The 72,089-nt window shown below is 34.7% G+C and overlaps 2 protein-coding genes and 2 long non-coding RNA genes across 5 annotated transcripts in view; all 4 read left to right on the top strand.

The window, feature by feature from the left end:
* Nucleotides 1-2,471, top strand: part of LOC131596303 (uncharacterized) — an 11,407-nt gene extending 8,936 nt beyond the window's left edge. The window contains exons 4-5 of one of the 2 annotated variants that reach the window (XR_009282271.1): nt 1,659-1,728; nt 2,380-2,471. This is a non-coding gene — a long non-coding RNA (uncharacterized LOC131596303). Of the gene's footprint in view, nt 1-1,658 lie in introns of both variants that reach the window. The other variant, XR_009282270.1, reaches the window with a different exon arrangement.
* Nucleotides 2,472-24,230: 21,759 nt separating this feature from the next.
* LOC131600492 (uncharacterized) lies at nt 24,231-25,348 on the top strand. The gene has a single exon (XM_058872649.1). The coding sequence runs from the start codon at nt 24,313-24,315 to the stop codon at nt 25,282-25,284; it is 972 nt and encodes a 323-aa protein (XP_058728632.1). The 5' UTR covers nt 24,231-24,312; the 3' UTR covers nt 25,285-25,348.
* Nucleotides 25,349-58,989: 33,641 nt separating this feature from the next.
* Nucleotides 58,990-61,054, top strand: LOC131600491 (protein LATERAL ORGAN BOUNDARIES-like). The gene is made up of 2 exons (XM_058872648.1): nt 58,990-59,202; nt 60,315-61,054. The coding sequence occupies exon 2, from the start codon at nt 60,334-60,336 to the stop codon at nt 60,865-60,867; it is 534 nt and encodes a 177-aa protein (XP_058728631.1). The 5' UTR covers nt 58,990-59,202; nt 60,315-60,333; the 3' UTR covers nt 60,868-61,054.
* A 9,621-nt stretch (nt 61,055-70,675) lies between these two features.
* LOC131600490 (uncharacterized) lies at nt 70,676-71,820 on the top strand. The gene is made up of 2 exons (XR_009283156.1): nt 70,676-71,121; nt 71,455-71,820. It is a non-coding gene; the product is annotated as an uncharacterized LOC131600490 (long non-coding RNA).
* The last annotated feature ends 269 nt before the right edge of the window (nt 71,821-72,089 follow it).

Below are 72,089 nucleotides of genomic sequence, written 5' to 3'. Positions count from 1 at the left end.
CGAATTTGGACCAAAAATATGGCATTTGGATAGTTAGATTTGATTGGAAATTAAAACCATATCAAATCTCCCATATTTCCTTTAATTATTTTGATTTAAATTATGTTTAAAATGAATAAAAATTCACTAAAATTATAATAAATAAAAATCAAATGGTCGTGGGATTGAGTTTGGGTATTCTTGGTGGCCTCATAAGCAAGTTTGGATCATAAAAAGTCAAGCCCATTTGGAAGAAAATCCATTTGAACCATATCCGTTTCACATTTTTCATCCAAAATTTGTCCAATTTTGACAAGGCATATCTCTCTCAATTTTTAAGATATGAAAGGGTTCTATGACTTTTTGGAAACCTCAAGATGTCTTTTACAAGCCACTTTGGAACATATTTTTGATTTGGAGATTTTATCTTGATGATATGCCCTTTGACAGAAAACTGCTTTTGGTTGACCTTTGAAAAGGACCTATAATATTTTGTACCATATCTCTCAAATGGTGCGCTTCTGGCCTTGGCTTGTGAGAGACAAAGTTGTAGAGAATCAAAGTTGAGTTGAATTTTCCTATAAAAAACCCCTAATTTGAACCTTTTGAATTTGTTCATTTCTGAGTTTTTATTAATGGACCATGATCAACCTTTGATCAAATGATGGATATAACCTCAAATACTTGATGTTGACCAAAAGTCTTGAAGTCCGATTGTATTTTGACTATAGTTAACTTTTAGGTCACCATAGTCGACTGTGGGTCATCTGAGCATTTATATGAGCAATCCTTGGAAGTTGAAGCTTGCCTTTTGACATGGAGATACCTCAAAACATAATGAGCCATATGAAATCCATTGGAACCCTTGATACATCTTTTCTCCTGAGAAAACCCAAAACCCTAACTTGAGGACCCTTTGATTAGAAGAAGCTTTGTCTGATAAAAACCCTGAGTGCTTTTAGGCAATTGAGGAGTCTCTGATTAAATATAAGAGGGAAAATGTTGGGGTATTACAATTCACATTTCAAATGTTATACACGGTCAAACCTGTGTAACGGGACAAACCGTCCATTTACTCGATTTATTGATGCTCCACAAATTGAATGTGTTAATTTAAATGCCTTTGTCTCATCTTTCCAAGCTGAACAACAATGAATGACCAGAACAACTTTGTAAGAAACAAAGATTCACTTATAGAATCCAAAATAGGATGGAAAAAAACTAATAAAATGAACTTACATGAATCTTTTTACTAGGCAGTAATAGACAGATAGCATCATACAGATAAGATGAATAAGTTAAATGATGACAAAGTAAACTGCCAGAATCTTATTAGTTTTAATAATGCAATTGCTAAAATATTGCCATGACATGTCAACAATGAAGTTGGTTATTTGCTTCCACAAAAGTCAAGAAAAGACGATTCAGGATCATAAGCTTCATAACAAAAAAACACTCGTAGTATATTATCTTTCTCATACAATACTGAATGATCTATTCTAATATCACTTACATAACTATTATAAAAATTTAATGTCCTCATTCGTTGTCATTTAGACAAGCCATATTTATAGATTCTGCTTTCAGTCAAACAATTTCATTCATGAGTGAACTTCCACGTATGACTGATGTGTCAAATATAGATGACATATTTCTGTTTCTTGTTTTTCTTCTTTCAGGTGAATCGCTGCTAATTTGAGCCTTTAACTCCGGGAGAAATCAAGCCTGGTCCATATATTTTCTTTCTTGGTAAGAATTTTGAATTCTCGTGTGACAATTTCCATTTCATCTTGACTGGTTTTATTGATTGGTTAATAATACACATCATTAGAAAGCAACACCAAAATTACAAAGGGGTCACTGGCTTGTATTTGCATTGTTGACATATACTGCCATTCACTCCATGTTTGATGTTATGTCATCATTAGTCAGGATTTTGTCATATTCTCAAACTGACTCCAGGTTAGCCCATTTTCACTACTAAAACTAAGGATTGGCCTATGGGTGAGGCACATAAAAACAATCATTTGCTATTAACTCTGAAAAAGATAAAAAAAAAAACCACACCTGTTGGAAAAAGATCTAAAGCTAAAACACATTGGTATTTATAAAACAAAATTGACACAAATGCTGTCGAAAAGACACACTCGTCCATAACTTGTTTTATTAGCCTCACTCACTCTTGGGTCAGCTCTAAAAGATTCATTTCTTAATGAGCTATTGAAGTAGAATTACCAGGCTGCGTAAAAGATCCAAACTCAAAGGTATTATTGCAATCGAAAAGCATCTTCATAATTTATTGGATTATGGTTTTGGTCAGTCATTTGTATATATCCATGCTCCAAAACACCGTTTGACAATGATATACATGCAACATTTGTAAACCATATTTTTGTCCAGGTCTCACTTTCTCCCACTCAAAGGCGACAAGCTTGAAGTAGCTACTAGACGAGCTTCGTTCCCCGTTTTTCCGCTTTTTAATGTGCACACGAATGAATATACAAAAAATTGTTTAATTTTAATTTTGATATAAATATTTTAAACAATGAAAGATGTGATATTTATTCGTATATATAGTATTGATTTTTTTGAAACATGTAGTTTAATTCTAGTCTTAAACTAATATAATCCTAAATAATTAAAGTTCAGACTTTAATAAAATAATCAATATAAAATATGTAATATTTGAAAATAAAAATACTTATTTTGTATCTAAAGCGGTAAATATTAATTTTGAAATTACTTATTCACTTTTGTGTGCCCACGCACACAAAATATAAACTTAATTCGTTGCAGCGTGAATTTTCTTGCTGCATCGAATATATATAATTTCATTGTAATTTATAATCTTAACATAGATATCCAGATCGATTAAGGCGGGTAGCTGTTGGTGTTGTGGAGGTGGTGGATGAGATGAATTTTCATTGACTTTGAGAAACTCACTCTTAATTTCAGCGAGTTGTTCTTCAAATCCTACTTTATTAGTAGATTCCTTTTTTCTAAAGCTTTGTTTTTTAGTTCGGTTATGTAAGATATAGCATCACCCAAATAAGAAGCTTTATCCATCATTGAAATATTAGGAACAACTTCACAAGGAGCACAAAATTTTTGATTAATTTCCTCACTTATTTGTCTCTCAGCTTTAGCATTATTCAATTGATCTTCTCTTCCATTTTTGGTTTTCTAACTCTCTTTTTTGGAGTCTTTTTAGGCTCCACTACTCGACTTCTATCCAACGCCTTCAGCACCAAATCCTCCATACACAACTAAAAGTACACAGTTTACCTGCAGAGATTCCTGCAGAAAACATTTCGCAGGTATACCTGCGGATTTTCCTGCAACTTTATTAAATAAAATAATGTCTCCTACGGATCACGAATTTGAAGAAAATTCCGCAGAAATACCTGCGTATTTTTCTGCGGAATATACATTTCGTTTAAGAAACATAACTACGTTACAAAATCCGCAGGTAAATTTGCAGGAAACATTTTATGTGGATTTTTCTGCGGAATTCTATTTCGAATTAACTACATTACATAATCCGCAGGTAATTGCGCAGGAAACGCTTCTGTGGATTTTGCTATGGATTTTATTTTGTGTTATATTTTAATAATTTTTAGAATTAAAAAATAATGTAAAATATTTTTCTTTTAAAATAAAATATTTTTTTTCAAAAAAAAATTAATAGATTTAAAGGGTTTCTAAAAATAATAGTAATTTTTTTAATTTAATAAATAATGATTTTTTAAAATAGTATGAAAATTTTGAAAAATAAAATTTAAAAAGGTATAGAAAAATTGAAAATAAAAATTTAATAAAATTTCTAGAGTAGGAATAAAATTTCAGGAAAAATAATTTTGGGGTATGACAATTCACATTTCAAATGTTATACACGGTCAAACCTGTGTAACGGGACAAACCGTCCATTTACTCGGTTTTTTGATGCTCCACGAATTGAATGTGTTAATTTAAATGCCCTTGTCTCATCTTTCCAAGCTGAACAACAATAAATGACCAGAACAACTTTGTAAGAAACAAAGATTCACTAATAGAATCCAAAATAGGATGGAAAAAAACTAATAAAATGAACTTACATGAATCTTTTTACTAGGCAGTAAAAGACTGATAGCATCATACAGAGAAGATGAATAAGTTAAATCATGACAAAGTAAACTGCCAGAATCTTATTAGTATTAATAATGTCATTGCTAAAATATTGCCATGACATGTCAAAAATGAAGTTGGTTCTTTGCTTCCATAAAAGTCAAGAAAAGATGATTCAGGATCATAAGCTTCATAACAAAAAAAACACTCGTAGTATATTATCTTTTTCATACAATACTGAATGATCTATTCTAATATCACTTACATAATTATTATAAAAATTTAATGTCCTCATTCGTTGTCATTTAGACAAGCCATATTTATAGATTATGCTTTCAGTCAAACAATTTCATTCATGAAGTGAACTTCCACATATGACTGATGTGCCAAATATAGCTGACATATTTCCGTTTCTTGTTTTTCTTCTTTCATGTGAATCGCTGCTAATTTGAGCCTTTAACTCCGGGAGAAATCAAGCCTGGTCCATATATTTTCTTTCTTGGTAAGAATTTTGAATTCTTGTGTGACAATTTCCATTTCATCTTGACTGGTTTTATTGATTGGTTAATAATACACATCATTAGAAAGCAACACCAAAATTACAAAGGGGTCACTGGCTTGTATTTGCATTGTTGACATATACTTCCATTCACTCCATGTTTCCTGTTATCTCATCATTAGTCAGGATTTTGTCATATTCTCAAATTAACTCCAGGTTAGCCCATTTTCACTACTAAAACTAAGGATTGGCCTATGGGTGAGGCACATAAAAACAATCATTTGCTATTAACTCTGGAAAATATAAAAAAAAGCCACACCTGTTGGAAAAAGATCTAAAGCTAAAACACATTGGTATTTATAAAACAAAATTGACACAAATGCTGTCAAAAAGACACATTCGCCCATAACTTGTTTTATTAGCCTCTCTCGCTCTTGGGCCAGCTCTGAACTCAAATATTAGTGTACATTGTTAATGTTAGTTGCTGAGTTGGGGATTGTTAATATTAGTGTACAATGCTAATTTAATGTCCCCACCAGTGATTGAACTGCTTGGTAGCGTGAATCCACCATCGTGCGCTATAGTGTTTTGATTGATAAGTTAGGAATTCGGTATGCAATAGGTTGATTGAGAAAACTCGGTTGTAGTGTTCTCATATATTAGTTATACTATTGTCCCAAAAGATGATGGCCCTTACGATACACTATGGGGTTATTTTGAACACCGGAAGTGGGACCGCTTGTTTGAGCCTTATCAGGAAATCAATATGGACATAGTGAGGGAGTTCTATGCAAACGCTATCAAGCTCACCCCAGAATCTGTAGCCTACAATTATGAGACATTTGTTAGGGGTTACACCATCCGGTTCGACCGACAGGCTATCAGTGAGTTCTTGGGTAACCCACTGCAATTACCACAAGGTGAAAAGTGCTACTATAGAAAGCATTTGTTGGAAACATCGTACAGGATGGATGATGTTACGAGGAAGATTTGTGCCAGCAGAAGAGGACCGATACTTGGAAAGAATGGAGCTCCAGTGCATTATCACAGGAAAGATCTGAACATCGATGCTAGAGTTGTGCTGTCAATCCAGAGTTATAACATCCGACCTCAGGCACATGTTACCACCATTCCATTTGATGCAGCATTACTGATGAGAGTCATCATGTCCCGACACTCCGTGGATGTAGCTCTCATTGTTTCACAAGAGTTGAGGAGAGCAGCTCTGAGTGACACTGAGCATGGAATCAATGATAAATGTGTATTACCGTTCCCAGGTCTGATTATGGGGTTATGCCATGCTGAGGGAGTGGATTGTTCTGATAAGGGACACCTAGTGATTCACACTACCATTGATGATACTTATATTGACGGATTCTGTAAAAACCCTTTTGAGAAAGATCAGCAAGCTACAACCACTAGCTCTCAAGCCGGACCCTCTTGCAGGTCCTTCCCCCGCTTTCGACCCGCTGGTAGCCCATCACTATTACGTATCCATGTGGGAGGCCAATCAAAGATCTCATATTTTCTTGCATGATGCGATGCAGCAGCAGTACATGAACTCCATTTGTGCCCCTGAGGAGCGTACCTTTCCCACTCGGGAGAGCTATTTCACTTACTGTGGATGGCCGGAGTCCGATCCTTATCCTGTGGGGGTGGAGCCACTAGTGGCGTTGAGCAGCCGGAGCAGAATGAGTAGGTACAGGAGGAGAATGACGATGATGAGGATCCCATGTGGTGATTGTGGAGGACGGATGATGCTAGTGATGCTTTTGTTGACTAATGATATGTTATTTCCTGTTGTTTAATATTTTTATGTTTATTGTCATGGATCTTAGGTGGCATTTATGTCACCATGACTCAGCTCAGTACTTCTTTTCTGTTTGAATGAATGTGTCTTTTTATTATTTTACCCCCAGTTTAGAATGAGTAGTTCCACAGCATAATGAAAAGCTCAAGCAAGACAATAAGAATACCAACAATGGAGCAACATGCATGAAAGTGGTAGTGAGTGGAATATTTTTTTGAAAAATTAATTTCCCCCTTTCTTTTTCAATAAAAGTGACAAGGCAAGTAGGAACTTTCGAACTCAAAATCTTAGTGTGTGCATGATGTAACACCCTTCTAATACCCCGCATAATTATTTAAACAGAAATCAGAGTAAACATGAATAGGGCATTACAACTTCCATATAATCAAAATAATACTCATGTCATGCCATAAAAAGGAACGTTAAACCCAAATATCATTCAGATCGTCATGTTAACACAGCAGAAATATATTTAACATCAAAATAATGCAACATCCAAAGTCATAGACTTAAAACACCACCATAATAAAATACTGAAATAAAAAGAGTTCAACAAATAACTCTAAACAACGTCCCCAGTGTTACACGACCAGAGCATGACACAGACCCAACTGACTCTAACGAACTACTTGACGAGTTAATCCTCACCAAGTACAAGAGCTACTCCTTAACCTGAAAAATAACAATAGTAAGGGTGAGTCTCATTCACATTTAACTAATGTTATAAGATATAGATAATAAAATATCATTTCACATGCCATTTACCCAATCACAGTTACGATCAGATTCAAACCATACAATCAGTAAGCAAACAACCAATCAACACATATTATAACATTGGACAACCTTCCATTCATGTTATTATAGCACAAACAGCCTAATGCAATGCAACTACATGCATGTGGTACCAAAATCTGGGATAACCCAACTCACCGACCCACCATCGGTAAGGATACGGTAACACCCACTCACTAATTCCACACAATGGGAGTTAACTACCACTGATCCACCATCGTCAAGGACCAGCCACATAATGATTATGAATGCATGCATCAACCATAACATGCTCATCACCCACATAAATCGACCAAATGTCATAATCATCAATTACCATAATAAATAGCCACACACAATCATGATATTCCTCAACCATAGTAAAACACATATTTTATACCAACAATACATGTATAACAACATCGATTACAACCACAACATCATACAGAGGTAAAACATTCATTAGTGTACCTATAAGCATAAACCACCACAACCAAATAAAATAGGGTGTTTTAAAAATAATTCGAGTCACAACTCAAAACACCATTTTATTATATAAATTATTTGATTAGCTTCACTATACTCGAAACGGCTCCAAAATCCCGCTTATGGTTTAAAAGTTACACCTCTTTAAAACTTTTCACAACGACCTGTCGCCAACAGCCAACAGCACGCGGCGCCACACACAGTTCACGGCGCGGAACGAATAGGAACTATGCCTTCGCGGCGCAAACGAAGGTTCGCGGCGCGGAATGAATAGGAACTACGCCTTCGCGGCGCAAACGAAGGTTCGCGGCGCGTACTGAACACAACCCAACTTCCTGGCTTTCTGCCAAGCAATCCGCGGCGCCAACTGGCGATTTCCAGAACTCCGAATCGCAGAAAACAGCATTCGATTTTGCCCTTCCTTCACCAAGTCATTACCAAACCAATCCCATTCCAACCAGATTTCGCATACAGTGAAACAAACACATATTATAACACATCATAATACATTTAAATCATCTAATTAACATCATACATGATCAACACAATTATTACCAATCAATTCTCCCAAAACCTAACATTTCAACAACCTAAGCATAACTCAATTGGTACGATTAACAAGATCAATTCTATCGTACTACCTATAATCCCATAATAGAAGATAAACAGAAGAGTCCCCCCTTACCTGAAGGTTGATTCTTCGCTCTTCCTCTTCGCACTTCTCCGTTCCTCTTCTCTTTTCACGTTCAGGCTCTTTTTTCCAAAATGATTTAACCTTCTCTATTCCATAACTCCTTCTATTTTATTAAAAATAAAATAAGATTATTTTAATTAGTAATAGGGCCTACCAATGTACCCCCTCTTTACTAACCACAACTCAAGCCCAATTGCTTAATTCCTCATAATCTCCCATAATTATAAATAATTCCCCATAATTCAATTAAATTAATTAAATTAAATTATGAAAATAAATGGAGTGTTACAACTCTCCCCCACTAAAATTGTTTTCGTCCTCGAAAACATACCTTAGGCAAATAACTCTGGATAGGAATCCTTCATCTGACTTTCCAGTTCCCAAGTCACATTCCCATCTGCTGGTCCTCCCCAAGCTACTTTGACCAGTGCTATCTCTTTGCCACGCAATTGTTTCAGCCTTCGATCTTCAATCCTCATAGGCAAAGCTTCCACTGTCATGTTATCCTTCACCTGTACATCATCTACCTGGATTATATGAGATGGATCCGCAATGTATTTCCTCAACTGCGACACTTGGAATACATCATGCAAATTCGCAAGCGTTGGTGGCAACGCAATACGATAAGCTACCTCTCCAATCCTTTCTGTAATCTGATACGGACCAATGAAACGCGGAGTCAACTTCCTTGATTTCAGAGCTCTACCAACACCTGTCGTAGGAGTCACCCTCAAGAACACATGATCTCCTTCTTGAAATTCAAGTGTTCTTCGTCTTTTATCATGGTATCTTTTCTGGCGACTCTGAGAAGCCTTCATCTTCTCTTGAATCAATTTAATCTTCTCCGTGGTCTCTTGTACAATTTCTGGTCCAATCACCGTACTCTCACCCGATTCATACCAACACAAAGGTGTTCTACATCTTCTACCATACAAAGCTTCAAATGGAGCCATACCAATGCTCGAATGAAAACTATTGTTGTAGGTAAATTCAATCAACGACAAATAACTATCCCATGCACTACCTTTTTCCAATACACAAGCACCTCGGAATTGCTCAATTAAATCCAATTCTCTCACCATAAGCATAGACATATGCAGGGACTTCCTACTCAATGCATCGGCAACAACATTTGCTTTACCCGAATGATAATTCAGTTCAAAATCATAATCCTTGAGAAATTCTAACCATCTTCTTTGTCTCATATTTAGCTCTTTTTGATCAAAGAGATACTTCAGACTCTTGTGATCACTAAATACTTCAAACCTTGAACCATATAGATAATGCCTCCACAGCTTCAACACAAATATAACTGCTGCCAGCTCTAAGTCGTGAGTCGGATAATTCTTCTCGTGCACTTTGAGTTGTTTCGACGCATAAGCGACTACCTATTGATTCAGCATTAGCACACCTCCTAATCCCATCAATGAAGCATCACAATACACAACAAAAGATTCCGTCGGGTTCGGAAAAATCAAGATCGGTGCACTAGTCAGACTCCTCTTCAGCTCTTGGAATCCTTCTTCACATTTCGAATCCCAGATGAACGCTTGACCTTTCCTAGTCAACTTAGTTAACGACAACGCTAACTTTGAAAAAACTTCAATGAACTTTCTATAGTAACCCGCAAGACCAAGGAAACTACAGATTTCGGAAACTGACTTTGGAGCTTCCCACTGAGACACTGCTTCTACTTTCGTTGGGTCAACGACAATACCATCCTTAGAAATTACATGCCCAAGAAAGCTTACTTCATTTAACCAGAACTCACATATTTACAGTTTCGCATAAAGTTTCTTTTCCTTCAATAGTTCCAATATCACTCTAAGATGATCTGCATGCTCTTCTTCATTCTTAGAATATATTAAAATATCATCGATAAATACTACTAAGAACTGGTCGAGATAGGGATGAAAAATCCTATTCATATATTCCATAAAAACACCAGGTGCTTTCGTAACTCCAAACGGCATCATAGTGTATTCGTAATGACCATACCTCGTTCCAAATGCAATCTTCTGAATATCGTCAGTCTTCACCCGAATCTGATGATATCCCGACCTCAAGTCAATCTTACTGAACACGCACGCCCCAACCAATTGATCCATTAGATCATCGATCCTCGGCAACGGATACCGATTTTTGGTAGTAACTTTATTCAACTGTCTATAATCCACACATAACCTCATCGAGACTTCTTTCTTCTTTACTAGTAATACCGGTGCACCCCACGGTGAAACACTAGGACGAATAAATACCTTCTCAAGTAACTCTTCCAATTGACTCTTCAATTCAGTCAATTCAGATGCCGACATACGATACGGTGCCATCGACACAAGATTAGTCCCAGGAATTAACTCAATAGCAAATTCCACTTCTCTCTCAGGTGGCAACTCTCTAACATCTTCTGGAAAGACTTCGGGAAAGTCGCATACTACTGGTAATTCACTTCTCACTACCTTCCCTTTCACTTCCATGGATGCAATCAACATAAATACGACAGCCCCGTCCTTAACTGCTTCTTTTATCTGCCTAGCGGTCATCGCCAAACCTTCTACACTTTCATCTTCAGGAAAAATAACCGTCTTCGAGAAACAATTGATATGAACCCGATTGAATTGTAACCAATTCATTACCAAAATAACATCGAGTTGCTCCAACGGAAGGCACACTAAATCCATTCCGAGTTCTCTACCAAAAATATCAATTGGACAGTTCAAACAAGCAAACGAAGTAGTCACTGAACCCGACGCAGGAGTGTCAATGATCATACTTCCATTAATATCAGATATTTCCAAGTTCAGCCGTTTAGCACAATCCAACGAAATAAACGAGTGAGTAGCCCCAGTATCTATAATTGCAATTAAAGGAGTGCCATGAATAAAACACGTACCTTTAATTAACCGATCTTCTGGAGTAGTCTCGGAACCAGATAAGGCGAACACCTTACCACCAGCTTGATTCTTCCTCGGCTTAGGACACTTAGGACTAATATGGCCCTCTTCTCCGCAGTTGAAACAAATTACAGTGTTCCCTTTGCACTCAATAGCAATGTGACCTGCCTTTCCACACCTATAGCACTTCTTTTCTTCACTTTTACACTCGTGAATGCGATATCCAGGTTCTCCACACTTAAAGCACTTGATAGGGGCACTAGAGTCTCCCCCACTAGGCTTCTTCCAACCTCCAGCTTTATGGTCACCTCTACCATATGGCTTACCACGATCCATATGCTTCTTCCCTTTCTTGTCGACTAACTCGCGAGAGTGCGACGACTTCAGCTTAATATTGTCCTCTTCAAAGATTCGGCTGCAATTAACCAAATTAACAAACCAGCGAATCCGCTGATATCTGACACCCTGTTAAATATCGTCACGAAGACCATTCTCAAACTTAAAACACTTCGAGAACTCGCTAGCCTCATCATTGTTGTAGTGGATATAATACTTCGCCAACTCAACAAACTTGGACGCATACTCTGGCACAGTCATGTTACCTTGCGTCAGCTCTAGAAATTCAACCTCCTTCCTTCCTCTAACATCCTCAGGAAAGTACCTCCGCAAGAACTCTCTCTTGAACACAGCCCAAGTAATTGCAACACCTGCAGCTTGCAGTTCGTCCCTACTAGCCATCCAACAATCATCAGCTTCTTCAGACAGCATGTGAGTACCATATCTCACCTTCATATTTTCGTCACAATCAATCACCCGGAAGATCCTTTCAATTTCCTTTAGCCACTTCTGGGCGCCTTCGGGATCGTGAGTGCCTTTGAACAACGGAGGGTTGTTCCTCTGAAAATTGTTCAGCTGCCTGTCAGCCCCAATTCCAACCCCATTGGCATTCCCTCCCAACACACCAGCAATCATACCCAGAGCCTCAGCAATCGCGTCGTCGTTTCTTCCTCCTCTTCCGGCCATTGTTCTGCTAAGTATAAAACAATATTTATTAGAACAAGAAGTATCGACATTGTCAATCTTACACTAATCGCATACGAGGGATTAACCGACACTAAGACTCTGACTCAAACAACCGACTATGCTTTGATACCACTATTGTAACACCCTTCTAATACCCCGCATAATTATTTAAACAGAAATCAGAGTAAACATGAATAGGGCATTACAAATTCCATATAATCAAAATAATACTCATGTCATGCCATAAAAAGGAACGTTAAACCCAAATATCATTCAGATCGTCATGTTAACACAGCGGAAATATATTTAACATCTGAATAATGCAACATCCAAAGTCATAGAATTAAAACACCACCATAATAAAATATTGAAATAAAAAGAGTTCAACAAATAACTCTAAACAACGTCCCCAGTGTTACACGACCAGAGCATGACACAGACCCAACTGACTCTAACGAACTACTTGACGAGCTAATCCTCACCAAGTACAAGAGCTACTCCTTAATCTGAAAAATAACAATAGTAAAGGTGAGTCTCATTCACATTTAACTAATGTTATAAGATATAGATAATAAAATATCATTTCACATGCCATTCACCCAATCACAGTTACGATCAGATTCAAACCATACAATCAGTAAGCAAACAACCAATCAACACATATTATAACATTGGACAATCTTCCATTCATGTTATAATAGCACAAACAGCCTAATGCAATGCAACTACATGCATGTGGTACCAAAATCTGGGATAACCAAACTCACCGACCAACCATCGTCAAGGATACGGTAACACCCACTCACTAATTCCACACAATGGGAGTTAGCTACCACTGATCCACCATCGTCAAGGACCAGCCACATAATGATTATGAATGCATGCATCAACCATAACATGCTCATCACCCACATAAATCGACCAAATGTCATAATCATCAATTACCATAATAAATAGCCACACACAATCATGATATTCCTCAACCATGGTAAAACACATATTTTATACCAACAATACATGTATAACAACACCGATTACAACCACAACATCATACAGGTAAAACATTCATTAGTGTACCTATAAGCATAAACCACCATAACCAAATAAAATTGGGTGTTTTAAAAATAATTCGAGTCACAACTCAAAACACCATTTTATTATATAAATTATTTGATTAGCTTCACTATACTCGAAACGGCTCCAAAATCCGGCTTACGGTTTAAAAATTACACCTCCTTAAAAATTTTCACAACGGCCTGTTGCCAACAGCCAATAGCACGCGGCGCCACACACAGTTCACGGCGCGGAACGAATAGGAACTACGCCTTTGCGGCGCAAACGAAGGTTCGCGGCGCGGAACGAACAGGAACTATGCCTTCGCGGTGCAAACGAAGGTTCGCGGCGCGTACTGAACAAAACCCAACTTCCTGGCTTTCTGCCAAGCAGTTCGTGGTGCCAACTCCTGGACGCGGCGCCAACTGGAGATACTCCGAATCGCAGAAAACAGCCTGCGATTTTGCCCTTCCTTCACCAAGTCATTACCAAACCAATCCCATTTCAACCAGATTTCGCATACAGTGAAACAAACACATATTATAACACATCATAATACATTTAAATCATCTAATTAACACCATACATGATCAACACAATTATTACCAATCAATTCTCCCAAAACCTAACATTTCTACAACTTAAGCATAACTCAATTGGTACGATTAACAAGATCAATTCTATCGTACTACCTATAATCCCATAATAGAAGATAAACGGAAGAGTCCCCCCTTACCTGAAGGTTGATTCTTCGCTCTTCCTCTTCGCACTTCTCCGCTCCTCTTCTCTTTTCACGTTCAGACTCTTTTTTCCAAAATGCTGTAACCTTCTCTATTCATAACTCCTTCTATTTTATTAAAAATAAAATAAGATTATTTTAATTAGTAATAGGGCCTACCAATGCACCCCCTCTTTGCTAACCACAACTCAAGCCCAATTGCTTAATTCCTCGTAATATTCCATAATTCCAAATAATTCCCCATAATTCAATTAAATTAATTTAATTAAATTATGAAAATAAATGGAGTGTTACACATGAAACGTAGGTTGTTAGTAAATACTAATAGAAGTTGTTTATGGTATATAATTTTTGTTGGATCGGCTTAGCCTTAACCATTGTGATGAAAGCTTCCCAATTTTTACTATATGCAGGAGACCATCAATTACTTTGACATGTTTGTATTTTGCTAAACCAGTTGTCGCATCGTTTTGTGGAAATATATGGAAATGACTTAGGCACTTGTTTAAATCTGAGAGTTTCTTTGAGCCTATTCCATCTTAAAACTTATTCTTTTTGTGTGAGAGTGTGATCCTTTTCTAACCATTCTTTGAGACTGAGATCAAGAGAAAGATCATAAAATGCACCGAGAAAAGCACCTCGTGAGTCCTTGATCTCAATAAAAAGTTTTGTTTTGGACCATCAACCATAAACTTTTGGTTAAGGGGTTTCTTTTTTTACCTTGATAAAAAGTAGGGGAGCATTCATAGAATCTAAATACAGGTTGATCTCCAAGTTGGGGAGATTCGTAATCAAAAGAATAGTAAGTACAGGTGGTGGTTTGCAAAGAACAAAAGAAATTCGTAGCTTGAGAATAAAGAAAACAAAAAAAAAAAGAACAAAAGAAAGACAACGTTGAACCAAAGTTGTTGAAAATAAAAGAAAAGAAAAGAAACATCGAGCTACGAATGAAAAGATGAACGGGTGAGAAAGCTAATGGTATAGAGAAAAAGGAATGAATTATGATTCGGATGTTTCCCTAGAATAGGAACAACCCTTGAATATCTTCTTTTCTTTGAATCTAAGCCACATTACAACCCTATAAAGACCTTATGATTCTCAGATTCCACAGGACTTGATGCTAACAATACGGTGAACGTATGATATGGATATTTGTTGATTTAATTGTTTGGATGAGTGTTTAACCTCTCTTTTATTCATCATACCTTTTGATGAGAGTGGTTAGTGCTGATTCAACTACGGTTGTGTAGTGTTTTGAACTTCTGGAGGTAATTTCCTTTCAGACTCAGTTTCATGTGTATATTCTGAGTTTGTAGGAAGAAGAAAATTATCTGATTTGATCACTGAATTGAGCCATTTGAAAAACTTTTTGAAATACTTGTTGCATGATTGTTGGTTTGTATTGTTGTAATCACTGAGGTAAGTAATTTTTTTAGGGACAAACAAAACTCTAAGTTGGGGAGAGTTTGTTAGGAGTGAATTAGTAGTAATTAATTTCATGTGTTAAAACAACTACCTTTTGATCTGAAGTTGAACATATCTTATGATTTTTAAGGATTTTATGGTTAGAATTGAACTCTAGAGGTTCGATGCTAATTGTAGAGAAAATTGTATCACTTTGGGTGTTATTTGTGCAGGTATTAAGGTTGAAAAGTAAGGACGAAGAAACACGAAGGCGTAAGGACTCTGGAAAAGAGAAATCACAAAGAAGTGGGATGAAGCAAAGGCCGAGCCGCAGCAATAAGGGGCGAGACGCGCCAAACCTTATGACTTTGTTTCGCGCCTCGCCAATCAGTGCCGCGCCGTGGTTGCTTCGTTAAAAAGAAAGATTGTTATAAATAGAAGCCCTAATCCTCATAAGTGATATATCTTTGGTGAGAGAAATTCAGAAAGCATTCCTATTCAAGAGCAGAAAACAACATTCGACGGAGAATTCAACATCAATTGAAGACATTCTCTTGATGAAGATGAATCCCTCAATGAAGTTTTGTGTGTTCTTCATGGCTAGGGAGAGCTAAATCTCATTGTGTTGAGTTTAAGGTAGTATTTAACCTATGAAGATGCAATTACTTTGATTAATTCCTGTGAATAATTGTTTAAGTTTTATTATCAATAAAGAACCTTGCTTTTATTTTATATCATCGTTGAACTATCAATCGAGAGATATGGTTCATACTTTTGCCCTAGGTTCTTATATTAACTTGTTGATTAATCCTCGGAGATGAGATTTTGAAGAAGTTTTCATAAATCATCGTGTTTAATTCCCTTTATCTTTATAGTTATTCTGAGAGATCGAATATCATACCGATATAGGTGGTTATAAATTGATCTTAGACATAATATCTATTTTGAGGATGAATGAAGATAATAACTTATATAATGGTTCACTTGTGGATTAATTGATCATTGCATATGAATAGGTTGATGAACCCTAGAACTCAACATATTCATCACCATTGTTACTCATTCTTTAAGCTTTTAGTCATTTAATTCCTATTCTCTTATATGCACTTTTGGATTAAACAATCAAAACCAATACTTTTTACTACTCATCATTGTCATACCCTAATTTTTGACCCCCCTGAGATGACATATCTTTAGGATTTTCATCAGGTCAAAACAAGTACCCAGAGCAGTCATCCCTCCATCTGGCATTCAATCGAGGATGTTCAAAAACAAGAAAACTCAGGAAAATGATCAATCAATAGAAGGATTAGTCTCTAATATAATCATAAGACTCAAGAGCTTCATTATTTCACCTATGATTGATTAGACACCCAGTCATCTGAGTACAGGTTTACTCAGGTCACCAGACTAGGGTTTTTTAGCCTATCAAGGACTAAAATCAGGGATCACCTTTGGGAAACCCTAAAAAGCCCCAGGGGATCATTCAAAGACATCAATCATCTTCAAATAGTTCATATGATAAGATCCACTGGACATCACACCTCAATTCAAAGTCTACAGTCATCATTTTCATTTGGTCGACAATTAGGGTTTTTGACCTAATTCACCAGGATAGTTGACTTTTGTTTAGGGCATGGATTCAAAACTCAAGACATGATTCAAGAACCTCTACTGCCTCAATATAATCCATTTACATCACTCATTTGAGGAGAAGATCTTGATTCTACACAAAAGTCCAAATTTTCACTTTATCAGGAAAAAGTCAACTGTATGGGTTCACCTTTGACTTTTAAGATTTTTGGTCAAACCATGACTTTCAAGGATCAATATCATCAATATATGGATATTAAAGTCATTTGACCAAAGAAATTCAAAGAGATTCACCAAGGAGCAAAAAGTCGGGAATTAGGGTTTTTGAGGGCATTGTGGGAACTCAAAATTTCACCTACACAACTCAAAAAACTTCCAACATGAAAGTTGTAGATCTTGCAAAATAAAACAACATCTCACAATGGAACTTTTTTCAAAAGATCAATCATTTAAGAGTTTTGGAAATTTTGGAGTTTTAGGTCATAAACACTTAGAAAATTTTCTAAGTGTTTTAACCTAGTTTTCTTCCAACTTTGGCCTCATTTTTCACAAATTTGCCAAAGGATTCTGAAGAAACTCCAAACTAATGATTTGAAGTAGATGTTTAGGGCTTTCCAAATTGTGTTCAACCTTCTCCAAATTCATTTTGAGCTAGGAGTTATGCTTGTTCAAAGTTGGCCTCATGAAGTGAAATTATAGGTCATGCATCATTTTTGAACTTTGAAATTTTGTGCACATGAACTCAATTATGGATGCTACACGACCCATAACACATCTGAAAACATGCCATGCATTCATTTTCACCATGCCATGAGAATTGAAGAAGATTCTAAAAACAAGAACATGTGATTATGTAATGATTACATTTGTGAATTTATGGCAAATTGATGAATCACCCAAGGAATCTTCTCACCAACCAATTAGAGCTCATTTCTGTCTCAGAATTGTCCCCTAAGATCAAGCAAAATCGAAGGCTAGGGGATTGATCAAATGGAATCAAAATTCTCATCATTGCATAAGAGATATTTGCAAACTTCCTTCATGGCCAAGAAAACCAAATCAACCTCACTAAGCAAGCTCACTCCTCTGCAACTATACTGAACCATTTGCCTATAAATAGGAGAGCATACCTCAGTGGAAAAGCACACCAAAGCAACAGAATTCTTGCTTTCTCTCTTCCTTCTTCATACTTAAGGTTTTCAAAGGTTCTTTGGCAAGAAGACTCAGATTCTTCAAACCAGAGCTCTTCCTTTGGAATTAAGTAATCAAACACATTAGGGGAGTCATTTAGAGGTGATCCAGACCTCTGAAACACTTCTGTGCGTGGGGAATCATCATCTTCACCTCTCACTTGGAGCTGTTGCAGTTGGGGTCGAGCAAGAGGTCCTGGGTACTTTCAGTCCAAGCTAAGCATCTCAACACCTTCCAGGAGGATCACTGAAGCTATCTGGATCGTTGCAACAACTCTGCAACACACTTTGATCAGAGCCAAATCTTCATTTTTCAGGTAAGTTCCAAAAGCTTCAAACTCTATGATTCACGCATGATAAATTTAAAATGAAGTTACCAGTTGGTTTCTGCACCTTCATAGATCATTAGCCCTCAATCAATTGCATCAAAACATGCATATATAGCATTTCATGTTTAATTTCAGTTTTAGGGTTCTTAGTGTTCATGCTTGCGAATTTTATGTTACACTTAGAATAAATGAAATTGAAGGATACTATCATGATCCTCGTCCAAAAACGAGCAAAATCCATCTTTACATCTTTGGATTTGGTTGAGAATTGAGAGAGATACGATTTCCAGAAATTCAAAAGCTTGAGGTTGAAGATGAAGATGGTGGCGCCATCTTTCAAATTTCCTAGGTTTTAGTTTATTTTATTTTGAATGGTAGGCGTTTCCTAAACGAATGAATAAACTTTCCCTAGTGGCCTCACATGCGCTCTTAGTCTCCTCATGCCTCAAGTCTAGGGTTTGAATCCCCCTCGCCCCAGACTTTTTGATCCTTTTATTTTTTTAGATTTTTCTAACTCGTTTTGAAACAAAACCAAACGCGCGCGTATTGTAGTCACCAACTGGCGTTTGGCCCAGTGGTATTGTTTTGAGTGAGTGACCATAAGAACGTGAGTTCAAGCCTTGGTGGAGACATTCCTAATTTTTTACCACTTTTCACACCTATTTTCTTCACAACTTCACACAATTATTTAACCTATCAAATAAATCCATTTTTACTTCATTTTTCACACACTTGTCATTTAATATATCTATTTTGTGAATAATCAAAAAAATCATAAAAAATATTATTTATCTCATATATTTTCTAGGTTTAAAATAGTATGTTTTAAGTGTTTTCTTAAATACTTTAAATATATATTTTCATTTTGTTTTAACCTAATTATTTTTGTGAATAATTTTATGATAAAACCCTAATTGTTTAGGTCTTAATTAAGTAAAGATCTTTATCTTTACCTTAATTAAGTTGACTTTTGTCAATTCTCAAAACTGTTTTCAATCTCTGATTAAATCAAATGATTAAGGTTTTCAAACAACAAAACCTTATATCATTTCAAATCATTTTTCAAAATTACTGTCATAACCAGTACTGTAAAGTACTGGGCCTCTAATAGAGTGTAAGTCCCAAACACCTTCTCTTCTTAGCTTGTTTTCAAAACTGTATTTTCAAAATCTTCTTTCTGTTTTCAAAACATTCTTCTGGTATTTGAAGGGCATTATTCCCGGTGAAACTCTTCAGATACCTATGTGACCTTTGTCCATCTTCACTTCTTCTGTTTTCAAAAACCATTAACTGTTTATAATAAATATTCAACTGTTATCAACAAAACAAAAAAAATACTGTTGAGGCTCTGTACATACTTCTTCAATGGCCTCCACTCCATCCAGGTTAGGCTTTACAAGCTTTCAATTTACAGTATTTATTTAAATTACTGTCAAATATAAACTGTGCATATATATTAGTTTAGAACTACGTTTGAGTACAAACCCTAGGACAGTTAAACTATATATATATTATAGGAATATGGCCTAGGATTGAGAATGTCTTCCCGGTGAAGGCTCTTTCCTAATTAAAGATCTGTAGTTCAAACCCCCAAGATGAATTATTCCCGGTGAAACATCTTGGCAAAAACCTTAGAATCCAAAAAAATAGGACACATCCACCCAAAGAGGAATTATTCCCGGTGAAACCTCTTACCCATTTGCTTAGAGCCAAAATAAGTTCAAAACTACATAGCTTTCTCTTGTGCTATAACAAGGAACCTCAATTAGCCTCCTCTTGGGCTTTGTACAAGGACCCACAGGCTTCTTAAAAGCATTTCCAGCTTCCTCTTGAGCTTGTATACAAGGACCCATCAGGTTTCTTATAAACATAGGAACAGGTCTTTAGTCACCTTTTAGCCTACCCTGGTGAGTTTCTTCCATTTTAAACCAGACTTTTAACAAGCTAAGTTTGTCTCAATTTTCACATTGAGTACATTTTTGGAATGAGAGACATGGACAGTCTCTGTCACCCTTATCTTCATCAATTTTCCTTAGCAGAGTCTAGGATCCATGTTTTATTTCTCCTCAGCATGAGTCAGCCTTCATCTTGGGCTTTAAACAAGAAGTCTCCACTAGATAATCTTTCTGCCATTCATTTCAATAAAAATCCCTGGAAAGGGTTAGCCTCCAAAATCAATCTATCATTTCAATAAAAACCCCTGGAAAGGGTTAGCCTCCACACATTCCTTCATTTCAATAAAAATCCCTGGAAAGGGTTAGCCTCCAAAATCAATCTGTCATTTCAATAAAAATCCCTGGAAAGGGTTAGCCTCCAAAATCAATCTATCATTTCAATGAAAACCCCTGGAAAGGGTTAGCCTCCACACATTCCTTCATTTCAATAAAAACCCTGGAAAGGGTTAGCCTCCAAAATCAATCTGTCATTTCAATAAAAACCCCTGGAAAGGGTTAGCCTCCAACATCATTCTTTCATTTCAACAACATCAGTCTTTCAAAACCAAAGATTCATTCTCTTAGGAGATAATTTCCCCAAAAGAGTCAAAAACCCCTGGAAAGGGTCAGCCTCCAAAAACATGATAAAATCAATCTTTTAACAGACAAGTTCACCAGCTGAGTCAAAATCCCTGGAAAGGTTTAGCTTCCAAAGAAAAACAGTCTTTTAATAAATAAAATCTCCTCAGTAGAGTCAAAACCAACAAAAACAGTTAGCCTCAACCTTGGGCTTCATACAAGGCACCAAACAATAAAACTCCCCTGTCAAGAGTCAGCCTCAACCTTGGGCATTGTACAAGGCAGATAATAGAGTCTCCCCAGTGAGTTCTTCATCATTCAGTAGCCACAACCTTGGGCTTTGTACAAGGCAGATTAAACCATATTTTCATGTGTCAAAGATTCCTAACACCTAGGATCTTTTCCCCATAGAGTCATCCATACTCAGTTTATTTAAGAGTCAGCCACAACCTTGGGCTTTGTACAAGGCAGAAAGTAATGTTTTCCCTAGCTAGAGTCAGCCTCAATTCTGGGCTTTGTACAGAACACCAAATAAAAATCCATCAAAATAAACACTCTCCAAATAGAGTCAGCCTCAATTCTGGGCTTTGTACAGAACACAAAAATACCCTGTAATTAATCCCCAGTGGAGTCATCTCCCAGAGTCAATAAACAATAAATTAATAAATCAATCAAAAAGCCTCAAGCTTGGGCCTCATACAAGCCAGCTAAAGTCAAATCTTTTATACAGTAGATAGACATAGCTTATCTCTATAGAGAGATATTTTTACTACTCTACCACATTCAAACAAACAAACATTTCAACATTTCAATTTCAATTTCAATTTCAATCAAGTCTCCCATTTAGGATTTTGAAAGGCATGAGCTGGCAGTAAAACCCAGACATGTGGTAACTTTCCCTAATTTGGATGAGCATCTTTCTTTCATTTAAGAGGCATCTGACTGGCATACTTGCACACACACAAGTAAGGTCCCCCTCTTGAATGAAATGAATTCAGTTATTCTGTCACTCCTTTACAATGTTTGTGGTAGAATAGTACAAATACCTCTCTGTAAAGATAATTTCATGTCTCTTTACTGTAAACAGAGATTTAATTCAAGCTTCAACCTTGAGCTTCAAGCAAGGCACTCAAAAACAATTAATTTCCCTAGTTAGTTCCCCGAACTACATTAAGCTCTGACTTCCACTAGGGATATGTAGGCATGAGGTTCACAAGGAATCTCAGCGAGCTAATAAAATACCAAAAATAGTCAGTTTGTCTGTCTGTCTGTCTTTTCAAATCAATTCAATTCCTTCTCCTAATACAAAGGAGAAACTTTCCCAATCATTAGCAATAAACACAATCACAATGACACAGAGAAGGTTCCTGTAGAGTACTACAGATATGTAGGGTGTTTAAACACTTCCCTATGTATAACCGACCCCCCGGACTCCAGAATTTCTAGTCTAGGTGAAATCCCCACACTTAGCAAACTCTTAGGGTTTAGTTGAGATCTTTTTTTCCCTTTCCTACTCGTAGGACAATAAGAAAGTTCGTGTGATATCGTAGGAAGAACTGAAATAAAATTCCTCCCACCACGGGCGCATTCTCCTTCCAAATTTCGCGTGAAGGGTCTAGCGTGCCGTCCTCCCAAGTGAAACGGGGAGGTAAAGAAAACGACACCACAATCATAATTTGACTATTGAACAACAGTACTATTGACTCAGTGTCTGTGGATACGATATATTAGAAAATATTTACCCAAAATACTTTCAACATTTATCACAACCAAATATGACTTGCTGTTTTTCTCTCTCTATTGCTTATTTCGGTATCTGAACGAGTGATGATAATATTCACTTTATTTCTAATTCCATCCTCTTTAATACACCTTATCACCTCTTCTTGTTGCATATTTTATGAAAGTTAAAATCAAAAGACTTGATATAAGTGTTCAGGAGCATCAAAAAACCCAGACCAAAAGACTTAACATAAAGAGTTCTGGTAGACAACAAAGTGCAAACCGAAATTGTTGTGTCAAGTGTTTCGAAAAAGAATATTTTAAATTACGTTCTATAACTCTTTTTGTAAGTCCTCCGTGAATTTATAAAATAACACACCGGAAATCATTTGTTAAGTTGTATAGTTCATAAATAATATGTACCCGAAGTTTTTTAGTTATGTCTTCCGGTTCACAAATGTAGCGATGCAGTTTTTTCCCGAAAGTTTCACCTAATTAGTAAAACGTAAGATAATAAATAAGTTAAAAACGGTAAAGTTGGTATTTCAAAAAAATGTAGGGATATGAGAATAAATGTAGGAGTATAAGATAAAATTTTCTAGTGATTATTTTAAAGTTTTTTGCGGCCCGATCCTTGCTAAAATATAGAAATCAAGGGTCGGCTTGATTAGAGGTGTTCAAAATCGAACCGGCCCAATAGAAAACCGCAAATCCAACCAAATCAAATCTAAACGGAAAAAAAAATTATTTGGTTCAGATGTGTTTGGTTCATTATTTAACAAAAGCACGCGGTTTGGTTCGGTTTGCAGTTTGTATTTTACAAAGCGAACCAAACTTCATTATGTTACAATCCAAACTTCACTTAAATCACTTCCAATTCAAACTCAAACATGTTATGCTTTAGCCTTACGATTATGTTTTTAATGCACATCTTCTTCTCTAATCACTCATCTCTTTTGTTATTTCTTTTTCATCTTTTCAAATCTTTAATCACATATGTTTTTTCCATTTCATTATAACGATTTTTATATTGTTTTATGTCACAATTTCATGTTCTTTATTTTACTTTTCTCTAATCTTATTCTTGTATATTAAATAAAAAGTTGTTGTCCAGTTATAGTAAAATTTGTTTTAATTTGATAACACATAAATGACTAAATACAAAATTATGTTGTCAGCTATATGTGTATGTATGATTCAGTATTATTTTTTTGTAAAAAACCGAACCAACTAAATCAATATAAATCGTATTAGTTTAGTTTGGTTCGATTTAATTTTATTTATAAAAATCATTCAAACCAAACAGAACCGCACACTTTTTCTCTTACAATTCGAATGACTTTTGTCTAAAAACCTCTTGAACCGTAATGCGAATACCCCTTAGTTAATATGAGGGTCGGCCCATTGCTCTAGTTAATATGAAAGATAAAAATCGACATTACACTACTTCCCAACTTATAGATTCATATCTGATCCCTCCTATCCTTGTGGTGCCAGAAAATAAGAATGTGGATGGTCCTATCTTCCTCCCCTCAAACCCAACTTCACAGTTCAATTACAACACAAACCTGTTACCATCCTCTTCAATCCAAACCAAAGACAACAAGAATCAACTTCCCTCTCAAACTAAAATGCCAACAACAATCCAATTCCTCTCTGAAACCCAAAACTCAAGACGACGGAATCCCAACCGAAGACATAAAAACCCTAGCAAAATTCAAATCCAGACACAACTACATCCGCGTTCTAGAAGTTTCCAGAAAAGCCGACCACCCATTCCGCGGCTCCCGACTTCTCCTTCTCGACAACCCCGGAAACATCCACAGCATTTCCTTCCTCTTCAAACCCCTAACCAACACCTACTTCGACGTCTTCGCCACAATCCCTCCAATCATACCTAATGGACCCATCGCCCTACTCGGCTTCGGCGCTGGTTCCACTGCTCGCATCCTCCTTGACCTTTACCCAGACACAATCATTCACGGATGGGAACTCGATCCCTCGGTTATCGAAGTTGCAAGAGAGTATTTCAATCTTTCCAAAATTGAGAGGGAAAACAAACAGAGACTTTTTGTTTACGTTGGAAATGCGTTGTTGGCGGGTTTGGAAGGAGGTTTTTCGGGGATTTTGGTGGATTTGTTCTCGAAGGGGAGTGTGATACCGGAGCTTCAGGAGGCTGCTACATGGGAGAAACTGAGGAGGAGTTTGAGGGAAGGTGGGAGGATTATGGTGAATGTTGGAGGGAGTTGTGTGGAGGCTGAGGATAAGGTTAGAGATGGGAATGTTGTGATGGAAGAAACTTTGAAAGCTATGAGAATGGTTTTTGGAGAGAAGCTTTTTGTTCTTAGGCTTGGGAACCGTGGAGATGATAGCTCTCTTGCTCTTACTGGAGATTTTCCTGATATTGATGCATGGAAGAATAAGCTTCCGTCTTCGTTGAGATGTTACACTGGTTTATGGAAGCAGTATTCTGGTTAGTTCACTTGTTTGAGGTGAAACAGAACTTTTGCTCACCAACTGTTTGTGTTTATTCCTATGTGAAGTTTAGGCTTTGGTTCCTCATTTTTGTGGTTGTGATTTTATTTTATTGATTGATAGGCAAGTTATGCATGAGAGTTATAATGATAACATGCAATTAAATTAGTATTCAACTAATTGGAGAGTTTCAAAAGTAAATGTAAATACATACAAGTTATAAATTGTTTGAATTGTGTAGAGTTTTGTAGGACTTAATTGTATAACCTCATGTTTAAATCTCTGGAGCTTGTGTGCCTGATGCAAGTACATCTCCAACGTTGAAGGCTCAGATCTAAGTGATTATTTGAAGTACTGAATCAACAATGATTTTCCATTGAAAAAAAATCAACAATGATCGACTTTGGTTGAATAAAGATGTTTCATACTCCCCTTTATAATCCATGGATTTGCTGTAATACTACAGTTCTCGCTTGGATTCATTGTTCGATTTTAGAGTCCATTGTCAAATCAGTGCTTTGGATTGATGGTGCAGCTGGTGTTTGGAAAAAATTGCAAATTCGTTTCTCGCAATAGTGATATTTTTCGCATTTAAGATATTCAAGAAGATCTCTACCAATTATGTCAAGGTTGTTTCTAACTATTTTAGTCAATTGAGGGCCCGTTTGGTGCGCAGGATAAAAGACAGGATAGGATATCAGTATCATATCGTATCTCAATCCAGTGTTTGCTGACACAACAGGATATGATAAGTTAATCCTGAAACTTATCCTATCCTGCCTCACTAGTTCAAATTGTTATCCTGAATATGAGCTGGGTTAGAATCCGGCAGGATAGGATAAGAAAATAATTTACTAATTTACCCCTATAAAATATAATTTAAAATAAAAAATTAAATATGACAAAATATAAATAAAAATTAATTTGATATTAAATTAAAAATATTAATAATTAATTTAATAAAATAAAAAATTAAATATTTAAAAATAAAATAATTGTTAAAATTTTAAAAATACGAATTCTAATTTTATTTTTTATCAAATTAAATATATGTTGTTGCAAGGGTAATTTTGTCATATGATTTTTTTTCAAGAAAAATTGAAACTATTTACTCAATAGTGTCAATAAATTTTTTTTAATCATAATTTTTTTTATCAATTTTAAAATATTTTACAAAATAATTTTTAAAAAATATAATTGTTTTACAAGGCTATATATATATAATTTGAAATTATTTACTCAATAGTATCAATGCGTTTTTTTAATTATTAAAAAATATTATTATTTATCGATTTATTAATTTTAACATATTTTACAAAATAATTTAAAAAAAATATAATTATTTTACAAGTTTGTGTGTGTGTGTGTGTGTATATATATATATATACACACACTATCTGCTATCTTGTGTCAACCAAACACATGATATGATAAGTCTTATCATGTCTGTATCATATCCTTATCCTGCTTGATATCCTATCATGTCTCTATCCTATCCTGCACACCAAACGGACCCTGAAAGTTTTATGGGGTGAATTGGAAAACTATTGCCCTATTCTTGCTTGTTCATGTGCAATCTCTTGCTTTTGTGGTGTGATTACCTTTGTCCAAAAATTAGAGCTGTCAAAATGGGCTCGGCCCATCAGGCCGGCCCATAAGCCCAACAATTTAGCGCGAACTGGGCCGCAAAATACCTTAAAGAACACGACCTTGTCTTATTGGGCCAGCCTACCGGGCCTATGCTTTTTATGGGCTGGGCCAAACCAAGCGGGCTTCGGGCTAACCCATTAAAAAAAGATTTTGGTAAATTTTGGAGAAAAAAGAATGAGATAAGATATGATTTCATAAATGTGTTTTCAAGTCATAAAGAAAAGTTAAAGAGGATCAAGATATATTTTCAAAATGATGTGATCAAGAAAATGATTATGAGATATAGAGAAAATTTAATAAGTATTAGTAATAATATTAAGATACTTTATACTTTTACATGGATGATTTTGTGGTATTCATATATATATATATATATATATATATATATATATATATATATATATATATATATATATATATATATATATGGATAAATATTTTAAACATTACTTATATACGTTTATGATGACTCTCTACTTATGTTTATTGCTTTTATTCATTACATCTTTTTTATAAAATTAAAATTATAATATTGAAATACGGGTCGGGCTGGCCCATCTGGCCGCACGGGCCTTTGAAAAATGGGTCGGGCTCATTTTATGTGGCCCATTTAGCAATTGGGTTGGGCAGGGCCAACCCATTAAAACACGTTGGCCCACCGGCCGAAGCGGGCTGAGTCGGGCCGATCCATTTGACAGCTCTACCAAAAATATTGTGAGCAGGATTATGAAATTCGATTTCTCAAGGGATTGAATGAGTAATTTACACATTCCGAGTCACAGGTTATTATGATGAGTCCATTACCAATCATTGAGAAAGCTTTCTCTCTTGTTATTTAATAAGAACAAGAAATAAACAATTATGTATCTGTTATTGCTCCAACTACGGTCAACAATGAAGAAAGTGTCATTTTCCAAGTTCGAAGTCTTTCAGGAAATTACAATGGTAAACCTGGACAAAGTTTCTTCAAAGGAAAGACTTAAGTGGTGCAAGAGGTCATAATCGAGTCTGCACTCACTATGGCAGGACAAATCACACTATTGAAACTTGTTTTTTCAAACATGGCTTTCCACTAGGATTCAAAGGAAAGGTACGTCTCAAAGAGTTGGAATTAATCTTCAATCTACTGCTGCGGTTAACACCACTTCTGATTCTTCTCAACAAGGCTCACATGCATCTTCATTTGGATTCACTCAAGAGCAGTACAACAACATCTTAGAGTTGATCCAACATTCCAAGCTTAATCCTAAAAGCCAATTCTATGTCCAACTCACCTTTTGTCATGAATTCACATTCTTCCAATACTAATGGTAAGAACCCTCATCTATGGATTTTGGATACCGATGTAACTGACCATATTTCTTTTGACAACACATATTTCATCTCTTGCAAAAACATCATTCATGTTAATGTTAATTTACCTAATGGTTCTCACATTACTGCATCAATGTCTGGTAGTGTAGCTATTTCACCATCTTTAACTTTACACAATGTACTTTACATTCCTGGTTTTCATGTCAATCTAATTCTATTGCTAAACTTGTTACTAACAATGACTGTTTTTTGCACTTTAATGTTGATACCTGTTAAATACTAGAAAATCATTATAAGAAAATGACCAGTACAACTTAATTGCAAAGAAGGGCTATGTGTTATTGACTTTACTAACCACTCTTCAGTTTACAATTCTACTTTCCAACTTTTAATCTCTGGCATTAAAGATTTGGCCACATTTCTAATATAGGCTTGAAATATATTTCAAACTTGTTTCCTTTCATTCATTGTAAAAATAATGATTTTCCATGTGATTCTTGCCATTTTGGTAAACATTAAAAATTATCCTTTCCTCATAGCATTGTTCATTCTTCTGCTCCCTTTGATATATTACATGATGACTTATGGGGCCTATTCTCTACCATTTTTATACTAGGACATAAATATTTCTTAAACTTAGTTGATGACTATAATAGATATATTTGGGTTATATTCCTTAAAACAAAGGACCAAGTAAAAAATAATATCATTCAGTTTGTAGCCTATCTAGAAAATTAGTTCCATACTTCTCTTAAATACCTTAGGACAAATAATGGCACAAAGTTTATTGCATTATCTTTCTTTTGTCAAAGGTGTTATTCATCAAAGGTCTTGTGTTGATACCACCCCCCCCCCCCCCAAAAAAAAACAAGGTGGTTGAGAGAGAACACCAACATATCCTCAATGTTGCTAAAACCTTATACTTTCATTCCAACATACCTTTAAATAAGGTTATTCAAAACCAAACCGGCCAGTAGAAAACCGCAAAACAAAACCGTAGAAACCGCATTTGGTTCAGATGTATTTGGGCAATTTTTTAACAAACCGCGCGGTTCGACTTGGTTTGCAGTTTGTATTTAACAAATCGAATCAAACCGCATTATGTTACAATCCCCCAAACTTCAATTAACTTATATCCAATCCAAACTCAAACCTATTATTCTTTAACCTTACGATTACAAATGATTTTCTCTTCCTCACACTTAAGGTTTCAGTTTAAATCTTCTCAAATCTCTCCTAGCAGTATTGCACATTCTTCTCATCTTCTTTTCCAAATACATATCACATATTCTTTTCTAGTCTTTCATCTCTTAAGTTCTTTCTTTTTCATCTTATTATTTTTATTCTACTATTCTCTCTTTCAATTACGTTTTTAATATTCCTCTTCTTATCTAATCGCATCTCTTCTGCTCTTTCTTTTTCATCTTCTCTAATATTTTATATCCTTTTTTTCCTTCTATTTCTCTATAATGTTTTTGATATTATTTTATGCTACTATTTTATTTTTTATTCCACTTTTATCTAATATTATTTTTGTATATTAAATGGAAAGTTGTTATCCAAATATGATGAATTTTGTTGTTATTTGATAACGCATAAATGATTAAATACAAAGTTATGTTGTCATCAATATGTGTATGTACGGCTCAATAAATTTTGTAAAAAAAAATCGAACTAACCGAACCAATCCAAACCGCATTAGTTTGGTTTGGTTTTATTTCTAAAAGTCAATCGAACCAAACTGAACCGCACACTTTTTCCTCTTGTTGTTCGGATGATTTTTTTACGTCGAAACCGCCTAAACTGCACCGCGAACACCCTTACCTTTAAACATGTGGAATTTTTATGTTCAACATGCCATTCATATAATCAGTAGATTTCCCACTCCTTTGTTAAAGTCAAAATGCTCTTATAAACTATTATTCTCACAAACACCATCCTTGATACATTTGAATTTTTATGGCTGTTTATGTTTTGCAACAACATTACATGCTCGACTAGGATTTTCCACATACACACCATGTTCGGATACACATTTCTTGAAGCCAATCTTCTTTAAGAAACCATGTATCCTCTTGTTCAAAGCTTTTGGAGCTTGTTTCAAACTATACAACACTTTCTTCAATTTGTATCACTTTGACTCTTGGTTTTTCAAAACAAAACGAAGGAGATCTTCTACATAAACTTCCTCTTCAAGCGTCCAGTTCAAAAATGCATATTTGACACCCATTTAGTAGATAGACCAATTTTTGTTATTTGCAATACTAACAACTAGCCTAATGGTTTCAATTCTAGCCCCTAGTGAAAATACCTCTTCAAAGCATATGCCTTCTCTTTGCAAAAATACCTTTGCAACTAATCGAGCCTTGTGCTTGATTATTTCACCCTTGGGATTTGGCTTAACTTTGTACACCCATCTTACACCAATTGGTTTCTTTACTCCGATAGATCAACTAACTTTCAAGTTTTATTCTTCTAAATCGATTCCAGCTCCTTATTCATAACACAAATCCATTTTTGATCACTCAAGTCCTTCTCCATTTAAATGGGTTCGAATTCGACCATAAGTTTAAAATAGACGAAACCACCATCCTCATTGATCTCGTTATCTTGGAGCTGTAACACCCCAAATCTACCCCTCAAATAATAAGAGAAATCAGAGTATAAAATATCGAAACAAGCAACAAATTTGAGGCATCACATATTCGACTTAAACAAAACTACAATTCATGCTCAAAGTACATGGATACATAACACTTATATCAGAGGAAACTCATCATTCATCGCATGCATAAATCCAAACAACTTCATCATATGGCAGCGGAATTCAAATAACAACATAATATCTAGATCAACATATGTTTTTTCCAACATGGCACAGTGTGTCCAAAACGTCTCTACAAGACACAACATCAAAGTTCAAGAAAAGATAATCAACATAAAACAAGACACAAGCAAGTATCGCAAACATTCCCCCCGAGTGCTACGTATCAGAGCATTGACACACCGACTCGAGCTATAAGGTACACGGCTACTCCACGTCGTTACCTGCACGTTACCAACGGAGGGTAACATTCAAACATAAGGGGTGAGATATCATTCATTATAAAGAAACATATGATAATATTCTAAGCAAGAGAAAAGATCATACATTTGTCACCACTTCTCATCCCCATACTCAATACAATGATTTCACAACACATAATCAACTTAAGGAACGATAACAAGGTCATCAATTCAACTATGACAATGTATACAATTCGCAAGTAAAATTCCATACAATCGCAATAAACATCTCATCATCAAGTCACCACATCATAATCAAGTAAGACTCGAATGAAATTCACATGTGACTCGACTTATGCAAATGCATGTGGTACCATTTGGAGTAAAACTCCCACGTCTCAAGATTTGCCATTGGGCACACCGTCGCTAAATGCCATTAAGGCCACCGTCACTTTTTACCATTAAGGGCATCGTCTCTTTATGCAATAGATGTGACTCACTAAATGCAACATCCATACAATCACGACATTCACAAATACATCACAAATACCGACTAAACATCATTACTTTTGTAGTAATTCACCACTTCCCAACCACGTCGCTACGTTGCATCATCATACAACAACACACCACTTCACCACACAAATTATAACATCAAACAAATACATTTAAATAAGGATTTAAAAAGGTTTATAAACATTCCTAAATCATATTCATTAGAAAGGTCTCAATCATAGCTTCACATAGGTTCAAACGGCACTTAAAAAAGAGTTACGGTTCAAAAGTTACATCATTTCAAAGTTTAGGAAAAATTCTGCAAAATAGGGTTCGCGGCGCCAACAGGGTTCGCGGCGCGAACTGAGCGAATCCAAAAATCCCTAACTTTCTGCCAAGCAGTTTGCGGCGCGCACAAGGGGTCGCGGCGCGAACTGAGCAGATCCAGTTTTCCCCAAGTTTCTGCAAGAGGTTCGCGGCGCGCACAGGGGTTCGCGGCGCGAACTGGCGATTTCAGAAACCCCCAAAACACAGAAAACAACATACGAAACCCATCCAAAAACCCCTAAACTCAACCCAATCAAGTTGGAAAACATCAAACATCACGAACAACCACAGAATACATGATATAAACACAAATACAACACATATTATGGGTCTTATAACATCATAACATCTTCAATCATGCTTAGATTCACAATTTCATAGAAGTTAATCATAAACTCTAACAATCTCTATTCAATTTCTACACAATCATGGATAACAACATATAATCAAAACCCCACCCAAAACATCATCATACATCCCTTTAGCATGAAAGAATCCCACCCTTACCTTAGGTTTTGGATTGAAGCCAACTCTATCTTCAACCTCGAGATTCTCCTCTTTCTCTCCTCTCTTCTCTTCTTTCACCAAAATCCCAAAAATGAACTTCTAGTTTCTATTTCCTCTAAAACCCTTATTTTAGTTAAACCCTTACTATCTTAAATTACTAATGGGCTCTAACTAACACCCCTCACTTACTAATACCGACTTAGGCCCAATTATCAACCACACTTACTATCTTATATTATATACTAATAATTCCCAAATAAAAAAACATAAAATCAACCAAGCATATAATTAACATATAGATCACAATTAATTCACATAAATAAGGAATTAAAGAAAAACGGTCGTTACAGGAGCCGCTCACAATCTTGGAGGCAAACTTCTTTGCTTTGTTTATCTTCTCACATTCTCTTAAATTCCAGATCCAACAGAGGTTACTTCTGCACTATCAAGCACTACATGGACTATTTTCTCATTGTTGTACCCAAGTACATCTTTTTGGTAACCAGGTACAAGTTGCAGTAACATCTTGATTTCTTCAAAAACGAAGTCTCAGCTGACCGCAGTTCTACTATTCACTTCATCATACAACGTGTAACCACTGGTAGAGTGATACCCTACACGTATCATCAATTCTCCCTTATCATCCATATTCTTTCGAAGTTGTCCTCACACATGTTGATATGTTACCGAACTGAAAAATCTCTAGTGATTCAAATTCGGTTTAAATCCAGAGCATGCTTCCTCCTTTGTTTTCTTCTTAAGCTTCTTTGTTGGACACCTATTCAACAAATATGCAGTCGTGGACACCGCTTCTCCCCATAACCTTTCGACAAGTTCTTCCCTTTCAACATTCTTCTCACCATGTTCATAATCGATCTATTCTTCCTTTTGGTAACACCATTTTGCTGTGGTGTATACGGTGGTACTACCTCATGTACAATGACATCTTGATCACAAAACCTCCCAAATCCAGTTGAGACATATTCGCCTTCATCATCCATTTTGAGTACTTTGAACTTATGACTGCTTTGCCTTTAAACCATGGACTTGAACTTCTTAAACACTTCAAATAATTCATAATTTCTCTTGATTAGGTATGTCCATAGCTTTCAACTATAATCATCAATGAATGTGACGAAATATCTATTGCCACCAATCGAATCGACTTGCATCGGTCCACACACATCCGAATACACCACTTTAAGGTGATGCTTGGTTTTACAACCCGCATCCTTGCCGAATTTCCCTTATGTTGCATCACTTGTCCATATTCTTCACAAATTTCAGCCGATATGTTGATCAATGGTAGCCCCATCACCATTCTGTTCTTTTGCAAAGCATTGAGATCTCGAAAATTGAGATGTCCAAGCCTATAGTGTCATATGCACTCTTCTCAACTAGCAGCTGTAGCAAGACATTTATGTTTCATAACCTTCAACTCAACCTTGAAAGTTCTATTGGGAGCCAAAGGAGCCTTTAGGACCAAAACCCTATTTGCATCCATAACGTGTAGTGCATTGTTCTCCATTTGAATCTTGTAACGCTTCTCAAGTAATTGAATGATACTTAGAAGGTTACATTTGATTCTGAGAATATACAACATATATTTTATCAAAGAATGTCTACCATCCCCTCTCTCGATTGATACATCACCGATCCATTCCGCCGCTAGAGTGGTATCATCCACGAATTTTACTTTGTTCTTCATGGCACGATTGATTGTAACATACCAATATTTTCTCCTCGTCATATGCGTTGAACATCCGGAGTCCAAATACCATTCATTGGTGCATTACACTGCTTCTTTCAAAGTCACCATTGCATTTTCTTCAACATGTAATCGGTTACAACATTTACATAACCGATTACATCGTGGTTCTGAAGCATTTTTCAAACTGTTGCTACTGTTGCCTTGCAACCTGCAGTTGTTGGAATTGCACTCTCTTGCAAAATGGCCAAACTTTTGACAATTAAAGCTATGTACGCTACTCTTGTCAACCATCCTTATTCCACCTCTACCTCTTAGATTACCTCTTGTAGTGTTGTTTGATCCAACAACCCTACTACCAGTATTTTCTCCCTTTTGTACTGTTGAATTCTTTGAATTTTGGGACTTTCTTCCACCAAAATTATGCAAATTCCCTCTACCTTTGCTCATGGGTAGGCATGGCAACGGGGCGGGTCGGGGACGGTTTTTACCTCCCCCAAACCCAAACCCGAATCCCCAATCAATCCCCGTTACCCACCCCAAACCCAAACGGGATGGGGAATTAAAACCCAAACCCGTCCTTAATGGGTTCGGGTTGGGTTTGGGTATCCCCGCCCTGCCACCATGTATTTCGTAAAATCAATTTTTAAAATAAAAATATTTACTTTTTCAAAAATCAAATTACATTATAAATAACAAAATAAAACAATCTAAAAAAATTTCATACATATATTTCAAATATTTAAAATAATAAATACAAATCAAATTATTAAAATGTTAGCCACATATTTAATAATATAAATTATGAAATATAAATAATAATGTACATATTGAAATAAACGGGGCGGGTTCGGGGTGGGTACTAGTGTCCCCATTATCCAACCCATCCCCATGTTTTCTAATCGGGGAAAACCCAAACCCGAACCCAAACCCAGTCAAAGCGGGTTTTCCCCGTCAACTTCGGGGCGGGTTCGGATGGGTACCCGTGGGTCTGGGTTTTATTGCCATGTCTACTCATGGGACACTTTCCGTACGCATTCTTATCTCTCTCATTGAAACGGGCTTGCAAAGCGATCTCTGTCTTTTCCTTATCAACATTCCTTTCCTCTATTCTCTGTTCATGTTCCTCAAGAGAGCTTTATACATCCTCTTTGCTCATCGTTGCAAGATCCTTCAATTTCTTAGTTGCTACGACTATGTTATCAAATCTTGCTGTCAAAGAACGCAAGATTTCTGCGACAACATACTGCTTCGTGATCGTTTCTCCACATGCTTTACCTGGTTCACCAACTAAGTAATTCTCATTGTGAAATCGTTGATGGTCTCCTTCACCTTGTTATCCCTTGTATATGTCTTCTCCAAAATTTCTCACGCTTGCTTCGATGATCCACAATCTCCAACTTTCTTAAAATTATCCATATCAACACATTGATGAATTAAAAACAATGCCTTGAATAACATAAAACAACCTGAATTGTATTCAGCATAACATTGTCAAAGCTTATACCAACGACAAATAACAAAATATAAGGAAACTAAAACAATTCTAAGAAGCTAAACGAAACTAAGTTGGTTAGGGTTCAATTGTATAATGATTTTTTGAGATTTTGTAACCTTTTTTATTGCTGAGGAACTATAATTGCATCATAATTCTGAGGTGGGTTCATAATGCAGCTTAAAATATAAATTATAAAAGTTGGAGGGGAATATAATGGTGTTGCCCAATTTCCTGAGACAACTTTACATTAGCAAATTCACCGGCAACAATATTAATAGTATCATATTCTTCAATGAGAAGTAGGCTACAGAATTGCACATTTGTATTGTCGTCATCATCATAATTTTTTCTTTTTTCTTTTATTTAATTTTTTTAATATACCCTACTTTTAGAGAAATGACCTCTCAAAACCTATTGTTTCAGGAATATATGAGAGGGAGACCGAACATATCAACTTAAAATTTTAAAGTGTTAGGTAAATGAATACATCTTTTATAAATCTAACATTTTACTCATTCATAGATTATGTGAGATTTTAACAACTCCCACTTACACCGAACAATTTTACAATAGTTGCAACAATCATTAACTTTGTACATATTTCTAGAATTGCTTCTACTTTGGTCTTTATTACCTGCATATCAATTTTTCTTCCCCACGATTTACTAACCAAGACCTATAACTACCAAAGGAAAAGTTGATACTTTCTTCTTATCTTTTCATTCAAAAAAACTTATCTTAAATATCCGTTACAAAATACACTATTTGTAGCATATATCTCAACAATGGCATTCTAAAAGTTCCCACAAATCATACTGATTCAATAAGCAATAATCTTTGAACTTCGTCATTAAAATGAATAACCATACTATAGAGAATTAGTTCAATATCCATGAATAGAATCGAAATTTCCTTCTTGAAGTTTCCTTCTAATCGAAATTTCCTTCTTGAAATTTCAAAGCTTGTTAAGATATGGCTTTTAATTGAAATTTCCTTCTTGAAGTTTCCTTCTAATCGAACAATTCCAAAGATAAATTCTGTGACACTTTGAAATGGAATAAATTTATTATGGTGCTTGAGAATTTCTTTAAGTACAGCACCTTCAAATTTCTTGGTCACATAGGATTATACAAATTTTATTCCCTTAACTTTAAGAGGATTAAAACATGTATTCTCTTAGCCACATCATGCTTAAAATTGACTAAAATATCTCACACTCTCTTTAAAACTTGAGAATAATTAAGGAAGCTACAATTATTATAGTTTTAAATCCTAATTTATATTTCATAAACTGGATATGTTATGAACATTGAAAAAGAGATTTGAAAAATGATTTATATGTGCTGGAGATCTAGCACAAATATGAATGAAAATGTCATTTAATTTGATCACAAGCAAAAAGTATGAGTTGAGTCAAGAGAGTGAATGATTTAGATTTTTTCTTTATCCACCTCCTTATGGGGGTCACCTCCAGCGAAAACCCCATTTTACCCTGCTTCGGAAATGCATTTCCGAAATTTTTTTTTTCTAAATTTTTCCAGACTTCGGAAGTGCATTTCCGAAAAAATTCCAAAAATTGGGATTTTGATTAATTCGAGATGCATCTCCGAAAAAACAAAAAAAAAATCTAAAAATCCCAAAAATTAATTTTAGGATATTACTTAATTCATATATCATAAATTTGATATAATTTATGAGTAATGAATAATAATAATTATATATTTTGATATAATTTATGAGTTATGAATAATAATTATTATATATTTATATTCTGATTCATATTTTAAAATTTAAAATAATTTTAATTAAAAAAATTAAAATAATTTCACTTATAAAATGAGTTATAATTTTTTATTTATATATTTATAATAATTATTATATATTTACAAAAAAAATTAAAAAAAATGTGTGTTTTAATTTATATATTTATATAATAATTATTATATATTTATAAAAATTATTATATATTTATATATTTATAAATTTATATAATAGTTATTATATATTAATTATAAATATATTTATATATTTATATAATAATTATAAAAATTAAAAAATAGCGTTTTAATTTATAATAATTATTATATATTTATATATTTCACTTACAAAATTAATAATTATTATTATATATTTATATATTTCTATTCTGATTCATAATTAAAAATGAGTTATAATTTTTTATTTAGTTTAAAAAAATTAAAAAAAGATTTTGTCTTAATTTTATTTAATGAATAAATTTTATATTTAACTCTATATAATTCAAAATTTACTTATGAAATTAAAATGTTTTTGATTTATATAAGTTAGTAAAATAATTTTTAACTTTAAAATTATTTAGGAAATTTTGATTCACCTTGATTTTATTGATTCACCTTCATTTTATTGATTCACCTTGATTTTATACCTATTAATTGTATTGATTCACCTTGATTTTAATTTTTTAATAATTATTGAATTCTTTCGGATGTGTATATCCGAAACATTCCAAGACCAATTTGGTCTTGGAATATTTCGGAAATGCATCTCCGAAAACTCAGAAAACTCAAAAAAGGGGTGTTTTCGGAAATGTATCTCCGAAAACTCAAAAAGGGGGGTGTTTTCGGAAATGCATCTCCGAAAACACCTTTTTTTTCGTGTTTTCGGAAGTGCATTTCCGAAAATACCTTTTTTTTCAATAAAAAGTACGTTTTCGGAAATTCATTTCCGAAACAAGGGGTATTTTGGTAAATTTGCCAGAGGTGTTTAAGAAGGGTAGGAGGTGGGTAAAGAAATTTCCATGATTTAAATCAAGATCCAAGAACCAAGAAAAACTAATCAAATTATCTGAATCAACCCTTTTTATGATTTGAATAACATGGTTCGAGTCAACAAGATTTATGATTCAAATCATAATCACATAACCAAAATCCAAAATTTACAGTATAAATTTGATACGAGTCAAGCATATCTGTGTCTGGATTAAACCTCTTTGATTCGAGTCATGGGTTGTTGTGGTTCAAATCCAGTCACATATGCAAAATCCTATTTTTTAAAAATGTGTTTGATTCGAGTTGGAAAGTTGTGTGATTTGAATAAGATTCACGCAATAAAAATCTTGAATTTTTCTTTGAATTTGATTCGAGTCATGACATCTTGTGATTCAAGTCACGCTTCAATGTTTTCAATTTTTCATCAAAAGGAAATGCTATTATGAATCAGAACTTGACATGACTTAAATCATTATCAAATGTTCTTCTTGATTCAAGCCTTCGACTATTTGACTAGAAGCATATTGCTAAAGCTTTACTAAAATAATTTGATTTATGAATGAATAAAACAGGTTTAGAACTCAATCCTAAAATGCTCAACTATATGAGGAGACTCAAATACGACAAAATAAACCAAAAACTAAATTGACAAGCAGCAAAACATAAATAGGTAAACACTAATAGGCAAAGGAAACTTCACTCATCAAGTGTGAGATAGTTAAAGTCAAACCCATTAATTGCCACTAGATTGTCTATCCAAGCTAAAGGAAAGCCAGGGGCGTCATTCGTTTCAGTAGTGACCATAGAGGTGCCATATCACCCTCTCACCCTCATGAACTTCTATTTCCAATTTTGTAATGAATGGAATAAGGTTTGAATATAGCTCTTCCATACAAGGCGCTTAAGGTCGCCAAACCCCCCTCTAATGCTCGTCTTGGTGCCATAGAATGAGAAGAACACTCCTATGACCAAATACACCCCTCAGCCACCGGCTATGATCCCAAACGCCTGAATCAAACTCTATCCCCTGGGAGAGATTTGGAACGGGGGGACGTTAACCACCTTTACAACCTACGCCTTAAACGGAGAAAATGGAACTAGTATCCCTAGCTCATGGAAAACGAGGGCGATCAAGGTAGAAATAAGGGATGGTTGAATCGTCAAAAGCAGCTATATTGGCTCTTTATGTATCGTAGAACTCGCCTCGAAGATGACTTCTTCCTCATCACATGAAGAGGAAAGGTTGACATGATGTCAAAAGGAGTATATCCTTTCCTCAATTATGCAATGAGATTCGAAACCCTCGACATCCTTGCACTCAGGGTCAAAGGCAACCATTAGGTTCTTATTTTCTAAGAAAACATAAGGGAAAAAGGATTCATTCTCGCTACCACCTCTACCATCACTATCATAACTAGGAGCTCTCATAACTATCAAACATGCATAGCTCCATTAATTTGCAGCCAACCGTCCCGTTAAAACATTTGTGTTTCCATAGTAGTGATTCCTTGTGGCTATACACTCATTATGATTCAAAGGCTCTACGAAGTTGTTTTTCACATCTAAATCCCTAATTATCACCATAAACGGGAAAAAGGATAAGAAAGGGTAACATACATGTACCTGTAAACAAGGAGACTAAGAACTTGAGCTTGAGAAGACTATAGGGCTCTTGAGGGATTTCAAGAAAACTTTCAAGGAATTTGGAGACGAAAAATGTGTGAAAAAGTATAAAGGTTAGAATTGAACTCCTTATATAGAGGTTTAAAGGTTATAGGTGACCAAGGGTCTCTCTCAAGGTTTTCCATCAATCACAAAAGGTTCTTAATATTTCTGAAATATTTGAGAGTCTAAATTATCATTGATCATATTTAATGTTGTGTGTTTGTTCCACCTCAACTGACAATTGGGGATTTCCCTTAGTTGACGTTTAAGGATTTCCCTCATCTGACGTTTGAGGATTAATCTCATTTACACCTAGAATTCTACTTTAGGCCACATTTGGAAAACTAGTCTTGGTAACGTCTAAGGGATTCACCTTAGGTACATCTAAGGCACTCGCCTCAAATATATCCTTGAGTGATTTGCCATAGGTACATCTGAGGGACTCACCTTAGATATGTCCGAGGGACCCACCCTTAGTACACCTGTGGGACTTGCCCAAATGAGAAAAGGTGATAAGGCTAAATAATATTACATATTCCAAACCCTCGTACCCAAGGGACTGTGTATTAGTATATTTGTAAAAGACCCACAAGAGACAGCGTAGGAAGTTCTCTACGAAAAGGTGACGTAATATGATGTCCATGTTAGCTTTCTAGTCACCAATTTTATTGGAACGAGTGCCCGTCATTTAGTTGTGACACTCATTTTCTATATCACCGCCTCCTATGAAAACATGGGGCCATGCGTTCCTATCTATAATGGTACGGGAGAAGAAGTCAAAAAGAGAAAACCATGTTCTTCTAAATAATAGAGGAGTTGACTGTCCATATTTAACGCTCTTGAGAGAGGGTATTAATTGCCCACATTCTACGCTTTTGGGAGTGAGTTTTATTCTCTTTGAGTCTAATAGTCAGGCCAAAGGACTTCTTATAAATACATCATCCCTAAGATATCATCCCTAAGATTGAGAAGGGACATTGTATTACCCGGAAAAACACTAGTATAGAGAGCTTCTATCATCTTTGCATGAGTTTTCTCTAACATCAAAATAACCTTAAAAAGCTATGACAACCCTACAACATAAGGAGTTGTCACGTATTATATTTTTAACATTAACAAAGTTAAAAGAAATTAAAGAGTTCATGAAAAGCTTCAATAGGATGAAAATAGTGGTTATTCCATTAGTTTTATTTTTTCAATTTCTTTACAATTGTTCCACATATTGAATTGTAGATTATGATTGAACCAATGCAGCTGGAATTGTTGGCTTAGCTGAAGAATTCGACACATATGGGAATCAGAATCTTGTTGAAGTGAAAACTTATCAACCTAGCTATGATAAACCCTACACGTTTTGGTTGGCATATCCACTCAAAAATCTAGTACCAGCTCTTATTATTCTTCACAACAAATAACCGTAACCCCCTAATCATTAAAACCTTCTTTAGTTATTCACTTCACTGGCAAATCCACTCATGCACACTATGCAAGCTTGCATTGGATCACTCATAAATGTACTATTGATGGGTGACTGATAAATGTATTTACTGCTTAGAATCACTGTCCTTACGTTTGTATAGTGAAGATCTAATCAATAGTGTTTTGGAGAAAAGGAGGAATCTTATTGCTTCTGATCATGTAAAGATAACGTGTTGCTACACAAACCTTGTTTATGTTGATCTAATATCTCCTAGGAATGTATGAAAAGTAAAGAGCAGCAATGACATGTCGTATCATATGAAATTTCGTTTCATAATTCCTCTGAACTTATAATATTGCAACACATTAAAAGGATCAAAATTAGATAGCTATACAGGAACATGGAACAGGATTTTCCAGAACAAATTTAGCACGCTGCTCATAGATTGTTCTAGAATTGGTAATAAAGTCCAGTTAGTCTATTATCATATTATCTTAATTTATGTTTTTCTATAATTTGGTTGTCTCAATGTCCATTATGGGTTAGATGGGTTAGAGTAGGTTTTGGTTTAGGATATTACTAACCATCGGTTCTGCATAGGACTGTTGATGGTATGGTTTACTGGAAAAATTAGACCGAACCATAATAAAAATGGACTCGAATTGAACCGAACCGTTTCAATTTATTCAGAACTGAGCCGAATCATAATAATTGGTTTGGTATACCATTTTGAAATTCGGAACCGTACCGAACCGTTAAAAGTTAATTTTTCTCAAACCAAAGAATTTATTGAAGAACCGAACCATTAAACTATTTTTAATTTTTTAAAAAAAATTTTAATTTTAATTTTAATTTTCCTTTTTCAATTTCGGTTCAGTTCGGTTACAGTTTTGGTTCGGTTCTAGAACTGTTTGTACAATATGGTTTGGTTCACTAACCAAACATAACTGTTCGGTTATTTTAACTTCAGTACAATTCGGTTCGGCGGTACGGTTCGGTTCATAGTTTTTTTGAACAGCCCTAGTTATGCATTTATTGAGGAAAGGAGATTTCTCATTCCACCCCTATACTTTTTCAGGAGTCTTTGGCACAATTCCTTTTTTGTGTTCAAAATTCGGAGATGCATCTCCGAACACATTACATTTTATTTTTTTAGAGGTTTTTTCAGAGATACATCTTCAAATTCATTTTTTTCAAAATCAGGGGTGTTTCGAAGATGCATCTCCGAAAAAACCTATTTTTTTCTTAATTTTGGGCATTTCAGAGATACATCTCCAAATTAGACAATATAATCAAACTCAACGAAATTCCTTCTTTGTCTTTGTTAACATGATGCTCCTATCCTTTTAAAACAGTCTTTCAAGCTTTGTTCTCCATGGATTTTAGAAAAACCACCATTCTGACTTTCCACCAACCATAATTAGATCCATCTAACATAGATGGTCTGTTGTTGTATCATCATTCTCTATCCATATTACCAAAAAATATTATCCCTGGAGCTCTTCCAATAAACAGAACTGGGTGCCTGCTCTGGTGCCAATTAAAATTCTAGCACTCACACAACAGATGTCAAGACAGATGTCCTAAGAACACACAAAGTCAAGACAGATGTTATAACATCTGCTGACTTACAGCACAATTATCAAACTGAAAACTAAATGCAGAAGGATAAATAACATAGTAATTGTTAACCCATTTCAGTGCAACAACACCTAATATGGGGGCTACCAAGCCAGGAAGGAAATCCACTAATAGCAATACTAGTTCGAAGCCTAAACAATCCTAGTTTACAACTTTTCTCCTAATCCCTACCCAATGCAACTTCTACCTAGAAATCAACATTTAGATATGAGAAATCGACATCTCACCTTCAATTACCGCATTGATAAATGACAGTCACACACCCCGTGACCAAGGGAACCCAATAGAGAGATTACACTTTCCAATAAAATACATAGTATAGCACCTTAACTAAGAACAATACTTGATATTGCTTAAAAGCTTTGATAAAAAACAATACTCAACTCTCTTGCTTAAAAGCTTCAAGAGTTAGAACACACGTCCACCTCAATGTATTAGAAGATACATGAGTGACACAAAGAACAAAACACACGAAGAACTTGAGAAACTCCCAAAACAGCAACCCTTATTGCACCCACGGTTTCCCTTATTTGATTGCTTGCAAAACTAGGTATCCCAAGTTCCTTTTGTAGACTCTTGTAGTATGGGCTTAGACTTTAAAATAAATCTAATCTTCTCCTTTCTAAAATTAGCTACAAGATCTTGACACATAATAGGAAAAAATCAAATCAAATCTTAGTTTTCTAAAAGAAATATCAAAGATTCTTTTTCTAAAAACTGAGACCAATTTGCATTTGTCCTAAACACTCATTGATTGCCTCAGTCTATAATGAGTATCTGAATATTTCAGATTCTCATATTTTTCAATCAAATCTTTCAAGGATAAAAATCAGTCTGAACTGTCAGGATGTTCTGGTGTAAGATGTCACAACATCTGACAGAACATCTGTCAAAACACATAACATTCAACATCTTGCTCAACATTAGTTAAGAACCATGTTTTAGCAAAATTATGCCAATTACAAAAACCATGGAACTAACAATCTTCATTCTTCTCTTTGGTATTAAGCTATCATGAGTAGCTAAAACCCTTTCTTGTTTGGATTGAATTTAGTTTACCGTAACAATATGTATTTTAATTAATCATGGTGTTATATGCAATCTAGTTACTAATTGATATTGATGTTATCTTTGTTTCACTATTTGACTTTAAAGATTTGAGTTGATATTAAGAAATACGGCTCGAATCTTGATCTAAGATGAAAATCTGTTAGATTCTAAATTCTAGACATAGATTTAGTTTAACATTCACAGAAAGTATCGATTCTTAATGCTACCGTCACTAGTGCATGAAAGCCTTTTACATCGGCGAACATCACATTTTACAACGGATCTGGATCTGATGTAAAGACAAGCGATGTAGTAAATCAGAGACATTTTACATCGGGAAATAGTCCGATGTGAAAAATACACTTACCACATCAGATGACGGTTACATCTGATGTGAAATATGGGCTTAACTTTATTTTTCTAAAAATTAATGCAACATTTAACATCGGTTGCCTTTCTGGCCCGATGTAAAATGTAGGTTTTTACATCGGTTGCAAGGTGCGTCCGATGTAAGATGTATGCTATCTTTCTTAAGAAATTAGACGAATTTTTAGCGAAATCGAGTTGGAATCCCTATAATTTTATTTGGTACTTGATTTTTTATATTTTTCCAACATCATACATACCACATTTAAGTCACTATTTGGTATCTAATTTTCATATTTTTCCAACCAATCAGTTAATTTCATTGCACCAAATAGGAAGGGTGCATATATTCTTCAAAATGAACAATTGATTTACAAAAGTACTAATCTAGGAAAAGTGTACAAAATTATAAGTATGTTTACACGATGGACTACTACAACAACAAAACCAGTGAAAACGTACAAAAATATTCTACCATTTATAAGTCATTTTCCACACTTGAGTTACCAACATGCAATCCACAAGAAGATAAGTTGTAGCTTCAGTAGACAACACCAAACTCACATTTACTGACAATAAATAATAACACCAATTAACATCAGCAGACAACCCCAAAGTCAAGAAACTCAAATAACATATATATATATATATATATATATAATTCTCTATAAATCACCAAATAAAGCTTAATTTTTATATAACTTAAAGAAACATGTTGCCCAACGGAGTCGCAAATCATACAAATCATCTTGTGTTAATTCTGTTTGGTCATCAAATACCCACAATACGTAAATAACAATATAAAGTTATTCTTTGAAAATTCACATTAAGTTGCAAAACGCAATGTAAAATACACATATTTTTATTACCTGCATCCAGTTGCAAAACGCAAAGTAAAGAACACATTAAGTTGCAAAACGCAAAGTGAAGAACACATGAAGTTGCAAAACTCAAAGTAAATAACAAAGTAAAGTTATTTTTATTACCTGCATCCAAAACTCTGTTATATTGGTAGAGACAATATCCAACATATTTTTCGTCACATAGTACCCACGATCAATAGAGTTATGTTGTCGCCTTGTCTACAAATGAATGACATTATTAGTGAATACTTATCATAAAATTAAATATAGAATTATAATTTACATGACACTTACATTGGGACAAAGTCATGTAGCCTTTTTTCTATTTTCATTTGCCATTTGATGAACCCCAAAAGCAATAATTCATAAACTTTCCATATAAAGCCACATAAAATATGAAATTACTTTTGTAAAAAATATATAATATATTATAACAAAAGTCACATAAAAGATAAACTTACTTTGTAACAATTTACATCATGGTTTGATTAAATTCCCAATGAAGTAAACAAAAGACAACCACAATATTGTCTCTTGGACAAATGATTATTAATTGCAAATGATCTTTGTACATGTTTGTGGAAACACAAAAGTCACGTAAAATATCTATGTTATCAAAATTAAAAAATAGAAAACACAATTTCATACAAACTTACCCATGAATACATGGTAGTAAGTGACACACTCTGTTTTCTTCACGTAACTTATCTTGTATATATTTTTTAACATCTGCTTGAGATTTCAACACATTATCAACATACATACACATAGCAGGATCCATAAATCCATATACTTCTGATGTGGAATTATCAATACATACACAATAAATATACCTGAATAATTTTAAAATAAATATTAGAATCAAAGTGATGAGAGATATAACATATTAATAGATATTGACGGTAATAAAAAAAATGTACTTACGTGCACCAAACTTGTAAAGTAGACACGTCAAGCCAATGAAGACCCACAAACAACTATCTGATACACTTAGCTGACATATAGAAATTAATGACACTCACACAATGAATTAATTCTATTTCCAAATGTGTATCACCCATTTTCAGAACCATGAGTAACAATCTTTGAACATCGCCAACTTCCACGTCTTTTGTGCTTCCTTTTGAAGCTGAACAACTTCTTTTTCCGCTTCCATCGACAACTTCCATTTTTTCAATGCATTTATTATTTTCTGTGATTTGCGAGAAACCCATAGACCTAAGTGTCTCCATTAAAGATCGTTGCAACACCTTACGCTCTTCAACCAACTTTTGATCAAAATCAGCTCTAAGTTTTACTTCCAATTCAGATGAAAATTGTGCAAGTTGTTCTTTTACATATATATCTTGTCGTTGACGTGAATACGACCTTCCAAAGAAAGTGCTTTGTTTATGGTGTTTTCCAATACCACGAACATGACCGCCATGTTCATATGTTCCAATGGCTGATGTTAAGATATCGTTACGTCCATCCAAAACAAAGACACCCTTTTCAGCTTCTTCAACTAGAGAATCCTGCAAAATGCAAAAACCACAACTAATTTCAATAGTTTTTATCAATCACAAATATAATGATACTTGAAGTATTTTTCAAATTTTTATTACAATTTTCTGAGTAACAGCTTGTGTAGACTTTGATGTGTATTCTCCCCCTTTCTTTTGTCGTGTTGTCTTCCATATGCCATGGCGTGACGGTGGAGATGGACTACCATTATCATCTAATGTGGAATCATCTATCAATAATATCCTTTCATTTTTCATTTTCTCCTCAAGCAAGTGATACCCTCCACGAGATAATATGTGTGGGTATATATTCCTAGCCACATTTTCCCTACCCTTTTGACTTTTTTTCCTATTATAAGCTCAAAAAGTTATTAATCACTAAACATAATAAAAATTTTAGGCAAAAAAAATATAACTCCTACTAACCTTAAATTCAGGGGTATCTCGAAACTTCAGAAACTCTTTCTATATTTCTTCTTTAATATGATTATACCTGACATATGCAGGAGGGCAACCTTCTTTGAGCTTTCTAATATATTCTTTTGTGAGTTGTGTCTTAAAACCTCTCCATCGCTCTCCTGCATATTTGATCCATTCATTCTTCAACGGATCCTTCTTTGGATCATCATATTCTGGAATAGTGAAATGAGCCTACAAATATACATAAAGAATTTGGTGTTAATATATGATGTATGTTGTTAGTATATGATTATAAAATATAATAAAGTGTGGAATTTAAAATACCTTAACATCAACCCAAATTGCATCTTTTATTTCCTTAGTATGTCTTTTCACTCATCTTTCAAAATACTACATCTCTTCCGAGCAAGAGATGCTACATAACTCGTAAAAGTTGAAGCATTTTTACTAACACCAATATAATCATAGGTTCTTGGATCAAACTCGACCTTTATCTTTTCACTCGTTTGATGAACTTTGTCAATTTATGCCATAGTGGGACCTCTAACTCTTATTTTAATAGGGTTACTAGATGAAGAAGGGTTGTCGGTTAAATCGACCATGTAACTGTGTACACAAAATAAAAACAATTAGAAATCAAATTAAGCACAAAATAAAAAATAATTAGACATCAAATTAAGCACAAAATAAAAACAATTAGAAATCAAAGTAATGTCGAATTAACTTATAAAAAAACTTTACTAGTTCTCCCATATCCCTTTTCATGATCTATGTGAATAACATGCACATCATCCTTTTCATTTTCTTCAATGAAGGTCACATTTATTGAGAAAGAAGGAGTTTCATAAATATCAAGATTCACATATTGATTTTCATCAGTACCATGCACCTTTCCTTGTATAACCAATGACCACTTTTATTAGAAGGATTTGTGATATAAAACACTTGTTTTGCTTGAGATGACATGATGAAAGGTTCATTCGCATAAGCTAACTTGCAAACACCAACCAGTGTAAATCCTAATTCATTAATTCTTACATCACTGTTGATATCAATCCATTTGCATTTAAATACTAGAAATTTAAACACAACATAATCAACCTCCTAAATCTCTTCAATCACTCGAAAGTAGGATGGAGATGCCATAACTGGGTTTTTTATATTTAGAACTATAAAAGAGCATGGAGTCGGCCACATTCATAACCCCACTATTTTGTGTGGTACTACGGTCATCCTTTGACTTTGTATAAAAGGAAGTTTTATTAATATCATATCCACTCCAAGTTATTATATTACATTTAGACTAATAGGACAACCACTTAATTGTATTAGAATCACTATCATCATTAGCAATTTTTTCTTTAAACCACTCAGAGAAACTCTTATTATGCTCTTTTAACAACCCTCTTTCAGACATCTTAGGGCACTTTTTCTTTATGATGCTTTTGTGAGCAGATAAGTAAGGTTGAACTTCATCTGTGTTATTCAATATACATAAATGCACTTGAACAACCACCTCAATACTCATGCTTTTGACCTTTAAACCTTGTGTAGCCACACCCTCACATCTTCCATCATGACGAGACTTGGGAACCCCTACAACATCCACTTCTAACAAATAGTTTGAACAAAACTCAATATCTTTTTATGCAATGTACCTCAATAATCGATGCTTCCGAGCGGTGTGGGTTTTTTGTATACCCTTTAAATATCTTCATGTATATCTCTATTCGATACATCCATCATAAATAAATTGGACCACATAATCTAATCTCCCTTAATAGATGAACAATCAAGTGAACTATAATGTCAAAAAATGAAGGAGGAAAATACATCTCTAATTGGCACAAGATAACCGCAACCTCATTTTCCAAATCGTCCAACTTTAATGGATCAATGGATTCACAACAAATTGCATTGAAAAATAAGCAGAACCTAGTTATAGTCTTCCTAACATTGTTAGACAATATCCCACGAATAGCCATTGGTAGTAGCTGTTGCATTAAGACATGACAGTCATGAGATTTTAAGCCAATTAATTTGATATCTTTAACTGATACAAGCCTCTTGACATTTGATGAGTAACCATGTAGCACTTTGATACTTTGTAAACACTCACAAAAACTTGTTTTCTCTTTTTTATACAAAGTGTGGCATGCAAGAGGCAAATATATCTTGTTACCTATATGTTGTGGAGTTAACTCTTTTCGTATACCCATCAAACTGAAATCCAGATGAGCATTAATATCATCTCTTGTCTTGCCTTGAATGTTGAGAAGTGTTCCAATTACACTATCACGTACATTTTTTCCACGTGCATCAAATCAATACAATGTCTTACATCAAGACTAGATCAATAAGGAAGATCAAAGAAAATCGACCTCTTCTTCCATATATTTTTCATAGTAGATTGTTTTTGGTACTTTCCAAAGACAACATTAATGCCCTGTTGTCATTGATAAACTTCCTCTCCAATTAAGGGCTTTGGAGCAACACCATGGTCTTGTTACCCATTGAAAAAATTAAGTCTCAGAACTAAACCTCTGTCTCGATTATTTCTGAACTATCTCTGGAAGATATCCAAAATTAAGTATTAGAACTAAATCTCTGTCTTGATTATCTCTGAACTATCTCTGGAAGATATCCAAAATTAAGTCTCAGAACTAAATCTCTGTCTTGATTATTTCTGAACTATCTCTGGAAGATATCCAAAATTAAGTCTCAGAACTAAATCTCCATCTAGAATGAGTGTCAGAATTAAATCGTTGACTTGATTATCTCTGCATTATATCTAGAAGATAATGTTCATTTGATTGTAGAAATAGACTGAAAAAGAAACATTAGTTTTATGCAATGTCATGATGCATGTATTAGGTGACGAGTTTCTCAAAATAAATGAGAAACTTGCATGTTATGTATGAATTTATTATGAGGTAATATATGCAATGTATGAATATGTTTATGATATATGATGTATGAATATGATTTATCCTGTCTTGATTGAGAAAATAAATCTCCGTTTCATTGTGATTTTGTTGTCTGATTTTATTTTGAAGATGCTCGACTGGGGATTTATGATTTCTGCTTGGGGATGCGAGCCATTTGAATGATTGATCTTGATGTACCCTGACTGGGGATAAGAGAGATGAATAACCCTGTTTGGAGAAGAGAATAGTATCGGGGAACCGGCAGTGTCGAAGATATAAACTCAGTTGTGGAACTAAGTCTTTGTTGGGATGAGAACATTTGAAGATATCTTCTTAATGATTACTATGTGGGGATATGATCCTGTGAAACCGGCTTTGTGGGAAGGCATGGATGTCTTGAACGTTGCCTCCAGTATTATATTAACTGTCGTTTCTGGACTTGTATTGATTGGAACACACCAATGAGTGTTGGTTGAAGTGTCAAACAGGCTTTGCACAACTTTGCCTCTGCTAGTAGGGACTTTGGAGAGATTCGCCTTGTGAGGACCTTTGGACATATACTATGGGTGATGCCCCTAGTACTCATAAACTTAGGGTGATGCCCCTGACTGATCGGGAAGTATCTTCTGACCCACTTGGGTGCATGCCCCTAATTGTTTGGCATTCTTGAGAGATTCTCGGAATCTTGACTTGGTTGCCCCCAGATCAATTGGCATTTTTGAGAGATTCTCGGAATCTATACCTGATTGCCCCGTATTGACTAGATAGACTGCGTCATGCCCCTTGTATATGTTGACTTCTAATTAAGTTAAGTGTAAGAGTTATTATTACTGAAGTGGTTTCGTCTGTCGGGATGACTTTTAGTCATTAGTCGTATCTTGTGCAAATTCTTCCTGATGCTAACATTTGAAATTATGTAGCAAAATATGTTTAATAATGAATTCATGAGATGCAATACATATGTCTGTCTTGAGTTTTTGAAGAACATTAAAACAGGAGATATAAAAGCATGATATTTGTAAAAACGTGATGTTTGTAAAATGAAATATCAACTCAGCACTTGTAGTAAACCTTAAGGAGTCAGGATACCTTTTTGGTGACAATATGCTTTTCGAACTAACCATGCTTCAGTTAGGACTTTCAAGGGTTGTAACGTGGCTTGGTTCACGATTTAAGAAACAAAGGATAACGACTCAAAGTTTATTTGTACCCATCCCAATCTTCGTGATGTTCTTTGATCCTATGCTCAGTTAACTTTGCGTTTAAGTCTTAGCAAAGCTTTGAAGTCGTAACATTGACATTTGATGATGGTTTCAGCACCGACAGTTTATTTGGACAGGCAGACCTCCTTTTTTGTAATTCTTTTTTCTTTTTTTCGAGGATTTGTAGTGACCCCTATTTTGAAATTGATTTTGTTATCCCTAACTTTTGCCTGAACTGTTTATTTTGAGGTTACAGTCAGCGGGATGTTTCGATTTTTGATAAGTCTCCTTCATAGGTTTTGACTTAACAGCTTTTTCTTTTTGGTGGATATTGACTGCCTGACTTAATGGTTGCGGGAACCCATCATTATTCGTGTAGACAACAACTTAGATAATTGAGTTAACTGAGTAACTACCCTGCCCTAGGTTACGATTAAGGGTTTTAAATTGTACAAGAAAGAAAACTTCTACTCCTTAGGCTCAAAGGGGTTGACGAGGGATTAACATCCTTATATCTCCACTGTTTAGGAATTGAAACAATGCATGTACATCGTCAGCATAGTCTGTTCAAAAGCATACTGTATGAGGTTACGGTATCATTTTGTCATCCTCCCTCAAAAGGCATACATCTTTAGCAGGAGTCGAGTATCACAAAACATATGCAAAGTAAAGATGCAATTTAAAATGAGTGAAGCGAAATGATTTGTTCAAGACAAACATATGCAATGCACTGATGATGATGATTAAAACAGATAATGTCTATCATGAGTCAAATGTTTAAACAAACAGAAAAGAAACTTGCAAATGAAAGTAGATCTAATGATCCAAAAGTTCGTCCGTCTAGACTTCAGTCAGTCTTATCATGACTGGGCATATGAGCAGTGATCATCCCAGGAGTTTTCAGGAGGGTTGAATTTGATTTCCCCGTCATCGATCAGATCTCGATTCTTATTCGTCAATGTTCAGTAATTGTTAGTGTCATGTCCAGGACTGTTGAAATGGTATGCGCATATCGCATTAGGTTGATAGCCAGCAGCGGAGGTGATAGGATTCTTAGGAGTGTCCCTCAGAGTACTTAATTCGATCTTCAACAGATGTTGTAATGCTTGAGCCAACGACATATTGATCTTGGTGAATTGATGCTTAGGTACGTCTGGCTTTCTTCGTTGTTGTAGAACTGCTTCAACAGATAGGTTGCATTCATTATGACCTTTCTGGTTGTACATAGCATTAGCCATATGAGGCTTCTCAGGTGAGTTGAAGTTAATGATCTTGTCGTCAATTAAGTCTTGAATCCCATGCTCCAATGGTCCACAATCTTCGGTATCATGGCTAGTAATGCTCGAATGATAAGGACATCTTGCATTGTATTTGTACCCAGGAGCAGGATTGGCAGAAACTGAATACGGAGGCAATAGAGTTATCAAGCTCCAATTGAGCAATTGTTGTAGAACTTGAGACAGCGGCATGTGCCATGGAATAAACCTTGCTGCGTATGCTGATCCTTTTTCTTCTGGGTTAACAAGGTTTTTCAACTCGTCTTGCCCCTTGGCTAAGTTCAGAATCAAAACTTGGAACCGGATATTCTGAGCCTGAAGATTTTTGACTGATTGCTCGAGATCCATTTGTGCTGAAATAAACAGCGAGAGAGAATGAGAAGCCTATTGCGGAAACCTGTTATGCAATGTTTATGAATGTAGATGCAATATTTTCAAGGATCGTTAGGAAATTTAGTTTGCGACATTAGGAAATGACTGGTCACGTCTTTGTCTGAAGAATTCTGACTTTTGTCTTTAAATGTCCTTCTTTGAGAATCAAGCTCACCATACCGAGTGGGTCATCGCCTCTGATTCAGAATATCTCAGAATTTGAAGGTACATGGTTAGAGGAAAGTAAATCCTCTTGCCCCTTGATAGGCATGATGTCTCTGAACTGGAAGGCATACGGCAAGAGGAAAATAAATCCTCTTGCCCCTTGATAGGTGTAGAGTCTCAGAATTGGAAGACATATGGCTAGAGGTGACATGCCCCTTGAGAATTTAGTCCTTGATAAGGGCACCTGAAATTGTGCGCCCTAAATTCCTAAGATCCTTGAAAGGGTTAGTTAACATGTTATGCTTATGATGTCATGATGTCATGATGCTATGCGAATGCAGTGCATCAGGCAAAGCGTAAGGTAATAAGGACGAAATGTCCTACAAGCAAATCCTGCAATGAAATAGAAGGGTAAGTAGCATACACAAGCAAGTCACACAAATGTCCTTAGGTTTAAAGGCTTGCATGGAGTTTGACTAGGTAATTACCCTTCCCCCAAAGGTACTTCTATGGATAAAGAGAAGATCAGCAACGAGTTCTACCAGTTATTCAGAATTGTCGGCCCTTCTAAAGCAGCCTCGGAATGATACATTCGCATCATGCAATGATACTTTGAGAAAGAACCTATCTGAATTGTAGTATCGGGTAGCGACTAGGTTCTCAACATTTGTCAAGAGTAGTCCCCCCACTACATTCCTAAAGGCCAAGATGGGTTAAAGGTAACTAAAGGTCCTTGAGCTCCGGCGCACCCACAGGCACATACATAGACCTCCCTCATTTGAGAAAGGTGTGCATATAGCTATGGAGTCCTAACTCAAGCATGAACTTCATATTGACTCATCTCCCACATATGTGAAAGAGGTCGCCATGACTATGCCACTCCTATCTTAAGTGTACTTGAATCCGGGTATAGGATTCGTCCTTCATTTATTTCCCAAAGCGTCCCTGAAAAATAAAGCAAGCAAAGCAAACAGTAGAAAACATTTAAGTGATCCTAAACTTTTAAGGTAACCCCTCTTTTATTCGAAAAGTCCCCAGCAGAGTCGCCAGTTCTGTAATACGGTGAACTGACTTTATTCGAAATGTACGGTAAGCAAGAGTCGCCACCGACTTTTATTTTATCCAATTAGGAAAGGCAAAAAGAACAGGAAAGACCTTTGAAAAGACTTTGAGTTCGGGGGTAGGTTATACAAAGGGAAGGTGTAAGGCACCCTTTGTATCCATGATTATCCATGGGCTCTTAATTGCTAAGCTCACTTGTTTGTTTGAAAAGTTTGAAGTGTCGTGTATGAATAGTAAAAAGATTTCGTTAAGGACTTTAGCTTGTAAATAAGCGTAGCCTTGTTTGAAAGTATTTGAAAAGAGTGGGAAAAGCATTTGAAAGTTAGATAGACTGAAATATGAGTAAATATGATGGACAAATTTTGGGGTATGACAGTACCATACCACTTTCACGGGAGGACCATTTTTGAGCACCTCATCATCACTAGAATCGTCATATTTCTTTTTGTAATGTGACGACTTGCACTTCGAACAATGATTATAGTTTACATACTTTTTTTTCTGTATAATATGCAATCATCAGAGCATGCATGTATCTTTTTATACTCCAAACCCATCGGACTCAATAATTTCTTTGCCTCGTAATAACGATTTGGCATTACATTAACTTCTAGAAGCATTTGTGTCAATAATTCAAGCAATTCAGTAAAACTTTTGTTAGTCTACCCATAATTTTCCTTCAAATTAAACAATTTTAACACAACTGACAAACGTGTAAAATATGTGCATCCCGGGTACAAAGGTTTATCCTTATCACTATATAAAGTAACATAGGCACGTGATCTCTTAAACGAATATTGTCCAATATCACGCATAATGTCTTTGAAACGATCATCCATTTCTACACTAACATTATCTCTTTGGGACACATTTGACTTTGCTACTACTTCACCGTGACATATTCATTGTGTATAAATTTGACAAATCCTTTCACAAATTAGATGATCTATAATTTCTTTCTTATTAATTTTTAGTTATTGATTTGCACAACGAACACATAGACAGAGAAAAAGCACATGAAGACTTTTTTTCAGCATTACTTTTAGGAGGAGGAAGTTTTTTTCAGCATTACTTTTAGCAAGCTGTAGAAAATCCAACACTCCATGTTCGTACTTAGCACTTAATCGATTAGCTCTCATCCAACTACGATTCATACCTATGTTCCTAAATTAATGCATACAAAGTTAATAACAAGTTAACTACGATTCATATCTATGTTTCCACTAAGCATGTAATATGAGATAACTAAGCACGAGTTCACCACTGTATAATAGTAATTAACGTCGTATATACCAATTAATATAATCTTCTTCATATGTAACTAAATTCCTTGCTTGCTTTGTAGATTAGGTTCTCTCTTATTTACATCCTTAACAAATTTGGTGTATTATTAGTTAATCTTGGTCAATCATCTATCATTATATAATTAAATAGTTACTAGTGACTACGTAGTTTGTTTGTATACTACTGTAGGGAACATTGAAAATCTTAATGGAACTTTAATCAAACTAGTACTATTTTATTGAGTTGAAAAAAAAATCCATGGTGAAATCATGGACCCGCCAAATTCTATAAAATAGCTGGAATAATAAGATAAATTATCGAAACTTAGACCACACATGTCAAAGACCATAAAAAATGCGGATGATCCTCACTATAAATGTCTTGTTTTGTTTTATTTGTATATCAAAAGCATAATAGATTGAATAGATCCACTTGTTGTTATGAAGATACCAACTTGTTTTAAAAGAATAATAAGCCGAAATAAACAACAAAAATATGAGCGAACCTGCCTCGGCAGTTGGGATGTTCCAGCGTGAGTCGTGGTGATGGCCACAAAGAGGAGGATTCGTCAGAGGGAGATCGAATGGAAGGTGTCGTCGCGGCTAGGTTCGTCGGAGGGAGATTGAATAGAGATCGAACAGGGCGAGCGAACGAAGGTCGACAGAGGGAGATTGATGCAGAAACAGCGAGGAAACAAAACTGCGGAGGGAGATTGATGAAGAAACGACAAGGATTCGGTGAAATATGAAGAACATATAGTTTAATGTTATTGGAGGCGAGGTAACAAAACAAAATGATTTTGGTGTTTGTAAGGCATATTAGGGTTTTAGTGAAAAATGAAGACATTTCACATCGGTTGATAATAGGCCCAATGTAAAGGCCCAAGTTTAACATCGGGTGCAAATCCAGGCCGGGTGTGAAATCTGTTATAACAAAACTTCATATTATTTACGAAACTGCACCTTGTAATATTTTCCATCAGTGGACTTTTCACATCGGTGCAAATCTAAGCCCGATGTAAAATCCTTTATAACAAAATTTCATTTTACTTACCAAAGTGCCACCGTGTTATTTTTCACATCAGTAGAAATAAATGCCTTATGTAAAATCCCTAAATCAAATATTTTTCACTTCAAATTGTTATGAAATCTAATGTAAAATCATTTGACAAATATTTTTCATATCATATATCTTGAAACTTGATGTAAAATCCTTTAACCAAATGTCTTATTTTTAGTAGTGTGTATTGTTTAATAGGCTGAGAGGTCGTCAATTAAACACAATAAGGTTGAAACCTCATCAGAAGCTTAGACATAAACTCTGTTGTGAGCGATACGTGATGATAATGATGAATGTTTAGATTGCATATAATTGATCGGTAAATTACATATTCTAGGTGGATGAAATTCAATTCTAATAAGTTATTATATCTCTGGAACTTTATCTATCATTTATCAATTTATATTTTGTAACTTTAAACTTTCAAACGAGCAAACTTCCGCTTAAAATCATAGTAACTATTGAACGACATTAATATCACACTTATCCTTGTGAATACGACAAAAACAAATACTTATCCTTGATTTCTCAAAACCAATACCCAAAGCGGAAAGCATCTCTCGAGCGCGTGTGGGTATAATCTTCATCACAAACAAATGAATTTTTTTAAACAAGTTCGTTTAAAACATATGGGGGCTTACTTAAAAGAGTTAGCAATAATAAGAATAGTAATAAGATGTGAAGTAGGGAATCCATGTAACCACTTCCACGTCAAGCTAATAATCATAGATATTCGGTGATTAACCGATAAATTTTTCCTACAAAACAAAACATTATTTCGTATTTTTCAAATAGTCCAGACCACCAATTGTCGGATCGAGACCAACTCAAATGACTTGGCTATTAAGGGTGTGTTGTTGGCGAGCTGGCCTCCTTTCTTTTTGTACAGGTGGTAGTGTTTTTCTTTCTTTCAACTTCGTCTTTCTAAAAGTCTGTTGTGCCCGAAGTAACTCAATAGGTTCCATCATTGTTCTAGTTGGCTTGGTGTTTTATTTTAGTGAATTTTCACTCTTTTCTTTTTGTTGTTATGGTTTTGTTTTGGCCTTTTGACGCGTTTGCTGCTCTTGCACATTGTTGCTGCTATTTTCTTTTGTTCTTTTTGTAATTTTTTGTTTTATTAATATGTAGTTTCTATTTGTTATTAAAAAAATAGTGAATTTATATTCAATTAACTCTAGGTGTAATTAGGGCTCATATTGGACCTATAGAACCGGAAAACCACCCGAGAATCGGTCCATTGGAACCGGACCAATGGACCGGCCGAAATGTTACTCGGTCTAGAAATGGATAATTTTTTTGTCTTATACCAAAAATGGATACTATATTAGATATTAATTGGATACTTTTGTCGGATATTCGAAATAACGGTCCGATTTCAGTCCAAAAAAATGATCCATCACTGTTTCGGTCCGGTCGGATTCACCCGATTACTATTTCGGTCCGGTTCTCGGGATAGCAAATATCCAGACCGGACCGATAAATCCTGGAGTCCTTTAAAAACTTTCTAAATGATAATTTTTCTTTAAATAAAAGAGTAAATTGCCTTGTTAGTAAACAAAATTGCTCTAAAAAATTCCATGTTTCCTTTAAAATTATTGTTACGAACAAAATTAACAATAAAATGAAAAAAATTATTTATCAAGAAAGTTATGCAAGTCTTATCTCCTTATCTCTTTAGAAGATTAGTTTGGATCAAATTTATCATTCCTTCGTAGGTTTAAAATTAAAAAATCAGACTTGTGTAGATTCTCTCAGTGTTTTTGAAATCGTCATCAATAATCGGTGTGAGACTAACAGTTCATATGTAATTATTAGAATAACGAAATTGGATGATTAAAAGATTTTTCTATTGGCAGAAAAGACTAAAAGATTTTGAACAGCAAAAGAAACCATCCTTATTAGTAATAGTCTTATAACTAAGAAAACTAAGATCAACAAAAATTCCATAATTAATCCTAATTAACTAACAAGCTATAGAGCATGATTTCCTGCTAAACAAAACTGATTAATAAAAAGTAAGGTTAATCTGATTGAGTACATAGTTAGAGAAAGATTGAGAATGCAAGACATCCTCACATTGTTGATATTATTATTAGTCTATAAACAACAACATCATAGGTTATTCTCTCTAGTCTATATACCTCCATTTATTACCTTTGTCTTTTGCATCCTTTCCTTCTCCATCCACTCAATGCTGTTTCTGTTTTCCCTTCTACTAGCTATCACCTTTTTCCACTAACTTATATCACCTTTCACATCTCTATCTCTATCTCTCTATGCCTCTCACTATCACTCACTCATCTTAATTTCCTCTCTTTCAATTAGGGTTTCTTCTCTTAGCTTAGACTACTTTCTCTCTTGGAGAGAAAAAAAAGGAGTTCTGAAGGATAAAAGGTACTTTCCTTTTAGTTTATTTTGTTCAAAGAAACCTGTATCATAAACAGGTAAATTCATGTTCATGTGTCTTCCTTCTTTTTCTTTTATTTTCCTTTTCCTTATGCATGTATAGTTCTTTTTCTGTTTTTGTTTCTTTTAAATAAATTATTGTAGATGATAATTGACAACACTTTTTAGGGCTTTTCCATTTTTTAAGTTTTTGGTGTAGTCAATGAACTATAATTAGCCAGATCCCTGACTCAAACTGATTTAATTTCAGAAGGCAATTATTATAGATTGGTACTTTTGATCATGCAACTCAGAGGGAATGCAAAGTGTTGTAAATTATATATGTAGGGTAGTGTGTATATATGTTTCCTAATTTGGAATTAATGAAGATGAAAACAAACCCTTATAATTGAGGACAAATTCATATCAAACCTTTGCAAGCACTTTCATGTTTGAAAGATGAGACTAATTAGGAATTCTTTCGTTGATTTTCTCTAGCAAATGAATCTAAATTGGTAAAGGGAAAGAGGAAAGAAACAATATTTTTCAGAAATGTTTTTAAAAAAGTAAAGAAAAATAATATTAATAATTAAAGAAAATCTAATGACCATTTTGCCATTGTTGTTGAAATTATAAGGGAAAACTGTTACTTTTTGACCTAACACATCTTGTACACAGTGGTCTTTTTCCGGAGAATCTGCGTAGATTAGTCGCATGCGTAGATTAATCGCGGTTTAGCTCCGACAAATTAAATTGAGACCTTATTTATTTAAGTTTTATCAGTGACATACATATATTTTATAAGGCCTTATTTAACTAGAATTTAATGGTGATAAATTTTAATTCCTGTGTGATAATCCATCTTGTCCACCATCAAAGAGGGCCATGATCTTGTACAGTTTTATCATTTGATGAAAAGTAAATAAGAAACAAAAGATAAAAATATTTGTACAAAATATTTCTCAAATTAAGTCAGCTAGCATATTCTCTTTGCATGTATATATTTGTATGTTAAAGATTAAGGATGAATTATGAATATAGAAATAATTATTCAAATTCAGCCTATGTCTGAACTCTAAACATCTCAGTTAATCATGCCATTAATTATTTGTAACATGCAGTGAATATAAGTTAAGAAAAATGGCATCATCATCCAGCTCATACAATTCACCTTGTGCCGCCTGCAAATTTTTGAGGAGAAAATGCATGCCAGGATGCATTTTTGCACCTTACTTTCCACCAGAAGAGCCACAAAAATTTGCAAACGTGCACAAAATATTTGGTGCTAGCAATGTCACAAAGCTTCTCAACGAACTCCTTCCACACCAAAGAGAGGATGCAGTGAACTCACTTGCCTACGAAGCCGAAGCACGAGTGAGGGATCCAGTTTATGGCTGTGTAGGTGCTATTTCTTTTCTTCAAAGACAGGTTCAGAGGCTCCAAAAGGAGCTTGATGCTGCTAACACCGATCTCCTTCGCTATTCTCTTACTGATATCCCCCCACCTCCACCGCCGTCATCTCTTCCTGTGCCACCGGGGATGGTGTCAGTTCAGCAAATGCCACAAAGACAGTTTAGTGGAAGTACTTATTCTTCTTTTCCTTATTCTCTTCCTTGGACTGATAATTCATCAGAGGACATGAGTGAGGGTGGAGGAGGAGGAAATCAATTGTGAATTAAGTTTAGTATATAACCCATCTAGGGTTTATACATTTTGAGATATGTTTTGCAATTTTCTTATGGCGTGATGATATTATATATGAATCTATTCTGGACTCTGGCTATAAATATGTAGCCTTAATTATTGGACTCTTTTATCTAGGTGATTGAAGATCTACCGTATGGTTAATAAAGTTTATTTGTTGGCTTCTCTTTTCTATATCAATATATTATATTGTTTTTTCTTGCCAAATGCTAGTATTGTTAAGGGAAGAGATAATTGTTAGCATTAGTAGCAGATTGAGTGCACTTTAAACCTACCTCACTGAGATTTTCTTTGAGGGCGTGTAAAGAAGATTACAATAAATGACCTAAAATTTGACATGATTTTCTTTGAGGACAGACAAGAAGGACTACCATACATGATCTAAATTAGACATGACCGTCTTTGAAAATGTGCAAGACGGAATATCGTACATGGCCTAAAATTTGTGATAACTAAATTGTAGTTAGATAATACCTCATAAAATATTGTCATGGTTAAACCATTGCAAAATAGAACTCCTCTTTATTGTAATACAGTTAAACAATGACCAATCTACATAGAAACTCTTGAACCTCTCTAAAAACATAAGAAGCAAATAATATTCCTATGTATCTCAATTCATAGTAATCGACTACACAGAATATGTATTAATATGATTTTAGAGCACTGAGGCATTATTGTTTCTCATACTCTAATGTACTCTTCAACAAGAGACTAAATAAGGTGGTATGAGGAGCATGCATAATAGTAGTAGTTAATGTATGGCTACTAATAGACCTCATATTGTGTATTCATTCAGTGCAAAATCTATGCATGTGCAATGTGAAAAGGAGATTGGTGAGTTGACAAATTTGTCGGTCATTGTTTATGATTAAGAATAAAAACACAATATATTACATTACTTTACTCCTTGTAAAGCCTGAACCTAAGGTTTACTTTAGACCTAACCTGCATATTCCTACCTCTTCTTCTTTTATGTGGACCACCACCAATCACCATCCTTTAACTTTCATTTTATGTGTTTTTTCAGTCTCTAATTACCCGTTTTTCTCTCATGACTTCAATAATGTCCCTGACAGTGTCATAGTTACCGACAGAAAGACAAAGATATTAAGCTGCAGTTCAGCAATTATCATGTTTAGATCGTTGCATGAACCTTTTCATGTTAAAAAAAAAAAAAGTCAGTGTTACGTAATTACTTAATCCACCAACTTCGGATTAGTTTTTGCAGTTACACGCATATAAGATAATCACTTCAAAATATAACTAACAGGATAAATCAAGGAGTGTGTTTTTGAACTCATGTTTGTGATAGTATTCATAATGTACAGAGAAAAGGTGTGAAGTTGAATGTATGTGTTTAACATTATCTTGTGATGAGAATACTGAGGCTGATCTTCATCCCCACAGATTTTCTTTAATCATAAAATAAAATATCTGAAATAGTGAGCCACAGTTTCTATCCTTGTTGGATACCAATCAACACATAAAACTAGGGTTTTCAATATGTACCCTAGTTTGGCCTTCAAAACTGTTGTTATCTTCAACCACCAACACTCATTCTTTAGCCAATACAGTGCAAATAGTATGACTATGACCCTCTCTCTTAAGACTGTAGCACTACATAGAACACAGCTTGCATGCATATACAAGAATTAATGATTGTGTGTGAAATACTATCAATTATTTTAGAATCTGAAAAACCTTGTTATTAGCATTTAACATTTTTTCATTGAATTGACTTTTGAGTTTTTGGTATTTGGGACAAACGTTTGCAGTAAAACTGTAAACAGATGAAATTCTAAACAAACCCTGGTAAAGTCAGAATCCCATACAAGTTGCAGTATTATAAAATATTTCTTAATCAGAGTGAGAATAAGGATAGGGTTAGGGTTTCTTTCCATGATCAGTTTGATCAGTTCCCTGGAGAAAAGTAACAGTGTCAGTGAGTTGAAGCCTTTCATCTTTCAAAAGAAGAGACAGGCCCCCACATTTCACTTTAGTATTATGAAACTTGATTGATCTGAAAATCACTCAATAATCTTTCTTTTTTATTCAATCATAAATAGTATTCATGTGTGTTTGCAATATATAATATCAGAACAAGTATGTAGAAGAAAATGTTGAAAGTCTATTCTGTTTGTCAGAGACTTTACTACTTCTCAAAGCACAAACACTGTACATGTATAACAATCAGAGTTCACGGTAATAAAAAGGCAGAACCCATCTCTTCCAACAGTACACACAAAAGAATATGGGTATTGTTTTGTATGAGGATAAATTACACAAGCAATCCCTTGCTGATAGAGTCGCGTCCATATGTACTCCTCCAATTCATCACCCTTATTTTATCAACACTATAAGATAAGATTAGCCTTATCGTGTTATCCGACATGCGTGAATGCCGGTGTCAAGTATTTAGGGCCGCACCCTGATTGTCCCAATCCATCATACTTTTATGCGGGTGCAACCATTAACATAAATTTTTATATTTTTATGTTTAAAAATTGTAGTATCCGCGGCCCCGCCCTGCCCCTCTCTCACTTTTTCTCACTTTTTGTGCAGGACGTGTCAAGAATTTATCCCCACACCATCAACTATATTTGCCTCGCTCAATTTGTTTTTTAAGAGTTTTTACGGAAGAAGTCTAAACAAGACGAATATGCCTATTTAACATCCCTATTGAAAATGATAACAATGTTATTTTAATGAAAAAACATGAATTATATATTAATAATAATAAAAATATTAATAGAGATAAAAAATAATTCAAGAGCAGTGATCTAAAATAACAAAAAAGTCAAAAATAGCACATCTAGGTCAATAATAAACAACTCAAAGAAGTCAATCACAAAACCAGAAGAAAAAACAACAAACTAAAATACATCCACGAAAATGCCATAACAAACAGGAAAAAAGCTAGACCATATAATGCTAAATCGAAACTAGACTTACGCATGCTAGCTTCACAATCCCTAAACTCAAAAACCACCAAAATTTCTCTAAGATTTACCTTGGCAAAGGCCCTGACTACCCCACCCACCGAAACACCCTATACCCAAATGACAAAAGTGACCTCACATAATATAAAAAGGTGGTGCCAACTACACATATCTGCCACACACGACACCCCTCACATCAACTACACTCCATATAATCAAACGTCGGAGAAGATTTTGCTTGGTCGAAAACCTATTCTACAAAAGCTCCCAAGAGAACGTTGCCACTTTAGAAGGTGTCCGACTCTTCCAAATCTTAGCAAGACCTGTTCACATTTGACCTATTCTCTAATAGTAGCTTTCACCAAAAAGCCACCTATCAGATCTAGATTCAAAACCCAAACATCCTCTCGATCAAACCTCACTGTCCCAATAAGGCGACCAAGTGAAGAATCTATAAGCTCCTCCTCCCAAACTCGTAGAGGATGCCTCCAAATAAATATCCAGACTCAAACACCTCCTCATAGACTCCAAAAGAGTTCATCACCTGATTTGTTACTCGGAGATGAGAAATAAGCGCTCGAAATAGACACATAAAGGGTTGTGTTAACCAAACTGCGTGTCAAAACCAAGTTAACTACCCATCCCCAATCAGACTCTGTATCATGTGGAGACATTAGAAGCGAGACACCTCTCCACCAATGAGACACCCTTGAAAGATCCTTAACCCTAACCCCATCAATGAACCGAAAACATTGCAAACCATGCATTGTTGAGCAAATATCTCTCCAAAATGAAGGCACATTCAAAAGAATCTCCCAGCTCCATTTACTTAATAGTGCAAGGTTAACGAACTTAAGACACTAACACCTAAACCTCCGGCTCTTTTGGCCTTGCACGTGCGTTTCTTCGGCTTCAAAATAGAGATGACATTCCACATTATGATTCGCCTCAATAATTCCTCTTTTTACTAACTCAACTCTTAAAGGAAACTTATTCAACAAAAGTATCCAACCAAACAATTGAATTTTGCTTGGAACATTAATTAGCTATTCATAACCTTCTTAAATCTTCAAGAATATTTTCATCCAATTAAAGTTGAGCCATCAAAATAAAGTTCTTCATTCGTAACTCCCTTCAGTTCTGGCATCATGTAGTTCCAGCCCCCTCCCGATCATAGTTGCGGGGGATCGAACTGTGGTCCTCCCTACCAAGTTCAGCGCCAATCACCACTGAACCAACTAAATTCTAGCATTATTTTTTTACCGAACCAACGTGTCTTTAAAGCAACATCAAATCATTCATTCTATTACTCTTTATGACCGAGTCCCCAAAAATCCAACTCCCACTTTTAACAAGAGTCAACCCATTAACATTAGTTTAAGATACCAACTCGAAGAGATCCAGAAAAATACATTCAAAGCAATTGGACCAATTCACCTATCTTTTTGAAAAATTGATGCTCCTTCCATTGCCTAATTTGTAAGCACTACGCCAAATTTGAGTTTTGCCAGCGCAGCTACGAAAGCGCTTTTAGGCAAAAGCGCTGCTATAGGTTTCACTAAAAACAAATCTAAAAAATAAGGAAAAAAAACGCTGCTGTATGGGAACATTAGAAAGCGCTTAAAAAAAGCGCTGGTAAAGGTCCCCTTACGAAAGCGCTTTTGAAAAAGCGCTGGTAAAGACCCCCCTTTTCAAAGCGCTTTTGAAAAAGCGCTGGTAAAGTCCCCCATTTCAAAGCGCTTTTAAAAAGCGCTGGTAAAACCCCATTTCAAATATAATTTATTATTAATATTAATATTATTAATCAGATTAACATACATAAATAAATAAAAAGAAAATTAAACAAAAGAGGGTCGAGGGTTCGTGTGAGGCCACTGGGATGTGGAAACAAATCTCTTTCTCCTTCTTCAAACGGCGACGGTGCAACCTTCATCCCTCCGATTCATCAACGACTACCATCTTCTTCTGTTTCTGGCGAAAGGTCCACCAGCTCCCTCCGTTGAGACATTCTTCTTCTCCAATCTCTCTTTCTCTGATGGCGAGCTCGCGACGGGTTTGGTGATGTTGGTGTTGAACCTTGTCGTTGAGTCTTTGTTCGATTTGATGATGAAAGTTGTGTTGTTGAATGTTGTTGTGTTGCTGGGTTCGTTGAAGACGAACCATGATGAACACGTTTTGATGATGATGAAAGTGTTGCTGTTTAGAATCTGAGAGTGTGTTGCGATTTGGTGATGATGAGATTCAAAGAGCATATTGCAGATCAGCTTGAAATGGTGAGATCCTTCTGATTTCGTTTTCACATTTTGAGCTCTCTAATCTCTCTTCTTCTCTCGCTATTTTCTGGGGTTTGATGTTTTAGGAAAAATGATGATAGCTTAGGGTTTTATGTTTGGATTTTCTGAAGGGTTTGTAAAATTGGGAATATGATGATTGATATTTAGGGTTTTTGAATGTCAGGGTTTTGATGTTGTTTTGATGACTGATATTTTGTTACTTGCTAATCTACCATAGTTAATCTTCCCCCACTTTTATCATTTTGAATTCTTCAGAAAAGTTAAACTGTTTGATATGTAAATAGAAAGAATGAAGAAAAGTGTTAGAAGTTTAAGCTTCAGACTCAATTACATGACAAATTATTTATGTGCAAGTTCTCAGGAACTTTCGATATTCAGACCATTCAAATCTTTAAGAAAATTTGTCTAGAATTTATTCACATGTGAATCTTGTTCAATTATTTAGTTTAAATAGTTATCAGAGAATACATTAATAATGGGCTTTGAAAAAGGTTTTCATTTGATATGCAATAAAGTTAAGAGTAGATGATAAGTGGCTTAGAATATCATTGTTAACTTAAATATGTATATATTAGATATATTAGATACTGTTATGTGACCTAGTTGTGGCTGCGTATTAATTTATTAGTTAATCCATTGGAATTGGGGATGCCGTTGACCTGTGTTAACTTTGAATTCATAAATAATAATCTCATTATCAAGTTGAATTCTCAAGTACTAATTTTTCTTTTTATTTCTCATTCTTTCAGGTTTATTCCAAAACACAGTATAGAGTTCGATTCCTACATTTCCAAGTTTTCATTGACATTCTGTTATTTGAATAACAAAGGATCATGCTATTGACTTAGTACAACTACAAGTCTTGTTATAAGGGACCTCTTAACGGTTTCATGTCTTGTAATAGGAATATTCCAGCCAAGGTAAACAACATGAAGGATATTCAAATTAATATTGGTGTCTGATCCAAGTTTGGTTGAAAATAGCAAACCTGTGGTACCGGATGGTCAATGCAATCTAACTTGTCCTTTGTGTAGAGGTCAGGTAACTGGGTGGATTATTGTCGATAAAGCTCGCATGCATCTTGATAAGCGTTGTTGTGATGAAGTGAAATGTAAAGCCGACTACATCAAGGAGGTGTCCCATTGTCTAATGCAGAAAACAATGATCTTAAAGGTAGTTTTATTCTTTCTGGAATGAACATATTGTGATGTGTTATCTTTTGTTAATTTTAGATTGTTCTTACTTTTAAGTTTGTCATGCCAATCCTAAATCCTGTCAAAGCATAATAATCTATGGCTTGAACAAACTGTATAATTCCTTTATTCTTATCAATGTCTCCCTCCACTAGTGCAAATGAGAGATTTAACACCAGTTTTTTAAACATTTGACACCTATTTTTTACCGGTGTTATTGCTACCGGTATTGTAAGTTAGACATTTGACACCTGTTTTAAAACTGGTATAACAAATGCATTTGACACCGACTTTAAATAGGTGTCAATGTATATGAACACGTAACATTTGACAAAAATGGGTGTTAAAGCCTGACTATCGGCACCTAATTTATGAAGAAACAGGTGTTAAATGTGAGAATTTAACACCAATTTTTAGTAAGTAACTGGTGTTACATTTTTATTTTACTTTTTTTTTAATTGATTATGCTGTTCCTTCTTCCAAAATTCTAATTTTAATATTAATTTATCACTGAATGTAGTACATATAAATTCAGAGTTTAGATACCACATTTTACTATATAAAAACAAAATATATTAGAGTTGTACGAAATTAAAAAACAAACATTACCACACATACATCTTTACATATTACTAGCCAACAAGCTAAAGTTTGTCATAGAAAATTAATTTCATACATATAGCTATTGCACTAAATATAGTTGCATCCTTGATCCTCTTCGACACATTCCTTATTCATATAATTTTCTTTTATCAAAATATTGTACACAGTAGTAGCCTACTATTAACTACCCGATGCACTTAACCAAAAGCCAATGCAGCCCCAAACAAAGCATGTAACCTCACACAAAATTTCTTGGGCATGAAATCTCTATTTTTGTCCTGCAATAACATAACCAATTATTAGTATTAAAAACTCAATTTTTTTATTTATAAAATAGGGATCCTTGAAAAAGAAATACTAATGCTCAATATAGGAATGAAAACTTAGTTTTCAAAAAGAAACAAACAAATTGAGGCAATACTCATAATAATACTCTATAGCAAGCTTATTTTTCATGTTGTCACTAAAATATGAGTACCAATTGAATCTATTATAATTGGTAATAAAAGCATATGAATATTACAAGGAAATTTCCTACCGTATCATCAACCAGAAAAAATTTATAATAGTAACATTATTTACAATGATCTTAAATTGGTAATATTTCCAAGTTATTCATGACATGTTCCTCTAAGATTGCAACTCATCAGTACATTGTAAAACAACTTGGTCATTTCAATTTTTAAGGTAAAAAAGACTATATCTATAGGAAATCAATTTGATCACTGTCAACATAAATATAATGAAGAAGACCAATACCAAAACCTGCAAAATTATGCATAAAAACAGAACACATAATGTCTTGGTCTTAAAATTCAAAGCACTACACATGACTATTATCAAAATAACTTAAATGTTAATCACTTATAAAAACTCTATAATAAAATTTTGAACAATTGAGTTAAATGTCATACATATATAAGTAGACTTACTTTGATAAGTTAGTGAGCTATTTAAGGGTGAGTATGTAAGTGCACACGAGTTAGTTTCTAATCTTAAATTTTCTATTTAATCTTTGTTTTAAAATCCTCAAAATCATCAATTACATGTACATTAGGTAATAACCATGTTTCCTTCCACATTACAAGAGTTATTTGACCATTATCTCCAAAGAGATTTTCCATCTATCAGGATTCCATCGATTTAAAACCAACCAACAAAGCAAAAATTAAGACAAGATAATTGACAATCACATACAATGATGGAACAAATTTCAATCAATGTAGAGTATAAAAATACAAACAAAAAAAAAAGATCGTTAATGGAGTTATACACCCATACACAAATGATAACATTTGAACAAATATATGCAAACATTGCCTCAATTTGAGAAACCATAATTCCATTCATCTGTGGTTGAGGTATTTGTGATACTTGGCTTGGCTTCATTATGAACATACACAAATTAAAATACCTAATAAAAATTAAATAATAGCCATAAACTTACAAGCATGCCTATTAAACACGATGTCCCTTTCATTAACAAGGGACTGTTCTTGCAGGATAGTAACTCCATTTGCATTTCCAGATAGTAAATACTGCATGTCCAATCCCTTTGAGTTGGCTTGTTTGACACTTGTTTCTGAAAATCAAAATCAAGAGATTAAATAAAATATTACAATCAAATCAATTTGATTTCAAACTGACCAATCAAGATAAGAAACCTAAAAGAACTTAATTTATCCCAATTTATTATTTTTACAGTGTTACCTATATTCAGATAGAAGGGTTGCCTCTTTGGAGACATGGCCACATACAGAAAAAGAATGGCGTCGTTGTCGGAGGAGTGATGAGCGAATAATGAGTACAAAATAGACTAGAGATTGTGTCATCGATGGGGAAGGAGTGGCGAATGGAGAAAGTTGCGAGGTTTTAGGGTCGTACAAGGAGATGTTGCGAATAGAGATGAATAAATGAGGTTGTGATCAAAGAAGAATGACGGAGATCGTGAAGCGATTTGTGGTCGTAAGCAGAGAAAAACAAAGTAGGTTAGGAAAGGGTTTGCGGCCATACGTGAGTGGAGAAATAGTGCCTGAAGCTTTTGAACAGGGACTGTGAAATCATAAATGGAGGTCATGAATCGCAAAAAGTTTGATTGAAGATCGTGAATCGAAAAACAAAGTCTTATTGGATATAGTGAATGTGAGAAAAAAATTAAACCCTAGTTTGATGAGGATTGAGAGGCTGAGAGGGTTTCACGAGACTTTGAGAGCGTAAGAACTAAGAAGGATGCAAGCGAGAAAAATAAAAATAAAAACGATATTTTCCATCCCAAATTTTTATAAAATTAGGTATAATTTAATAATTACAGGTTTGCCACCGTCTCTTAAGGACACACTTACACCTCATTTTTTGAAAAATAGATGTTTAAACTCACCGACATCAATTAATATTTTAAAAATTAACATTGTATGTAAGTCTTACACCTCTTTTTAATAAATTAGATATAATATTAAAAGTTCTATTGTCATTTCTGCACTAGTGCTCCTACATTTGGTTCATATTTCTATGTTCTTCACTAATATGTATTCTCTTTGTTCCCTCATTTTATTACTTAAATTTTTGTAACTAAAATAATTTTGGTGCTGTGAACTGTCATTGTTTCTTCTTTTAACTTGAATGAATTGGATTATTAGAACTTTAGGAACTGTTGATGCCAAAAGAGAAGTTGATCTGTGTGTTTTATGTGTTTAAGGATCAAAGTTATATACTATTGTTATGATAGGCTCTTGTTTCTATCAACTAAACCAACTATCTAAAAGCTTTAAAATAAAGTTGAAAAATAGTGATACAAGGACTCTCAAAATATTGAATATATTTTAGTAAAAAAATCTAGAAGTGTTGTGCTGTCAATTGCGGTGTATTGGCACGATTCGGATATGACCAATCATTCAGGTTTTACATCCATGCTTCTTGGGCTTTATTGTGAGAAATCACTAGTTGAAGTTAGCTGTAGTTAATTAAATTTTGTTCTTTTAATCTAGGCATTGATAGGGAAGAAAGGAGCATCCATCTGGATTCCAATGAGATTCAAAGTCAGCAAATCCTTAGTGGAAATACTTTCAATGTCAACTGCTGCGCCGGTTCAGGTGATCGAGGGGATATGCCTTTTCAAGACCTGGGTTATTGTGGATAGTAGCACTCATGTCGTTGAAGTTTATCCCAATTCCACTCATGTCGTTGAAGTTTATGGTTAGTGTCTTTTTCTAATGCTACTTTTCACCATAGTTATATCAATATATATAAACAAATAAACCAATGTGTTACATTGAAATAAATATACTCTAAATGTTTGAATTTTATAACCATCTTTAACCATAATTTCCTGACAAATACTCATATCTTTGAAATGTATGAACTGTTGTGGGGCAAGAAATGTCTCCTGATGTCACATACTTTTGAAACTAGTTTTGCATATTTCACTATGCTTACATATTTTCAAGGACAAAACTGGTGTTATTTATGAATTCTAGTTAACCACATGATAATCTAATGAATATGATATTGTGATAATATGTATTGTAGATAGCACTGTACACAATTAATACATGGGTGAAGACGGTGATTGAGAATGTATCATCACTTATTGGAAGGATCAAATAAAATGCTCGGCTTTCGGCTTCCAATTATATGCATTTATGTGAAGCTGTTCGAAATGGTAAATTGAGCTTGGATTTTGTATGGATGAACATAGCTTGGAATGATGAGAATGATGTTGGAACTTGTAGAATAGGTGGGATTGGTTTAGTTGTTTAGGGATGATTTTCTTATTGTTATAATGTAATGTGAATTGGTTTAGTTGTTTTGTTCATGTTAGAAATATGTGAATCGGTGTATATATATTTTGGATTAATTACAATGGTATATAATGTAATGGTATAATTTATAATGCCTTTTTTGTATATAATTGAAATCGTTTATTTGTTGAAATAATGAGATTACTGAAATAATGAGATTATGATTATAAATTATAGGTTTATGGGATAACAATGGTAAATTACAGGTCGAAAATATTACAGGTCGACTGGGAGGCTTAAATTACAGGCTGCACAATAAAATACCTCATTTAGCAACGACAGCGCTTTTAAAAAGCGCTTTTTAGTAAAGGCGCTGCCAAAGATTAAAAAAACATAAAAAATAAAATAAAAACGCAATCTACG

Source organism: Vicia villosa, linkage group LG4 (assembly GCF_029867415.1).
Source record: "Vicia villosa cultivar HV-30 ecotype Madison, WI linkage group LG4, Vvil1.0, whole genome shotgun sequence".
NCBI classification, from domain to species: domain Eukaryota; kingdom Viridiplantae; phylum Streptophyta; class Magnoliopsida; order Fabales; family Fabaceae; genus Vicia; species Vicia villosa.
This window is presented reverse-complemented; position numbering and strand designations above follow the sequence as displayed.

Excerpts from the sequence above, each read along its gene's own strand:
- LOC131600492 (XM_058872649.1), top strand. The coding sequence starts at position 24,313 with ATGTGGATGGTCCTATCTTCCTCCCCTCAAACCCAACTTCACAGTTCA.
- LOC131600491 (XM_058872648.1), top strand. The coding sequence starts at position 60,334 with ATGGCATCATCATCCAGCTCATACAATTCACCTTGTGCCGCCTGCAAA.